At 38.5% G+C, this 64,074-nt stretch overlaps 2 protein-coding genes and 1 long non-coding RNA gene across 5 annotated transcripts in view; 2 read left to right on the top strand and 1 right to left on the bottom strand.

Moving 5' to 3' along the window:
• Positions 1 to 4,958: 4,958 nt before the first annotated feature.
• LOC143878184 (uncharacterized) lies at positions 4,959 to 18,687 on the bottom strand. 2 transcript variants are annotated; one of them, XR_013250891.1, is made up of 5 exons: positions 18,283 to 18,687; positions 7,070 to 7,167; positions 6,715 to 6,755; positions 5,423 to 5,526; positions 4,959 to 5,335 (listed from the first exon to the last, which is right to left on the bottom strand). It is a non-coding gene; the product is annotated as an uncharacterized LOC143878184 (long non-coding RNA). The 2 variants fall into 2 exon arrangements; XR_013250890.1 differs by having other exon boundaries at positions 4,965 to 5,526.
• Positions 18,688 to 21,957: 3,270 nt separating this feature from the next.
• On the top strand, positions 21,958 to 57,094 carry LOC143879176 (general transcription and DNA repair factor IIH subunit TFB1-1-like). 2 transcript variants are annotated; one of them, XM_077381393.1, is made up of 20 exons: positions 21,958 to 22,331; positions 24,230 to 24,308; positions 24,700 to 24,755; positions 24,982 to 25,045; positions 29,928 to 30,072; positions 31,533 to 31,608; positions 31,801 to 31,896; positions 32,178 to 32,222; positions 33,325 to 33,381; positions 33,559 to 33,714; positions 33,868 to 33,933; positions 39,738 to 39,861; positions 45,891 to 45,947; positions 46,051 to 46,178; positions 46,251 to 46,442; positions 49,843 to 49,956; positions 50,190 to 50,267; positions 51,552 to 51,599; positions 55,508 to 55,576; positions 56,609 to 57,094. In XM_077381393.1, the coding sequence occupies exons 1-20, from the start codon at positions 22,254 to 22,256 to the stop codon at positions 56,693 to 56,695; spliced, it is 1,815 nt and encodes a 604-aa protein (XP_077237508.1). In that variant the 5' UTR covers positions 21,958 to 22,253; the 3' UTR covers positions 56,696 to 57,094. The 2 variants fall into 2 exon arrangements, with proteins under 2 accessions (XP_077237508.1, XP_077237509.1); XM_077381394.1 differs by lacking the exons at positions 21,958 to 22,331; positions 24,230 to 24,308 and having other exon boundaries at positions 29,906 to 30,072.
• Positions 57,095 to 63,036: 5,942 nt separating this feature from the next.
• LOC143879175 (enhancer of mRNA-decapping protein 4-like) overlaps positions 63,037 to 64,074 on the top strand; it is a 23,297-nt gene continuing 22,259 nt past the window's right edge. The window contains exon 1 of the mRNA XM_077381392.1: positions 63,037 to 63,940. Coding sequence (XP_077237507.1) covers positions 63,233 to 63,940 — 708 coding nt within the window. The 5' untranslated portion in view covers positions 63,037 to 63,232. The remainder of the gene's footprint in view (positions 63,941 to 64,074) is intronic.

Raw genomic sequence — 64,074 nt, 5'->3', positions numbered from 1 at the left:
ATTTTTTATTAAAAATGAAAATAGCTGAGAAAATGATATATCAATAAATGTTGTCCAGGTTGAGAAAATCTTGATTTTCCCCGATCAAATTGATCAGATTGTGTACAAATGAACAACGAGACTTACATGGTTCGGCCAAGATGCCTACGTCCATGAGCTGAAACACGATCTTCCAGCAAAATTATAAGGATTACAATGGATTATCCTGAAACCCACAATCATTTTCTTTGCTTTTCTACTAAGACCGTATATAAGATAACCCCGAGAAAAATCCAAGAGAAAACTTGAGAAGAAAACCGTCTCTCTCTCTCTCTCTCTCTCTCCCACTACAAGAGAAAATCATCTCTTGTTTTTTATATCTTAGATTTTCCCATCACCTAAAAAAAGCTTTCTCTTGTTAGTTTCAAACTACAAATAGGAAACAAGGCAACTTTCCCAACGGTCCCAGTTTATGCAATATTTCATCAATATTATCAAGGAAAATGATATTTCTATCCGTCTTTTTAGTATTTCCATCTCCTCTTGTTTGTATTTTCCTAAATATAGCTTCCTTTTCTCCTCCTTTTGTTTGTCTTTTTCTTCATTTTCAGGAAAAGACAAAACAAATGGGGTGAAATGCTGAGGAAAGGGGTGGGATATATCATTTCCCTATTATTTGACAGCTCTAATTTTTTCCATCTCCTCTTTTTTGTATTTTCCTAAAAATGGTTGCCTTTTCACCTCCTTTTGTTTGTCTTTTCTTCATTTCCAGGAAAGACAAAACAAAGAGGGTGAAATGCTAACCGAGTGGAAATATCATTTTCCTATTATTAAGGGCTCTAATCTTTTTTAATCTTTTTCTAATACAAATATACAATGCTTTCAAGGTGACTGATAACATAGAAAACTGATGGGCATTTCGGGATTCTCAGCTTCTGCAAAGGAGGGGTTTCGTACCCTGAAATATTTTCCTTTTTCACGGGGTATCTGATTTTTTTTGTCTTCCCCGCTCTTCGAGATAGCACGAGGAGATGTCAGTTGGACCAAAATCTTGTGTTCTTTTGTTTTGACTCCATTTCCAGTATCAACTGCCCATGCTTTCTATTGATTAGTAACACGTACGAGGGTTCTTCAAAGCCTTCCTACTCTTGTTGTGTTTCCCACATTGTTCACGGCAGAGACATGCACGGAAAAAGCTGATTGAAGAAAAGATAGACACCCATGCGAGAGAGAGAAATGACCGTTTTCTGGTTGGAAACATATGGCACCGAGTATCATACCTATAAAATATTTGTGCTTCACCTTCCTTTTATTGAACATAAAAGAAAAAAAGATTGATCATGTTTTACTTAACTATAGTCCCCTGATTTGGGTTTCTTTTGAAGATTGCTTCTTTTGATTTTTTTTTTAATGAATTGGGTGTTCTTGTTAATTAACCAACCTATTGTATATTATTAGTTTTCATTAACATGCACTAATGATCCAGACGTGCCAACAAATCTCTGAATGGGTTCCAGGTGTGCGAATTATGGGACATTGCTAATCATGTAGAGCATTAAAAAAGACTGGGCACATCATGTCGAGATCAAAATTGCTTGAATTTTATGTACTAATACTTTTGCTAATAGCTGTTTTTATGAGTTAACCAGCCATTTAATATGCGTGTGTCGCCTAGTCTTCGGATTGGGATCGAAATTGTAGTGCATCATCAGAACACATCATTAATCATAATGTTGTGGTCGAAATTGTACGGATTTCATGTGTTAATCTCTATTTTGATATCTTTGCAAGTGACCCATGTGGATATAGTAAACTTAAGGACAGGATGTCAGGCCTTAATGAGTGGCATATGAGTCGAACCAGTGACCACGTCCTTGTATTCATAGTACTAAAACATTTTCATTACAACTCGAAACTCCTCCAACCGGACTCGGCTCGCCGATAAAACGAGCTGACTCTACACCATCACTCCAATAATGAAAAGTGAAAAAAATCGTAGCAAGATTCGAGTACAGAACCTCAAAGGAGCCTAGCCACTAAGACTTGCATCATTTGTGATTAAAAATGTTATATATGAGGAATGTCAGACTAAAAGGGCGCCTCCATTGGCACAAAAAATATAAAATTAAGGGAATCATAAATGTACTTTGATGAGATGATCTAATGGCAGCACCCTTGTAGCTGGGTTTTGGATGAGAGAGCAGCCACATAAGCTTAAATTTTGTCGTATTCATTTAATTCTTATGAGGTGGCTGCTTTCTCATGCAACAGCCTGTCCATGAAATGCCTTCTGCAATGGTCCCTAGCAAATCCCTACACACATTATAATTATAATATAAGTAATGAGTAATGATCGAGTAGCAAGAAGGGGACCAGACAAGGGTTCTCATCACAGCATCGCAAGTGACGTAAGGCAGCCCTTAGGTTTACGAACATCAACAAAAAGTAGTTTTTTTTTTTTTTTTTTTTTTTGGCACACATGTCACATTCTCATTGTGGGGTTCTCCCGTCGGTCTTACTCTCAGTCATGATGTGTTCGCGTGAAGGGTTGGCCCCATAGCTCAATGGGTGAGGTTTTGTATCTCAACCTTTTGGTCGCAGGTTAGATCCCAGCTTACTGGCCAAAAAAAACAAAAAATGTGCGCGTGAAGTGAAGCCCAACAATACTTTTTGAAAAATAATGGATTTCTCGCGCACGCATCATATAAAATCCTCTCTCCATGCCAATTCGAGTTTTTGCAACACACTTCCAACACTAGGCTTAAAATTATCTTGAATGCTAGAAATTAGGCATAGCCTTGTACTTGAAAATGACAAAAACAAGTCTAGATATCTAGCTAGTTTTCTTTTGGTTAATAGTGGTGAGAACGTGAGTATGGGGGATCCTAGAAAATGACTAAAGATTTGGGGGACCCAATAACACGTACTCTAATGAGGGGATTGGGAGAAGGATGGACCACGAGTGTTACAGACTTGCACGCTTGCTACTTGCAACAATGATCAAAAGGCATAGTAATAATAATCATATAAGAATAAACAAAATAAGAATCGATTTTGCTAATGCTATAATTGATATAATTAATTATTGATGTTTCTGATCTGCTGCTGTTGTTGTGTTGTCCCAACATCAGCCTCCAATCTTCATTGCACGTGCAACCAACCATAATTACTGAGGAATTTGTTCCGACCGCACACGTGCGGCCGCGTGGAATTAGAAATCATCAAATGCCCCTCGGAATGATTCCCATTTGCTCGTGGGAAATATTTGAATGGTTTCCTTCAATTTCCATGTTTGCACAAACAATGCAAGGTCGTGTTCCTCTGCTACATTATTATATCACTATATTTAGTTGAGGGAATTTGATATGAACAACCCATCTTCTTCTTTTTAGGAACATCTCTCCCTGCTTTTACGTTGAAAAATCCGATCCAATTTAGCTCACAAAGTAATAAAAATAGTAGAAAGAGGCAAACCAGGTCATCAAGCTTTTACACGGTTCGACTATGAAGCCTACATACAAGGGAGATATTACGATCTTACACCATGAGACGGTAAAATACATGGATTACAACGAGATTGACCTGAAACCGGTAAACAGCAACCTTTTCCTTTCTTCCCAGCTAAGACCGTACACAAAGCAACCCAAGAGGAAAGAAGAAGAAACTCTCTTTTACTACTCTTCTCACTCTCTCATCTTTTTTTTTTCACATCCTTTTAGCAAGCACTTTTTGCCTCTTAATGTGTTACTAGGCGTGAGATTCTTCCAATACCCTAGGTCCTTTTTATTTTGGCTTCATATCACACTCAGACAACTAGGTAACCTAGTTATCGTAGGTAATAACACCTGTGGGAAACAAGGCAACTCCCAACAATCTTCACTTTGGCTTGTTTTCCAGCCACCACGAAGATTTTTCATTGCTTTCACCAATAGTTTGTTGTCATCGCAAACCACCTTTGGCCTTCTAAAATAGCAACTGTATGCTATAGAACCATCCTGGTTCTGACTCCACCTAAATCGATCAACATGGCCAATACACGTGTAGTTGCCGACCAGTTGACTTCCCAATCAACCCTAGAGAGGGAACTCGATTTGTCCTCTCCATCATAGACACTACCATTGCCTCACTACCGTTGGTACCATGGAAACGATCAACAGGAGCCTCTATAGCAGCTGCAAAAGAGAACTTACACAAGTACTTGTTATCCGTGCGTCGTTCCAACCATCCATTGAGATCTTATCGTGTCCCCAACCAACAATCATTCCAACCGTGATGCAACTGGCAATCGCACCGACCATGGCCTTGATACCACTTGTTAAGAAATCTGTTGGACAAAGTCCGATCCGATTGCACGCAAAGTAATAGAAATTATAGAGAGAAGCAAACCACATGATGCACATAAAGCTTTTACGTCATTCGACCAAGATGCCTACATTGACGGGTGGAGATATCGTGATCTTCTACCAGGGGAAAGTAAAATAAAAGGATTATAATGGGATAAACTCGAAACCTGCAATTCATATTACTTTCCGTTCTTCCAAACCCAAGAGAAAAAAAACAAGAAGAAACCCTTAGCTTTCTCTCCTTCTCTCTCTCTCTCACCTTTATTCTTCTCACTTCCCTCTACCCTCCACTTTTCATCTCTTCCTAGTGGGATACCATTGCGATGCACGGGGTAAGCAGGAAAATATGCTTTAAAAATACAATTTAAGGTAAAATTCAATAATACAAAGAAAGTTGGAGATGGAAATTTTTTGTTTTTTAATTATATGGGAATCACCGCTTTAGTTTTATTTGAAATTGATATACAATGTCCAATTTGTGCAATTATTATAACAGTGCTAACATCAATTAACGATAGAATCAGAAATTGAGTTTAAAAGGAAGGGGATGAAGAGTTAATTGTGCACAGTCGGATTAGTCGTGAGATGTTGGATCTGACCGCCAATCTCATATTATACAAAATAGCATTATCTTGTTTTTATGAAATAAAATCTTACATATGCTTGCATGCATCCTCACCAATTTCAGATCATCCACATAGTATCAATTACTGATATCATGAATTCATCAACATCGCATTTAATTTCATCAATTTTGAATTCCGAATATGAAAATTGGAAGTTTAATTACGACAACTTAATGAACTTGTTACATTGTGTTAAACAATTTTACAGTGAATGCAAAAGATATAGTTCAGGAGCACAACCCTCATTTGTATCACCAGTAGTAGATTAGGCAATCAAATCAGGTCCTCTAGGTAGCTTCTGCAAAGTATGATCTTTTAACAACTCGTATAGAGATACATAACCCAGCAGAGAGATAATATTGGTCATATGTAGAAAGCTTTTCTCCCCTGAAAAGAATAATCACTGAAAAATAATGAAGAGGAAAACATACAGCTTGTATTATAGCTTGCCTCTCACACCCTGCGAAAATATACCTTGGCAATTACTATGATCACAATTCAAATCAGGGGCATGTGTTTCCTTTACCAACTGTACTATAGCTTCCCTCTCAAACCCTGCGAATCCCTTCCAGCTGTCCCTATTTTAACAGAAAAATATAGCAGCAAACATACAGAGAATTAAATTAAAGTTAGAACTCAGAAACATTGAGAACTATGAGATAGCAGAAGAAGAAATGACGATAAAACTAAGAGAAAAGCTCATAACGACTTTAGCCCATATGAGAAAACAATGAACTTGAGGAGAAAAAGTAAAGAGAGCAAAAAATACTCATGCCTATTATTTTTACTGTATATAGAGAGAATTAAAAAATAACTATAATTGGAAATCAACATTGAAAGGATCATCACAAAGAATTTCTCTAAAATCAAACATTTATCTAACATATATTGTATATGCTCCATCTAGAGCAACATAAATTGCACAGATGAGCATATACAGTGACAATAAAGGAGGAGGAAGGAAAAGGCCTTGAGTTTGGGTCACCCGAAAGCATGGAAACATGAAGGCTCAATGCGAGGGTAGGTGAAGGAACAAACACTGCTTCGAGAGCCGATCAGCTATCATACGGTGTCCTGATATAAGTGGGATGAGATTAAATTATAGATGGTTATGCACCATTCAGAAAAAGAAAAAAAAAAGTGGTCATGCATAAATGTATTTTGCAAATATCTCATTTATTTCAGTTGTTTATAAATAATTAGAATACAATGACTAGACCACTTACCTGGCAATTCACCAAAACTCAAAAATGGGTTACCAAATTTAAATGTGTAAAACTGAATCTTCTGCTCCCATTCTTAAATTTATTAAGTAGTCTGACATTTTTTATTCTTTAAAAAAAACATCAAAATTTTCTTTTCATTGCTTCAGGGTGCAATATAGTTCATTTTCTTTTCAAACCCACATCCAGAAAGAGCAAGAAAGAGCATCTGAGAATGTGAACGTTAGCCACTTTTCTTGTAAAAGCAATTGTTGAAGACAAAAATCACCATTAATGATGAAATTCAGGGGCATAGGCTTACAATAGAGAAAAGCTCAACAAAACTAAAACTAAATACACTAATAAAGAGAAGGTCAGTATGCAATGGCACATGAGTTGGGAATTTGAAACTAAAATATCCAATTCCTGGCAATTCACGAAAGAGCAAATCCCTAAAATCTACGTTACACATGAAAATGAAACATTCACATTGTAACAAATGTAACAACTATCGGTGATGTGAAGAGAAATCAGCAGAGATATCGAACATGATCAGTGTTTTACCTGGCTGCCAACAGGAAAGTTCTGCATGTTCTTGTAAAAATCTGCAATGAAATCAACCATGTTGTGATCAGTTGTTTCGCATCCGTGGGCTCAAAACAAATTCTTTCATTGAGCTCTTCGAATGAAGAAAGAATATGATCTTAATACTGAGACCATAAGAAAAAGTGTCGTTACATTTGACATGACAGTCTCTAAAATAAGTTAAAAAGAATTAAACAACAACCATCGAATGCAAGAAGACCTCCATGTAGCGGAATAAAGAATTTCTTAAACTAAATTAGGGTACAAAAAAACAGAATATAATAGAAAAAAAAAGAATAAAAAAATGAAGAATGGAGTCATTGAGGAATTATACCATGTGGAAGCGCAGTTGCCGTTCTCATAACCCCGAAATCCCCAAATATCGGCCATCTACTTCCCCTTCAACCTCCCGCTTCTACCCCAGATATCCAACTGCCAACAAAAAAAAAATCGTCACATGTCAAGCCTTAAGCAGAGATTTCCGAAGAAAAAAAAATCTTCAGGACAGAATCAAGATATACAGGGCAAACAATCATTATACACAGGGCAGATGATTCGGGAAAAATTAGTCATCAATAATACACTACCATATCCAAACAAAAACCTATGATTTGTGGACACGGACACGAGTGTCGCGTGTTGACACAGACACGGAGTGTCGGACACGGCAAACCCCCAAAGTTTAGAAACAGGTACACGGCTAAAATAGAAAGTATATGTAATCATGATTTGTGGATATGGATTCGTGTGTCCAGTTTTGACATGGATACAAATTTTCTAAATAAGGTAAACACAATATTCAATAAAAACACAGAATGTCACACTTGACACGGTACAAAAACATGTCCACACACCCACATTAAGTTTAACACTTCCAGCAATACGAGTAAAAGTGTCCAAAGGAGTGTTGACACCTGTGGACATGGGTGTTGTGTCGGACACGGCGGGACACGTGAGTCGTCAATAAATTCGAAGTGTCGGCCAAATCATAGACAAAAACAAAAGAAAAATGAACTACTAGTTTTTAAAATGGGAGTGGCCATCTCACATCTTTCTCCCAAAGGGCGTATTAATGATTTATCCTATTTTTAAAAAAGAAAAAAAGAAAAATAACACACATTAAAAAGAAAAGTTCTTTGTGTCAAACTTGAGAAGACCCATATGCAAGAGGGGTTTGTGGCATACCTGAGAAGACCCATATCAATTTTTACTAACAGGGACCCTCAATTAACCCATCCCTCTAAATTAACCCTAAAAATATTTGTAGGGCTCATTTCAACTCAATTGACCATGGCTGGCTGCTGGCTGCTGGCGACCTCAAAATCCAAAGCCTTAAATACAAAAGAAAAGAAAAAAAAGGAAACCCAGAATCCCGATTTTGAGAGGGTTCTTAGGCAACTTCTATTAAATTTAAGAGAAGCTGATAATAGCCGATAATTTTTTAGGAAATAATCCGATAGATAATAGCAATCTGATTTTAACGTGTGTGTTTTTTTTTCGTTTTGTCAAAAGAGGATGCCACGTCGGATATTAGCCGGATGGGGGAGCTGTCCACGTGGGTGTGAACAGTGAAACCCCCATCCTGCTATATTATAATAGATTGGGTTCGTAGGTGCAAGACAGCTTTTTTTTTCTTTTTTGAATTTTTTTCCAAAACCCTAAGGGGCTGTTTGGATACGTGGATTTTTTAATCCAGGTTTTAGTTTGAAAGCGGTGTAAAATTATGGATTTTACAATCCATTATCCTAGATTTTAAGTAAGAAATCCAGGCTTTAGAAATCTCTCCCCCTTCCTGAGATTTCTAAGAGGGAGAGGGTACATTCACCTTAATTAAAATACATAACAATTTGGCCTTGTGCCAAAATCTCAAACATGAATAGATATATATTTGTGTGTGATCTCCCTAGCTAGTTATGTATGTTACATACTTAGGGAAGTAAAGCTTGAATTTGAAAAATATTATATCACATTTAGGAGGAGCATGAGCCAAAGATTGAAAATCTTTTGTGCTATGCTTGTTTATCATGATGAGCTAGACTATGACTATTATCTTATCATGATAAACCGACACTTGGAGAGTAAGTGTCATTATAGCCCAAGGGTTGAGTCTAACTTGGTATCTTTTGGAAAATATATCTAAAAATCCTTGGAGTCTATGTGAGGACAACCCTTTGGATTCATGCATTGCATGATTCTTTTTCAAATGGGCAGCTTTAAAGGCAAATTTTGTCCTTAGTGTTATATGTCGCTTAATATGTTTATCACTTCACATATGATAAGTACACTCATTTGGAGCATGGTTGCAAAAGGGGAATGTCTCATCATTCAAGCATCATTCAACTTCGACGGAGGAATGTTGGAGCAAATTTCGGGGCATGATATACCCTTGAACCAATCCAAGATAAATCATTATCAAAAGAAACCTTACACTGAATAACCCCATTAGGAGATGTGTTAAAGTAAATATAGATTTTCTTGGTAGGTTAGTTGGGATTGAACCTCCGAACTCAACGGTGAGATCAAAGCCTCAACCATTGAGCTATAGGTCCAACCCCAAAGTAAATATAGATAGTGATACCCATTCAATGGAAAAAGGATATACTCGTCTTAACATCCTTTAATTTTGATGGATGACTCGGATGGAGGCATGAAAAGAATGTAGCCAATTGTCTATCTGCTCAATCCAAGATCGTCTTTTTTTTTTAAAGAGGTAATCCAAGATCGTCTTTAATCTCTTGGTCCTCACATCCTTTGATGTTGATGGAAGATTAAGATGTTACAATTTATTATTCATCCATATGAATATCTCGTGCTCAAATGGCCTTACAATGGATATGTTGGGACCCATCTAGAACTCCTTGTTAAAAGCTAGCTCCCCATCCATAACAGGTTCTCTCTTCCGATGTGGGATCTTTGCTTTCACGTGGAACCCCAACAGGATAATCTCATTAGTAGAAGTCTTAAAATGGATAATTAAAAAAAAGTACAGCCAATCGTCCACATCAAAATAAAAAATTCTATATCTCATAGTATCCTCTTACCTTGATGGTCGAATTTAATCTTTCATTCATAAAATGCATCATAAATGAAATGTGCTCAATGTGATTGTCCACTAAAAGTGTTTTTTAGATATAAATTACCCGTTGACGATGGCTTTTGTCTATGAATGGTGACTTGACCTTTACTTCACCAAAGCCCTTTATCAATGCAAGATGAAGCTAGGATCAGGAGACTTTTTCTCTTTGAATATAAATATTGTTTTAATACTCAAAAACATATAAAATATTTTTTATGTTGAGAAAGTTGCCTTGATTCCCATGTTTCCTTTTTTGGTGGAAAGTAAGAATAGGAAAAAAGAGATGATTTGGTGTTTTGGAAAACTTAAGTATAGAATACATCTCTTTTCAACGACCAGTGGGTGGCAGAGAGAGAGAGAGTTTCCTCTCGGGGTTTTTCTCGGGGTTTTCTTGGGTACGGACTTGGTCTAGAGGACAAGGGAAAGGGTTGTGGGTTTGTGGGTTTGTGGGTTTGGGTTAATCCGTTGTGATCCTTGTAATTTTGCTTTCTCATAGTGAAGATCATGTTGTCGCCCATGAACGTAGGCGTCTTAGCCAAACCACGTAAAATCTTGGTGTTCATCTTGTGGTTTGTGTTCATTTTACTTTCCATTTACTAGTGCTTGGATTTTCTCAACAGTTTATATTCATGCCAACTAACCATTCATTTGTAGGACACCCAATCATCCAATTGTTCAATGTGAGGGTTTTATGGGCAATGCCTCTCCTTGATGGATTTCATAGACCAACAATCATCGGTTAAACTAAAAGAATGGAACATTGAGTAGAGTTACGTCTCTTGAATATGAGTTATTGGTTGTAATTTTTTTTTCATCTGCCTATTTTTCATTACATCCACTAACAAGAATGACCCATCTATGATGGTCCGTCGAGAATGGCCCATCTATGATTACTTCAATAGATGAATCATGCTTTGAAACTGTCCTCCATTAGAGTCCTCCATCAAAAAGCTCTGTGACATGGATCAATCAGGAACACGAAAGAGTTCTCTTTTGATGAGTACACCACTATGTCTAGGGAATCCCTTTCCCGAGGGGAGGGAAGGCCTCATCCATAAAGAAGAATTAAGGCTGGGTGCCTAAGCGGATGTGCACGGGATAAGCCTAGAGGGTTGGCGGCTTCTCAAACATATATGAAATGGAATAAAGATGGACCAAACTACTTATGGATGTAACCACAATTAACATCACTACTGTCGGGCTGTGACAAGGAAAAGGGTTGTGGGTTTGTGGGTTTGGGTTGATCCATTGTAATCCTTGTAATTTTGCTTTCGCATAGCGAAAGATTGTGTTCTCGCCTGTGCATCTTAGCTGAACCACGTAAAATCTCAGTGTTCATATTGTGATTTGTGTTTATTTTACTTTTTGTTTACTTGTGCACAATCGGATCAGATTTGCCTGGCAGATTTTCTCAATAGTTTATGAATGTTTATATTCATGCTAATTAACCATCCATTTGTGGGACACCCAATCATCCAATTGTTCAATTTAAGGGTCTTATGGGCAATGCCTCTCCTTAATGGATTTCATAGATGAACAATCATCGGTAAAACTGAAATAATGCAATATTGCGTAGAGTTATCTCTCTTTGAATGTGAGTTATTGGTTGTATTTTTTTTTCTATCTGCGTATTTTGCGTGACATCTGCAAATGAGAATTACCCATCTATGATGACTTCAGTAGACGAATCATGCCTTGAAACTCTCCTCCATTAGAGTCCTCCGCCAAAGTTAGAGGATGTTAGGATGAATAATTGTTTTTCCCTTTCAGTGTGAATCATCGACTATATTCTTTTTAATCACTAATCTAATTCTCTCTTACTTTACTCTTGTATACGTCATGTGTGTGATGGTATCATTTAAAATTCTTTTTGCCAGTTGGGACCTATATTTTCATGCTAAGAGGGGTGTCAGAAATATCTACTCCCCTATTCAGGTTGAAACAAGTCCGTAAAAAATAGTGTAGGGACCAGCTAGTAGACCTTTTTTTTAATCGCAAAGAATTATATTAAAGAAACTAAAAAAACAAGGGGATACCCCACGGATCGAGATGATCAAAAGACAACAACACAAGATCAAACCAACACAAGGATACAGCTCGTGTGTGTGTGTGAGCGCGCGCGTGTGTGTGTGTGAGTGTGTGTGGTGGGGGGGGCGGGGGGGGGCGTCGGTCAAACACCTCCAACTCCGACCTAGACCACCCTTATATGTCAAATTATATACTCAACAAGGCCTTTTTCCCAAACTAGTTGGGGTCGGAAAATTATTTACTCTGTATAAATATATTATTTTGCCAAATGTGATTTGCTAACAGTTTCGGGGAGTTATTTAACACTGGGACCATGGACAAATAAATGTGTGGGTCAAGGACATGGCAATGATTTATTATCCATCCCATATGGGTTACATGTAAATATTACCCACAGGAGGAAGTGACTGATAATAACTGATAATATAATAGGAAAGGGCTCACACATAATTTTTGAAGATTTGGGAGCTAATGGAAGGATATAATGGAAGAAAATGATCCACATAGAAGAACCCAACTAGAGCCAGGATTAGAGCTGGGTAGATTCCTTCTTCATGAAATTTTTCTAAAGGATTCATTTAGCCGACCCCAACTAGTTTGGGACAAAGGCTTTGTTGAGTTGAGTTGAGTAGAGAGTAGGGAGCTAATAGTTTTGTATTAATAGATATTATTTGTCATTTGGATAAGTCCTAAATTAGTAAACTAACTAAAGGTGGCTGCCAGGATCATCTTCATAGATGTTTGTATCTCACTAGAGGGGCTCAGGGATCAAATAGAAGATGTGTATGAACGAAATATCTAGCAACAAGAAGGAAAATGATTGAATAGAGGAACTCCTGTGCATTTGGTGATCTCAAATATGTTCATATCAATGGAATGGGTGACTCATTATTCTGATGAATCATTTCTTCGGACAGAACTAAGAAGATGTTTGTAATCGAGCGTAACGCTTGGCACCCGACAATCTACATTTTTCACATGTACTAAAAACTTACTTTTTTGACGATTTTCCTGTTCACTTAAATTGAGGGAGGCGTTTTTTTATGCTGTGGCTAAAACTGATTTCCTCGGCTTCATGGTGTGTCTTAAAAATGATTTTCCTAGCATTACTCGCATGCCGGGTGGGGGGGGGGGGGGGGGTGTGACATACTACACAAGTTAGAAATCCTGGAAGATCTCATGCCCTATTACAGAAATCCTGAGCAATTTTTTTTATTTTTATTTTTGAATGGCTCCTGAGCATATAAGATATAATCATGATCTATGCATTACATAGTGAGGGCAATCATCTCAAAAAAAATTTGTGGGGCTTCCTCAAGAGTTGAAGTAGCAATGGGCAAGGTGTGGATTGATGGAGGCAGGACAGCTAGACTGGAAGATCCCATGCCCTATTACCAAAATCCTGGGCAATTTATTTTTTTTTTTTTTTTTTGCATGGCTCCTGAGCATATAAGAAATAATCATGACCTATGAATTTCATAGTGAGGGCAATCATCTCAAAAATTGTGGGGCTTCCTCAAGAGTTGAAGTAGCAATGGGCAAGGTGTGGATTGATGGAGGCAGGACAGCGAGACTGCTTTGTGTGCAATCATTTTTCTGGTTTGATTTTGATTGGATATTCATAAAATTTGTCTGGAATGATCTATGGGATGATTTAAAATATTTTAAATCAGATAAATCAATAGGAAATAATTATTTTCTTAGATTTTTTTTATTGTATATCTCATTTCAATTCAATGGGGCCAATTCATTGCACAAGTCGAACTCAACTTATTATTTCCACATTCAGTGACATGGGAGGATGTGGTTTGGTGATGGCAAGGGTGTGATCTGATATGCATCAGCTACCACCAGAGGAAGATTGAAGGAGAACCAAGGGAGACATCTAAGCAAAGGGTGAAACATGAGGATCGGAGTGGTAAAAATTTTCGTCTCATAACTATAATGATAAGGATGTGAAGAGAAGTTCTAATAATAGCAGCAAAATAGATGTAAGATGTGGCTAAGAGGAAGTTCATAGAACCGTAGGAGTGAAGAGAATTATAAGACATAAAAGTAGTTTTTCAGGAAGGACTTGAATGAAAATATCTATTAACGGTAAGGAGAAGTGAGTGACTCAAACAAAAGGAGGGACCTAAATGGAGTTGTGGAACTTTGCAATGGTCTCTGTGTAAAAAAAAAATAGTTAAATCACAAAATTGTTTGGGCTATGTATGGTGTGAAGAACTTACATTTGGTGAGATGCATGAATGAGCCATAACCCACAAGTCAGAATAAATGACTCTTTTTAGTTTCCAATTTTAATAGGATAGATATCTGTGATAAGCTGTTCCGATGACTATCCTTTATTTTTATTTTATTTTTTTCAAATGGTGGATAAGTTTATCTTGAAATTATCTTGGGTAAGTTTATCTTGAATTCAATAATTTTAAAACGATAATATATTATCCAAGAAAAAGGCCATGGATAGAGAATAGCATGTCTATTCATGGATAACATAAACCTCGGCTTATTATCCCCATGGTGAACAACCCCATTGAGACTGCTCGCCGCAGGGAGAGCTATCCCTAGAAAAGTTATTCCTAAAGGATTGGCTATTCTGCATGGATAAGTTTTTTCTTGCCCATTGTTCACCACGGGGTGCCTAACAATCCACATACCAATTTTGTCTGATGGAGATTAGGCTCGGGGGACTAGAGGTGAAAGCCAGAAACATTCAAATAGGACAGAACAATATGGAAGATGAAGTTTATAAAAGTGTCCTTATGTTGTGCATCTCGATTGCACATAGTTCTTTTTTTCTTCTTTTGAATGGTGATTGCACATAGTTCTTGTCTGTCCATTTTCAATTCTCAACCGATCAGTTAGGATCATCTGATCGGCATGCTTTTTATCCGTTGGAGATCAAAGGTGGGTGCCACTTGGTAAATTAGTTCCAATGAGCCTAAGGTTGAAATGAATTGCTAGGGAATAGGCTATAATGTTATACATGTAGTTCTTCTAGGGCCTGTTTGGATGACAATATGGAGGATTTTACTAGTAGTTTAGTAGTAGAGTGGGGCGTCTGATTTCAAAAAGGAGCCAAAACCTCACAAGACCACTTACCCACTATTCTACCTGTCATGTTTTTGTCAAATGAGGTGACACCATTAACTCTACTACTGAAACACTTAACAAAAAAATAGTTTTTTGGTAGCAGAGTTGTAGGATTTGTCTCTATTCTCTCTTTCTATCTCTTCTCTCTCTGTCTTAGGAGGAGACTACTAACTCACACTTGACAACTAAAACCACCATGGGGTTCACCATTACTCTACCACAAGACTACCAACCCACTACTCTACCAGGTGAATAGCTACTTACCCACGATTCCATTAGGAAACCTTGGTGCTTCCAATGAGATCCGTATTCATTATCAATCGATGATCTCATAAGTCATGTCAAATTGCAGCTTGCCTACCAAAGAGGGCAATTTTGAATTGATAGATCAATAAACTTTAACTACTATTTTTACAATTTCTACGGTGGTCCCTTTTAATGGTTGTTTTTTTTTTTTGAATGGCCACCCTCTTCATGTTTTTATGCTTTTGATAGTCATTTTATCATCTGAACTTTAACTAAGACATATTTTATAGTTCTTATGAAGTGACAGTGTCTGTAAATCTGCTCCCCTCCACCTGAACGAGGATAATTATTTCAATAAACTCCTTTCCTCCGTTCTCTCAAGCACCTCACTGCGGGTAAAACTCTAATATACTGCCAGTCTTTCTTGACCGTGTTGTAAATGTACCTGGTAAAAACTTACTTTTTTTTAGTCTTAGGCGTCTCGCCAAATTTATCATTGCAAATCCAGCCCTATATACTTTCTTAAATACCCAACCCCAGCTCACCCTCTTGATCTATCTCTCTGTATGTTGGGAGTTGCATTGTTTCCCAAGACTGTTATTACTAGGTTACCTAGTTATGTGGTTGGGGTGGGTTGGGAAGCCAGAATAGAAAGACTCTTTTAGGACCCGTTTGAATATCAATATTTTAAAATCTTGGATTTCCTCAAAATCATGGATGGGGAACTAGAGAAGAAGGAGACCGTCCGTCGTTTTCTGATTTCTCGCCCCTCTTTTCGTCGAGGGGCTCTATCTCTCTGTATGTTGGGAGTTGCATTGTTTCCCAAGACTGTTATTACCGATTATAACTAGGTTACCTGATTATGTGGTTGGGGTGGGTTGGGAAGCCAAAATAGAAAGGACTCTTTTAGGGCCCGTTTGGATATCAATATTTAAAAATCTTGGATTTCCTCAAAATCATGGATGGGTAACTAAAGAAGGAGACCGTCCGTCGTTTTCTGATTTCTCACCCCTCTTTTCACTGAGCGAGAGAGTAGGAGATCGTCCCGTGTTTTTTGCACATGGATTATTGGCTATATTAATTCTAACTACGTATTTGCAGGACATACACTAAGGCTTTGTTTCTTTTGATATAAAAGTGGGCGTAGAACAAATTTTAAGCCCATATTTTAGTGGAACAATGGAAATAAAAATTTGTTTTACAGCCATTTCATGCCAAAAAATAAGAGAGCCTAATATGATTGCTAGATGTGAGGGCCTTCTGGCATACCCTATCCGTGTTGGATGGTGCGACTCGTGCGAGTGAAACATTAGATTACTCCATCAAAGTCAGAGAACAATAGGATATGCGAAGTTTTTCATTTTGAAAATGGACCACTAACTAGTATTCTCTTAAAACTGCATCTTCAAGACATCAACTAATGAGAGATTGTTCAGTGGTAGTAACAAAGAATTTAAAATTTTGATTTTGAAATCTATACACTAGCTAGCTGACATATTTACCAAAATTTTCAAAAGAATAGGTTTTCGGGTATCTTGTGCATGGGACAGGGTTAAGCAGAGTGGTACAACTTGCAAGACCTATAATAATAACATACATCTATACTAATGGTAGGTCAGTTTTTAGTGTTCTCAGTCTTACTATCTTAGCCCTATTCCTAGTGTGAGTATTCAATAAAGACTGGTGGGAACAGAAACTAATTCTGTTTCTGAAATTCCTTTCTCTTTCTTCTCTTTCTAATATCACATGTAAGACATTCTGTCATTATGAAACACAGGGGATGCCTTGGAACCTTGGTAACATTTGAAACTACATTGTCAACCAACCATCATCTGAACACAAAAAACACAATAAATTATGAGAGCAAAGCAGCAAATCAGTTAGCTCAGAACCATGCCAAAGTGTCATTTGATTTGTTACAAATCAAATGAGCTCCGCTAGGATCCCACCTATGATTTGTGGACACGGACACGAGTGTCGTGTATCGACACGGACATGGAGAGTCAGACACGGCAAACTCCCAAAATTTAGAAACGGGGACACGGCTAAAATAGAAAGTATATGTGATGCAACAGCAAATATTAGTTAAAGAAGAGCTAAAAAGAGTTTATAATAAAAACAGAGTAAATAATAAAAGTAAACACAATATGCAATAATAGTAATAAATAACATCACACTTGAAACGGCACAAAAAGATGCCCACACACCCAAATTAAGTCTAACGCTTATAGCAGTACATTTAAAAGTGTCCAAGGGAGTGCCGACATGGGTGGACAGGCGTGTCATGTCGGACACGGCAGGACACGCATGTCAGCAATAAATTCAAAGTGTCGGCTAAATCATAGGATTAAACTCACAATAACACCCCTCAATAAACTCATTCAAGAAAAAAGAGCAAGAAATCTAGTCTTCTATTCTCGTTTATTCTCTCAGAGGAAGTTCATGAATCCATTGTATAGTAGGTCTTGCAATGCCAAACCACATTGGACTCAATTGCAATATCAAATGCAAAATCTGGGATGTCCTTTTACCACAATGAATAAATCTGAATCTACCAAGGAATCACATAATCAAGGAGCATGATGAGCTCTGGCTGTGTGCTTTCTAGTTCTATGCGACTAACCATTGTATTTCCTTTGAAAGAGGGGACTATTATGAAGATCATGAAATTCACTGATGCAAATTGACTGTGCTGAATCCTCAAGACATACTTTAGATGCAACAAAACAATGAAGAACAAAGAAGCAATCACATAAAAGATAAACAAACAAGAGAGAGAAAAAAATAACATGTAGGCTTGAGCATTTCACTCCAAAAGGAAAATTCACCGCGAAATTCAATAGTTAAACAAAAAAAAATCATAAACTAGAACAAACGAATCCCTTTTAAAACAACTATATATGTATATATTAATATCCATAATCCTTCTACAAGATATTAGCCATCCATCCTTGTTTAATTGAAGGCATCAGAAAGCTTAAATAAACTCTTACTTAGACCTAGAGAGTCCCAACTCCCAAAAAAAAAAAAAAAATCAGGCCTTGGAAAGAAGGAAGATACAACTATACAATAGAGATGAAGAAGCGGTATTGTGGTTTTACCTCTGGCAACGATGATTTTTCTCGTAACTCGGCAGAAGCCAGAGGAATCTGGGGTCTGATAGTGCAGATAGCAACGTTGAAGGAGATTATAAAGGTGTCGCATCGGTTCCTTACGGGATTAGGGCTTTGTCTCCAAATGCTGCCAACGGCATAGATTCAGATTCCTTTTTTCTTTTTCTTTTTTGCAAACGCTTTGTCTCCGAGCATTTCGAACGGTATAGAGCCTAACATAATCGATTTTTTCACAATCTCTTCTTTCCGATTCGATTTCTTCACGAACTTCTGTCCGACCTCTCCAAACTGGATAGAGCATGTCTTGGGACTAATTCCCTACGGATGCGCGCAATCACCAGTAAACCACGCGCAGCGAGTAAGAGCATGTCCATCTTTGGCAAAGGGAAATGATAGCACCGCTACCATATTTTGATGATGGCACTCCTCACTTTATTAAAAGGGATAATTACATTTACACCCTCTAGTTTCTGACACATCCACGTGACAAATACACCCCTGTAGTTTCAATTTGTTTAAGGTAGGCCCCCTCAGCTGAAGGTTCGTCCATAGATTGAAGGGTTAGGATGATCCGATGGAGCTGATTTTTTGGGCCATCCAAACAATGTGGGCCCACATTGTTTGGATGATCCAAAGCGTTCATTTGATGGGTCCTGATATAGATAGGGTGTGCCCAAAAAATCAGCTCCATCGGATCATCCTAACCCTTCAATCTATGGACGAACCTTCAGCTAATGGGGCAAACCTTAAACAAATTGAAACTACAGGGGTCTGTTTGTCACGTTTTAAACTATAGGGGTGGAAGTGGATGTGTCAGAAACTAGAGGGGGTGTAAATGTAATTATCCCTTATTAAAATGTATGTACGTTTTAGCCCGTCCATTGGATGGGCCACAGCCTAAATAGGTTGTGCCCCAAAAATCATGCCCACAGGTTGCTCCTAACCCTTTAGGATCAACCCTCAAGTAACCACAACCCTGGGGCGTTTGGTTACATGGATTTTATAATTCAAGATTGTAAAATTCTGGATTTACAAGCTAAAACTTGGGTTTTATAAGTTAAAACCTGGATTTTACCATCCTGAAAATGTAAAGCGTAGGTTTTAGCTGATAAAATCTAGATTTTGGCTTGTAAAATTAAGGATCTACAAAAGCTTGTAAAATTAAGGATTTTATCTGTAAAATTCCGTGTTTGGACAAAGGTTTTAAATTTCGACCGAAGGTTTCGGTGGAGAACGAAACTGAAATTGGGTAAATCCAAAACTTTACTGAATGTAGACCAAAATTTCGGGAAAGTCCCAAAAAATCTAGAATTTTATCATTATTTAATATTCTCCAGAAATTTCGAGCGAATAATTTTGGGCGAAATTTTAGGACGAGATAAAATATTAGTTATTTGGTTTCGTCTAATTTTGCTTGAAATCTCAGTTTCGGCGAAGACCAAAACTCAGTCCAAAATCGATATTTAAAACCTTGGTTTGGACTGGAATTTCAACTACCCTTAGGGCCCGTTTGGATACCTCAGATTTTGTATTTGGATTTGGAATTTGTTAAAGATTTTTCAAAATCAAGTGCTTTGTGGTCAAAACAAATTTTGGAAAATATTTTCTTTTAGTTGTTTTGGGAAAGAAAAAACTAATCTTTGAAAAAATTGCTTTTTGGAAATAGTATAGAAGTGCATTGAAAAGATAGTTCAACATTGCTCCGGAGAAAAGTTAGAGATGGGCATATATTAGTTCACCCATTCCTCTCTATTGTTTAAATGCACAATGGGTCTTAGCCATGGGTCGAACCGTTGCACCGTTCACGCTCGCGCACGCGCGGCGTTGGCAATGGGCTATAGGGCACATAGTAGTACTTTATTGGCGCTTTTTTAGGCGCACTTCCTAACGGTCAAGAATCTAGGGGATGCGATCTGTACCGTAGATGGGTCATCTAACGGTTACAGGGGAGGACGGGATTTTAAATATCCAACAGTCACTCTGAGATTGATCTGGATTATTGAATCCCGTATGAGCGCGATTTAACAGCTAGAATTCAAAACGAACTGGAAAGACACTATTCGGGGGTGCTTTTCATACTGAAAAGTCACAAGAGACTCAATAGAAATTGCAGAACCCGGCCATTTCAAGACAGAAACGAATTTACTTATTTCTGGTGCAATTCTCAAGACTTCCAGTGCAATTATCTCTCTTTTCTCAATCCCACAAGAGTTATTTTCTACTGTTTCATTCTTGTTTGTCTAATTACTGTTATACTGCAGAAACAGTAATTAGATTGATTCTCTAAGGCTTGTTATTCTCCAAAGGGCATTTCGGATTTGACTCCGCTTGTGCATAGCATCGTCAAATATAGTAGAACATTCCTACTGACTTCATTGTTTCTTGGAGGCAGTTCGCGGATCCCCTTTGCACGCTTCTAGTGGGGGCGAAATCTGTCTTAAATAAAGCGATTTTCGCGCCTTGAAGCAAACCGGTTTATATTCTTTCTTCTCCAACAGATACAAATTATCCCCAACAGAATTGAGTTTTCAGTACAAAATGAATCGAAGAGCCCGGTACTGTTAACTATTGTCACTACCTCCCCGTATCAGGATTGGGTAATTTGCGTGCCTGCTGCCTTCCTTGTATGTGGTAGCCATTTTCTCAAGCTCCCTCTCCGATAAGCGAATGGGGGCCGACGATGCACCTCAGTCGGATGTGGAACGGTGCAGTGCCGGTCTGCCGCTCGACGGGTGTATACAACTCGTAAGGCGCAAGGAAACTGATTGGTGGGATCTCATTGCCGGGTTACACCACCGACTGACCTGGATCTTTTGAGAAAGGTTCGAGTGTCAGCATGCCTGTCGGGACCCGGATGATGGCTAATGCCGCCGCTCCGGCACTTTGCGTGGCATTGTTGGTTGGTTCCAAAGACAAACAGGAGCAAGGCCAGCGCACTACAGAGGATTGCTCGTGTTGGCCCCATTGTGTGGCATTGATGGTCGGTTCAAAAGAACATGCACGATTGCTCGTGTACAAAATGAATAAATCTGCCAGCTCATGTTGGGGGAGATAGAGAGGGAAGGAGGTAATTCCTGCTGCAGGGGAGAGGGTGAAGGAAACTGCCAGATATGTGGATTTCCAATTTCTTATTTCCATAGCTTATTTGGAATTTTTTTTTTTCGAGTGTCAGTCGTTGAATTGGAAATTCAACGATTTGATTGGGATCCAAATGTCAATGCAAAAAGGGCTGCAAATGTGAGAATCCCACATCAAAATCTTCTCGGCATCAAACGCGCCCATTTTTTTTTTCCTTTTGCGAGTAGTTGATTAGTGAGGATTGTTTAGGTCTAGGATAAGTGTGTAACAAATGCTGGATAACTACTCATTGGAGGTTTAGGGATCTAGGAAAACTTAAGCCTCCGAAACAAGCCCATAATGTAGGTCCTTCAATTACGTTGTGGCCCGATAAATATACGGTCTGGATCATCCTACGGAGAGTGGGCCGTACAGTTCTTCTTTAAAAATACAGGAATACGTAAACAACGAGTCAGACTTATTAAGAGTCATGAGACTCATGCTAATGACACAGTTAGGAGTGCCATTATTGAAATAATGGCGTGCGGATATCATTTCCTTGTAGTATATCTCTATAAATATCTCTGCGCATTGGCGCCTAGAAGGAACATTTCGCAGGGGTTCGGCGATGGCGAGAACGCAATGGGCATTCCCCTCTTCCCTCTGCGAAACCCTACAGTATCTCCATTTCCCCTCCATATATCTCGTAATCCAATCATCCACGTTCGATAAACCCTAGATCGCAGGAAAATATCTCTCCTTTGCCCTAGATCTCTGCAGTAAACCTCAAATCCATCACCCCATTGATACTTTCCCCTACAATCTCTATCAGTAAACTCGGATTATCACATGATTATGTTCTAATTTCCCTTGATTTCAATCTCCAATTAGGGAACGATCCAATGGCAAATGTTGTTAATATGCGTGCCAAGTACAAGACCTCGGTCAAGGGCCCTGGGGTTCCGGGAGTTCTAAAGATGGTAATATTTTGTGATTTTATCACTTTGAGCTTAATGATTTTTATGATATTTTAGTTTTCTATGGTACAATTTTCGTCTCAGATTTCCTTTGCAACTTACTAGAATCGAATGTGCTGTTGCTGCTCGATTAGTGCTAGCCTCTGCCTAAGATTAATTATTGGTTTTGTAGAAAATAGATACATACTTCTCAATGCAGCTCTTGACCTAACGAGGAACCTTTTTTTTCTTTTGTTTTTAAGTTTTTATCGGCTGTATGAATTACGGAAACCTGGCTAGTTTGAAATTTGAATTTGTCTAAATGGAAAATCTGTTTTTCATTGAAGGGAAATCTGTTTATCATCTAAGCATGCTTCACGAGTTCTGTGAGATCGTAAAATACCTACCAAGTTGAAGTTGAAGGGAAAGTTTTATAAGACAGCTGCGAGGCTAGCCATGCTGTACGGCTCAGAATGTTGGGCCACCAAGAAGCAGCATGTGCATAAGATGAGTGTAGCGGAGATATGAATGCTTAGATGGATGTGCGGCCACACAAGGTTAGATCGAATAAAAAATGAAGACGTCTGTAGAAAGGTGGGGGTGGCACCAATTGAGGAGAAGATGAGAGAGCACCGCTTAAGATGGTTTGAGCATATCTAGCGTAGGCCTTTGGATGCTCCAGTCAGAAGAAGTGACTCGTGCCAAGTTGATGGAGTAAAAAGAGGTAGGGGTAGACCGAAAACAACTTGGGTAGAAACAGTGACGGAAGACTTGAGGGCTAGGAACATAACAGAGAACATGACCTTGGATAGGATATAATGGAAGAAAATTATCCATGTAGACGAACCCAACTAGTGTCAGGAGCAGACTTAGTCAATTTGAGCCGGGTAGATCCTTTCACCTTCTTCATGAAATTTTTCTAAATTTCTAAAGGATTCTTTAGCCGACCCCAAGTAGTTTGGGACAAAGGCTTAGTTGAGTTGAGTTGAACGGAAAATCTGTTGGAGATTGACTAGTTGTGTAGAGCTTTTGTTTTAGAAGGCACAGGGCCTGATGGAATGCACAATTTTTTTTTTTTGAAAAGGTAGTCGGATTGGATGCACAATGATCTTCTTCTTCTTTTTTCTTGTTCGATTGGTTGTGATAGTCATTGATTTGTACATACAGCAGAATGTACTATATTGCATGAAAATTACCAAAGGAACTGATTTGTTTTGCGTGTTTCCAATGAGAAAACTGATCATAAAAATTATTTTTTTCTCCCTTACTGTTTATTATCTTGTACATGTCTGCACTATAACAAAGTGACATTAGAAAATATTATACTGTTCATCCAGTCAAGCCAATAATCATCTGGTAGGAGGTTCTCTTTTGTTTTTAAAATCATCTGTAGTATGCAATATTACAATGTAACATTCATATCCTAAAGCATCACAGTATATATCAGATACAAATTTTCTGCAACATCCATTTTACAGTGCATGGAGTGCACAAAGCTTACCATGAAATTAGGTCTTCAAATCATTCAAAAAAGAAAAAAAAGAAAAGAGAAACTAGGTCTTCATTGATACCCACTTATCCGCAAACAGAAAATGTAATAAAAAACTAGAAAAATTGGCCATAAGTATAAATTGCTCTCAAATGGAGATTATATGTAGTAGATCTATAGAGTTTATGCTTATGTTTATGTCTATTTTTGTTTTTATCTTGTACTCTCTTCGGGACTTCCTCGGTCTCGTTTATTAATATATTAACTATTTGCCCTTTCAAAAAAAAAATATATTTAGTAGATCTGTAGATGATTGAATTAGGTGACATTTTGAGTTGATTTAGATTGAAATTTTCTATATAGTTCCTTTTATTAGTCATTGGATAAATTGGTAATTGTTGGTAACTGATTGTTTTTTTTCCCTGGGAGGCAGACCGATGAAAATTTTATTTTCACTCCTAACGATCCTAGGTCATCTGTGCAGCTTGATGTGGGTTTTAAATGTATTAAAGGTAATACTCTTTTCCATAGTTTGTTCGTTCCTTCAAAATTTCAACACTGCACTGACTGATGGGCACATATTTGGTTCAAGCATAGGGTCCTGGAAACTGACCTATATAAATCCAATATTTTTTCTTCAAAGAGAATTCTCTTTTTACTTTTCCTCTGCTGTGTAAGAAGGGATGCGATGAGCTAAATTAATGGATGAAAAGAGGGATAAACTTATATAGACATGCAGAGAAAAGACATCAGTGATCTTTGAATCGCTTGACACATAAGAAGTGAAGGGTTTCAACAACATGCTAATTAATTCATTCTCGTGTCTGTTATGGTCTCATTAGGATTTATATTTCACAATGTCATGTGCTAATGACTCTATTTGATGCCTTTATGCCCTTTCAGGTCACAAGGTCAGCAAAGAGGGCTCCAAACAGGCGCTTCTAAATCTGACACAAGAGGTTTTACTTCAACCAACTATAATTTATTTATTTTGTTGAGTTGTTAGGAATGCACGAGCACTTTATGCATTTTCCTATTCGGCCATGCACAATGATTTGGAAGTTACAGTATGTGGTTTATATCTTAGCATGCATATTATTTACTATTTTTTTCTTATCTTAAGCTTCCACCATTTGCCTCCTGTGCAATGCCTGAAACATGTGTCTTGTTTCTGTTTTATTGTAGCCTGGAGGTTACATCTTCGAGTTTGACAACTTTTCTGATCGTGATGTTTGCCGAGATTTTGTTGGTAAATTCAATTGTGATCCTGATGCTAGGCTTTTGAATTCATCTCCTTGATTGTTGACTAAGAAATTCATCATCATGTAATTTTTTGGTTTGGATATTTTTCTTCTGGATGTTAAACTGGCAATTTTTTAGTAGTATGGATGATTGTTGAGATGTTTACTCATGGCTTGAAAACCAAAAACCAGAATATGCCTGACTTGGCTTGAAGACTCAGTATGGTTCGACTTGATATTTAATTAGTAATTTTTATAAATATGAAAAAAAAAACTAATGAAAATTATGAATACTTATAAGAAAAAATGGTCATATCTATAAATCACGTAGAATTTAAGGAAAAACCTATGCGGAATTTATGAAAAAAATTAATGCAACATTCAATTTATCACTCACATTTGTCCAACCAAGTTACCAACCACGACGCATCAAACTTACAACAAGCCATTTTATGTTATTAACAAATATAGAGTTTGCACTTTCGGTTGGACTGCTTTTTGGGATAAGATTCTGACCTTTGATTGCTCGTGCAACCAGAAGATCCTTGTTGTCTATAATTGCATTTTCTGCATGGAGGCAAACGAATTAGTGGACTATTTATCTATTCATTACAGGATTGCCAATGGTGTTTGGAGCTGCATCCTTGGAAGATTTAGGGTGTCATAGGTATTCCCTCTTTGTCCGGCTGATTTACTTGACAATTGGTCTTTTTGTACCTTGGCCTAGGAAATGGAGTATTCTTTGGCGAGTAGCTCTTCTAGATGCTATTGGTGTTTGGAGGCAAACGAATTAGTGGACTATTTATCTATTCATTACATGATTGCCAATGGTGTTTGGAGCTGCATCCTTGGAAGATTTAGGGTGTCATAGGGATTCCCTCTTTGTTCGGCTGATTTACTCGACAATTGGTCTTTTTGTACCTTGGCCTAGGAAATGGAGTATTCTTTGGCGAGTCGCTCTTCTAGATGCTATCTGGGTCCTCTGGCAGGAGAGGGCATGCACACATATTCAATAACTCTTCCAAAAGACCGTACTTTATCTATGTGAAGGTAATATCACTTATCATTTCTTATGTGAAGATCTTTCCTAGCTTCAAGTTTCCATCTAGTATAAATCTTAGAGGGTACTGGAGGGGGATTTGCTCAAGCAAGGAAAGGGTTGAGAGGCTAGTTTCCAGGTGGTCCCCTCCTAAACCAGGTTTGATGAAGTTAAATTTCAATGGTTCGAGTATTGGTTACCTTGGTCTCACTAGATTTCAGAGTGTCGTATGAGTCAACTTGCGAGTTGAGTCGAGTCGAGTTGTTGGCCTTTCATGGTGAGTCACATGGGTGACTCGCCTCTGTTGAAGACTCGTCCAAGTCGCTGGGACTCAACTCTAAAAAATAAGACTCGATTGAGTCTTTATAGGGAAAGGAGCCTTAACTATTTAGGGGGTATGGTAAAAAATTAAGAATTGACATTTGAGTCTTTATCGGTTTATATTTTTTACATGCTTCATCTTTTGGTATATAATTATATTTTTTTCAACTAAATTTCGGTTCTTGTAAAAACTCTTATGAGTCACGAGTCATAAAATTAAGAAATCGAATCACGGGTTGACAACTATGCTGGGATGAGATTGGCCTCACTGGGTGGGCTTTTTCGGGCCCCATCGGGGTCAAGGACTCCAACGAAGCGGAAGGGAAGGCGTTGCTGCAGGACATCAGGATCACCGAGAGCAATGACATGGGTAGACAAATCGTAAAGGAGACTCTCTCATTGTTCTCGGGTGGATGGATGAGAGCCAACCTCATCTGTTGATGTCTGCGGACATAATTGAAGAGATTCAGGATTGAATTGAGGGTATCCGGTCGATTTCAACATGTTAGGAGATTAGTCAATAGCGACGCAGATCCCCCTCTAGATTTGGAAGGATCGGTTTGGAGATTTTTGACTTCCTTCCCTTTTGACCCTTTCCTTGTTTGTTGTAGTCTGCATTGTAGTTCCGACCATCTCGGCCACAGGGTTTTCTTTCCCTTTTTCTCCTATTTTATATAATAATTCATCGTTAAAAAAAGATTAAATTTGTCTCGATGCCAAATAGAAAACAAACAACCGAGTCCAAATTCCCAACCCTACCAACGATACATATTTTTTGAATGGTAAAGAAGTCTATTAATAAAGAAAGAGGGGAGAAACCCCACAACCGAGGTGGTCAGTTCATTGAGCCACAACTACATGCAAAATACGAGCCGGTTTTAAAAACGCGAATGTGACGCGGAACGTGGCCAAGAAAAACCCTTCTTGACTCGTCACAGACACGACCAAGAATGTGGTTGACGTGGTCATAACTCCGGAGAGTCAAATGAGTTTTTATTGACTCTATAGGGCAGAACGTGGAATGCGGGTCAAAACGTGGAATGCGGGTCAAAACGTGGAATGCGGAACGCGGCCAAGAAAAATCCTTGTCGACTCGGGTGAGTTCCTTGTCTTGTCAATGAGTTTTTAGACACTGGTACAAGCTATGAAAAAAACATACATAAGGGGGTAGTCGAAAATCTCCCGATGAGTCCTTTCAATCCCCGAATGGGCGAAACTATCTGCATCACTATCTGTTGATCTACGTGTGGATCTCTTCGATAGCATCTGCAAACTCCAAGCGTGAAGATTCCTCCGATCCATCCACCTGATAACATTGAGGGGGTCTCCTTCCGCAATCAGCCGTCCCAAGTCAATATTTTCAGTAAGCCTGTTGCCGTGCAGTAGCACCCTCACTTTCAGATTGGAATCCCTGATTCCGATAAGGCCGGAGAAGACCCATCTTGTAGAGCCATAGTCATGTCCTGGAACTCCCCCCCCCCCCCCCCCACTCCAGCAGGTCCAAGATAACCAATGCTTGAGCCGCCGAAGTTTACCTTGACCATGCCCGGATCCAGAGGAGACCATCAGGGTGAAGATACCTCCCTCTCCTTGCTAAAGCATATCTCCCTCCAGCACCGCCTTAAGTCTCAATTTGAGATATACGTTAAGCAAGGCAAGGTCTTCACCCACATGATAGCAAGTGATACGATCTTCATGATGATTAGTTTGATCCTTTTGGGAGAAATTTTTAATATGCAGGCATTCCTCTCCTTCCATGTTACCCAAATTGTGGCTAACAACACCACCCTACATAAGAGTCTTCCTTTCCTAGGCCTGTTAGCAAAGAACAACAAGTCTAGTAATTCAGCAAACTGAAAGGGGAATACCCTTGATACCCCAAACCTCCTAAGGATGCAGCTCCAAACTTCTCTGGGTATCATGCATTGAAGGAAAATATGGTAAACTGAGTCCCCATCCTCTAAGCAGAGGGCACAATGATCAACTATTAGAACCTTACGATTTCACAAGTGTTCAACCGTCAAAATTTTATCTAATAAAGTAGTCCATCCGAATGGATTCACTCTAGCTGGTGTAGGGATACATTATATTCTGTATAGATTCAATGCTAGCAGACAATGGTGAAGATGATGATTGATATAAAGGCTTGATGCTAAAGACCCTTGTGGAGTTCTAGATCCAAACCATTTTGTGACTTCTTTATTCATGAAGGTGGATTCAAGCAAATTCAGTAACACTTCTACCCTATCAATCTCCATGCCAAAAAAATTCCACCAGAACTTTATCTTCCACACAATCTGCCCATCGACCCTCTCTGCATTAGCTTGTTTATATGTGGTCACTGCATAAAGAGAAGTAAATGTATCCAACAGAGGTGCCTTTGTGCACCATCTATGCCCCCAAAGCTTAATCCTGTCCCCTTTGCAATTATTGATGGCCTAAGACTCTAAGCTTTGATATGACAAAGGAATTGAAAATTTGAAACAGAAATAATTGGGTAGCTGGTAAGATTTATAAATTTGAGTATTACCCATGATTGTGGGTAATTTCCTTATGTAAGGAAATGAGGCTTGGCATGGGGTTGGCTTTCTCCGAAGAGGTGGTCAGATGTGAACCTAATGTTCTTTCTCTTTCTATATTTCAGGAATTTTTGGTAGTTTGAAAAGGAAATAATGCAAACAAATTGATGAGTTCTTTTGAGTGTCATAGGTTGGTCGAAGCCATGACTGCTTCTTTGAGTTGCCTCATTCCTCAGGTCAGGAACGCCCCCGACTTGCAAGAATTCTGTTGATTAGTTACCTGTGGAGATTTGCTAGATAATGGCTGAAATATGCCTTGCATAGTAAGAAAGCCATAGACTGTCAAGTTGTCGCTTATCAAGCGACATGGCAACTGAGATCGGCAATTCCACACATAACAGAGGCGAGATTTTGGCATTGATGTCTTTTTTCTTGCCTTCTGAAATTTTTAGGGACTTGTAGTTGAGTCCGTGATGCAAACAATGGATGGTTTCCTCGATTTTCGACGTATCAATTGGTGTATTTAATGCCTTTTTATTTCTCTTGTTCCGAAGGTTCGGAATGTCATTGACTCATGTTAGTTTTGTTAATTAATCTCATAAGGGTGTTTACAATCATGGTTTTAAATTTCGGCCAAAATACTGAAATTTCAGATTTAGGTTGGGACCGAAACTGAAACCCGTTTTAGTAGTTGTTAGATTTAATGCAAAAGTTTTCTCTTGGCCAATGAGGTCACTAATTCCATGCAGACAGCCACAGGTATTGATATAAATAATCTTGAAAAGATCTTTGTTTGTATTTATACTTAAAATGGAGAAAATGGGTTCAGAGTTCACCTTTGTGCTTCTTGATTTCCATGTATTTTTGGGTGAATTGGCCTTTTGTGGGTGTCACAGGTATTGATAGAAGGTGATCCTTTTCCCCTTGTTACATTGATTGCTTAACATCTTCACAGGCATAAATGAAAATTGGTTTACCTGAAGATGTAGTGTTTGATGCCATCTTGAACAGGTAAAGTTCTTGTGAAGTTTCAGTCTATGCAGTCATCCAGACAAGATGCACAAGTTGTTTCCGAAAGACCTGCGGGTCCAGTTCACGATGACCAACTCAGCACGGCAGAGATGGAGCGCAGAATGAAGCTGCTGCGAGAGGATAGGTAAATTCATTCTGATTAGTCATGCATTTCACTAGTCAATGATTTTCCTGCCTTCTCTTAGTCAGCTACATCCTTTCTTGTTTTGTAGTTATTTGTCTAAACGGCACTTCCAAAGTAAAATTTGTTTTTGCTCTTTAATAGGTCTTGTCATCCTGCACTACCAATTAGTTTTTCATTTTTTTGATATTTTTTGTCTACGTCTTTCACAAAAGCTATTGTACATGCAAAATTTCTTGAACCTTTATGTCTTGTCTATTAAGGAAGGCATGGGGTCAAATTACTCTGAAGTGGTGGTGAGAGACGTAGATTGAGGGATTTTAGGGATTTTTATTTCCATGCTATTTTATTTTCATAGTATTTTAATTGCCTATATATAGGCTTCACGTAGTGAACTTTGATGGCTTTTGGAATACTATTGAATTTCAGAATTTTCTCCCCCTAATTTCCTCTCTTCCTTCTTTCTTTTTTCCCCTTTTCTTCCTCTCATCTTCTTCTATTTCTCTTCCCCTTGCCTTCATCACATAGGGGTTACAGTCTCCTGTGAGGTGAAGGTTCAAATGTTACATCAAGGCATCAAGCTCATGGATAGAGAAACCATGGACAAAGTGATTGTGGAGGGGGAATTTATGAATGTAAGTCGATGGCTCTAGGGCTCCAAGTCTTGCCTGTGGTGGTTTGCACTATTTTTTTTATGAGATTCAGGATTGAGTGAAGGATTCAAACATCACCGTCCATCACGTCAAGAGATCAGCAAATAGCAAAGCAGATAGACTAGCCAGGGACGGAGTCTCATAGGAGGGTTTGGAGTCGGTTGCTTTCCTTCCTCCTTGAGATTTATGCTTTGGCCTTTCCCCTCGATTTGGGAGGGCTATTTATTTATGTATTTTGCTTCTTTTTTTTTTCCTTTGTATCGACCAGCTCAGTCTTACTTGTCCTTTCTAATAAATTTTTTGCCATCGTTAAAAAAAAAGGCGATCGAAATGCATGACCAAACTGAAACCTTAAACCTTGAGCAAAACTGATAATGTTCCTTCACCAGTTACCATACAGAATGTTGATGGTGTCTGTTCTGTTAACATAAGATCAAGCATCGGTTATGTCTGTGATACCTTTATCTAGAACATATTCAATTCTTGCTTTTCTTCTGGGACAAAAAAAACTAGAGTGATTTCTAGTGGATGTGTTTTTCCTTTTATCTTCTTGTCTTGATTAGGAAAAAGATCATATTGCAACATATGCTTAATTACTTCAAGAAATCTACAAGGGAGAGTAAATTTGATAAACTCTGAAAATTAGTTAAGACAGATTAATTGTCAAAGTCTTTTAATCATTATATGATTGTTATATTTCGTGAATGCACGATTCTTTTTGATATTTTCAACATTCAAATCTTTATCACTGTGGTCTTTTTCTTTTAGTAAGTTTTTCTGGTTTATAGCACTGACAGGCACCCTTCACAGTGATTTGCAGAAATTGCACAAGCAATTTGTCATTGGTGGCGTGTTGACGGAAGCTGAATTTTGGGCAACAAGGAAGGTCGGTTGTCTTTATTGCTTTGTTTAGATATGTTATATTAGTAGTACATGGCTTAAGAAATGAACTTCATTAGATGTTCAAGTCTTGTGACTAAGTTTACTTTGTCGAGTTGAAATATTCTACTTCCCTCAGTAGAGACATAAGGTTAATGGTTTAGTATTTCATGGGATCATCAATATGCTTTGGGTGCAGAATTTGCTTGAAGCTGATGCCTATAGAACATCCAAGCAACGAGTGGGGTTCAAAAGTGCTATGCTTGCTGATGTCAAGCCGTTGACTGATGGTCGGGTACAACATTCAACATTTTTAATTTTGCTTTCTTATTTTGCTATGTTTAACGAAAGCTGAATCTTGGAGATGTTCCTGTAGATTTGCAACAAAAAAAACCTACTTTCTTTATGACTCATGGCAGTTAAATGTATATCTGTGAGCAATGTTAGAGTTTAAACTGTAAGCCACTACTTATAGGATTGCATGTTCAGAATACCTTGCATATCTTGTCATTTCCTTTTCTTTTCTATCATTTTTCTGATGTTTTAAGATTTTTAATGGTGGTGTTCCATTGCTAGTCGAATAAAGTTACGTTCAGCTTGACTCCAGAGATCATTCATCAGGTATGATGTATTTGTATTTTACTTTCTAGTTTATTTGCTTGATTAGAAGATAATTATGTGTGTTGTTGTCTGATGGATTTATAACTTACCCCTCAAGCCTTTGTTTCTGAAAACATAAATGAGCCTTGTTGTGACTGGGAGGTGTTCTTATTATTGAACCTATAGTTAAGGCCTACGAGTAGAACTCTTTTAGTTATTTGATGACCTCTAGAAGTTGAATTGTAAGTCTCTGGAAATCAAACACGTGCCACCTTTATTACTATTCCTTCTCTTCTAGATAGACAGATTCGTTCTTTAATGTTACTTAAATAAATTAATTCTCGGGGATCTTTGTTTTTACATGTTTAGATGCAGAAAATTGACCCTTTTCATGATACTTTCTATAATGAAAGTTCAATGTGGGGTTTTCTCAAAAAAAAATCTCAGGGATATTTAGTCTTTTAGATGCTGGAAACTGTCTTTTTCAGGATTTTTTACATAATGAAAGTTCAATTTAGTTGTTCCTTTAACTTATTTCTAAAAAAGTTTGGAGGTTCTTCTATGTTTTCCTTGGCATTAAGAGATGCTAGTATTTGCTCTTTAACAGTCTAAATTGAGGCATTAGTCTTAAGTTGTATTTGCTCTTTAACAGTCTAATTTGACTATTTGAGGCATCAGTCTTAAGTTGTTTTGCTCCTGCTTTTTCTTCTATTAACCTTTATGCTTTTATGACCTCTGTATATGCTATTAAGCTAGTTGTAATGAAGTCATGATATGGAATTTTACTGAATTCTGCTATATTTTTATAATCTTTTGTTGACTGATATGTTATACCCTCTATGACTATTTATTGTTTCTTGATTCCATCATGATTGTATTCTCAATTGATGTAATTTTTTCTTGACCAAGCCAGTTATATTCAATTTCTTTTTTTCTTTTGATTAGTATGCACTTGATATTATTCATGATCACGCCAGTTATATTCAGTTCCTTTACATTCTTTCATCATATCTTGCTTTCTCATTAAGTGGTCTTAGAGAGTATAAAACCCTTAGCTTAATGTTATGGTAGAATTTTCTTCAGGATTCTGTTCTCCTTTCTTGATGGTAAACTTTTCCTTCAGATCTTTGCTGAAAAACCAGCTGTTCATCGGGCATTTCTGAATTTTGTTCCGAACAAGGTAAAGGAAAATATTTCTCAACATTTGTTGTGCTTCAAGAAGCATTTACCATGTAAAAATTTCCTCTTTGACAACTATTTAAAATTCAATGTATTTGATGAGTACATGTACTTGTGCTATTGATTTGTTGTTTCATAAAATTGAACTCTGGTATTATGATTTTTTTGTGACTCCCAGATGACAGAAAAGGATTTCTGGACAAAATATTGTAGAGCAGAGTTTCTCCAAAGGACAAAAAATTCTATGGCAGCTGCAGCAGAGGCAGCTGAAGATGAGGAGCTTGCTGTTTTCTTAAAGCATGATGATATTCTGGCCAGTGAAGCTCGCCGCAAGGTACTCCTTGGAAATTTAGTTGAGCTGATGTTAAAAAAATTAAGCTGTGTCTAGTGTTGTTAGCATAGCTGATTTTACTCTGTTGATAGCAGAGGATGCTGGAATGGATATTTCTGCATATTTTATATTTCGTGATGGAAATTCCCTGTGCAGATCAGACGGGTTGATCCAACTTTAGACATGGAGGCTGACCAAGGGGATGATTATTCGCATCTGCCGGTACATAAAACTCCTTATGTATTGCAATTTTATGTGAAATTGTTCTATATTATTTTCTTATCTTTATTTTTTATGGTGAATTGCTGATTGAAATATCAATTGTTCAATAGAAAAATTTTAGTCTTTTTTTAGCTTATAAAGCCCACGCTACCCAAAGTATGTGTCGCTAGTGGATGAGGGGGTTTCCCAAGTCTTGGCTTGGGTATGGGGGATAATGATTGGAAAAGGTAATATCTTTTATCTGATACGGGTACTACGACGGCAATTGGAGTAATACTTGCTTTGGACGAAACCCCCAATGAAATCATTGACATATGATTAAAGCCTTCATTTTTGGGGACCTTAATATATTGTGGGAAGCCGTAAGTGTTACTTGTATTGGGAGGATTGGCAATGGCTACTACGGCGCAATTAATACTCATTTATGATAGCAGGAGATCTTTGCACGCCACATTAAATGCGAGTTTGGATAGCTGGCTTACAATTAGTAACCCTTCCAAGGCGGTTTATCATAAAAATAGCCTCCCTTCTTGCCTCTTCGCTTTCCTTCTAATATATCTGAGTGAAGGAACTTTCAACACTAGATGGAAAACCAGAACGCTTCGTCCTCACTTTGCCCTGCTTCTTCAAGCCCCCTGGTTCTAGGCCAGAAGAGAAAACGGACGGTGGACTTATCAGAGATGGAGGACTCTTTAAAAAAGATGAAAGCGATGGTATATGATGAGGAATTAGCCTCTAAACAATCACCCACACCTAGAGAAGTTATTAGGGACTTTTTGAAATGACAATGAAAGTTATTTAAAGAGGCCGTTAACAGAAGGCCGGAAGTACTTTTTAGTATGACTGGATCACGTATCGTGAAAGAGACTCGCTCCCCCATGCACAAGCAATCAAGGTGATGGAGGAGGAAAAGACCTCAAAACTTCTTCGGTGGGAGGAAGACAAGGAGGTAGGGATCCAAAAGTTAGAGGCTATGATTACCAGGCAGAGAGCAACAGGAGAGAAAGAACCATCTGATGAGGAACTCTCGGCCATCAGTCTTGACGATATGAGGTATTCGCCTCTGAGATTGTTGGGCTCCTATTGGATTTACAGAAGTGCTCATCTTAAGGGGAGTCTCTTTAAGAAGTTCTTAAATTTTGACTATCTCACAGTTCTGGTGCATAGTGCTTTTAGAGATAATTTGTTTTGAGTTTTGGAATGGTGGTCTCTGATGGAGCAATGATGGTTTGGTTCTTTTTTTTTTTTTTTGGTTTGTTGGCATCCTTGACGATTGTAAATATGCAGGGGACCGCTGGCCCCTATCTTCTCTAATTTTCGGTTCCATTTATAATATATATAAATCAGTCGCTTTTCAAAAAAAATAAATTGTTCAACAGAAAAAAACTCTCATGTGTTTCTCTTTTTGGTATTGCTAGCTTCTTCCATTGATGAAAAGTTGGTCATTTTGACATTCCTTAATGTTGATTCGATGAGTCTATTAATTATTGAAACATAGAAAACCATGCATATTTTAAAATTATAGAACAAAGAAAGAGAAGAATGTGAAGCTTAATAATTAGGTTGTAACTTGTGAGAATCTCTTCTTTTGGTAGGTAAGCTAGGATTAGGCAGCAGCCCTACTACTTATATTAATAAAGATGAAAAGGTTGCAATCTTGGGTAGGACACCCTATTACAATCATCGGAAATATTGTTCATTAAATCAGGGGGGATTCAGGAGAGAGGAATGGGAGAACTATTATGAGGGAGACCATTTGGATAGATAATCTGCATCCTTGTTTGTCTCTCTCCAAATACCTTCCAAAGTGAGCTTTTTAAGAGGCCTTCTTCTATAATGAAATCTCCACAAGATGGAGTGCCAAAACCAAGCTAAAAAATTTTCGCTAAAGAAAAGGTGGTCTGCAAATTCAGGATGTCAATAGCACAAGGAGCAGGGAGGTATCATTGGAATAATCCCTCTTGGAGATTTGATCCTTAGCTTTGAGACCACCATGAATGGCTTGACAGGCTTTGAAGGAGTGACGACCAATATTCCCTTTGAACAAAATGAGAGGATGCCATTTTGATTGGGAGTGCTTTACTCCTATGATTTAGCCGACACTTAGAATTTATTGCTGACACGTGTGTCCACAAGTGTTGACATTGACACATGTTGACATTCCTTTCGACACTTGTATATGTATTGCTAGCTGTGTCAGACTTAATGTGGGCGTGTTGACTTGTTTTTGTATTGTGTCAAATGGGAAATACTGTTTATTATTGAATATTGTGGTTACCTCTTTTATTATTAACTCTTCTTTAATTACTATTTCATGTTATCCTCATCCTTCTTTTCTAAACCTAAATCCCTAAACGAACTCTTCTTCCAATATCTTATTCATTGTATCATAATGGTTTCATTCTTGTTTCAGATCGGAGTCTCATTATCTCATGTTTGTTTTAGACTAATATTTGCTTAATCCTAAGATCTGTTAGTTTGTAATTTTTTTTTTGAAAGGTACACATTTTTCTTGTTCCGAATTATGGTTATTTATCAATAATTTTAAAGAGTAGTTTCCTTATGCATTAGGAATCCCAACAGTGGAATCTTTGGCATCAGTGAAAAAAAAATTGGATTAGAAAGCTTATCTTTATTATCGTGCATGAAGGGTCTTGCAAAAATATCCGTATTCCTATCGCCAGCACTAATATGGTTGCTGATGGGAGTTTCTTTGGGAAAACTAAAATCCAGAGTGGTACACCCATTAAACTGATCACACAGGCATCCAAGTGCATGTCGAGGTTCAAACCAGATTTTTGTGTTAGTGCCATTGCCAGTGAGGATCCAAATACAAGGCTTTGCAAATTCTCTAGCTTTGAGAGTTTAGTCCCTCTCTTTCGACTGGTACGAAGAACCACGTGGTTCATGTTCATTTCGTCAACCTGTTTGCCTCACGCACACACACACATACACACTGATACAAAGAACCACATGGTTCATGTTCATTTGGTCAAACTGTTTTTTTTTTTTTGAAAATTGATAATTTTATTGATCAGAAACATGAAGTAGAGACAAGATGTCTCTACATACAATGATCCATAATTGAACCCCGGAAACTACATTTGGATGTACCCCGCACACCATTTAATACCGAATAGCCCTTGCTTTTGCCTCATTTACATCTCATATTCTAGTAGGTCCGAGGCAGGTCATCATATCGATTCCATTTTCATCCCTAACCACTCCACCAGTCCTATCCATTCCGGGATTTCCTAATGAGCTCCCAAAGAAATTGAATTTCATCCATCCCCTAAGTGGGGTTTCCCATTTCGGTGATATTTTCACCACAATTTTCCTTTCCAAAATAATAGCTCTCCATCTCCTCAAAATGCCCCCAACACCCTATGTTGTTCCATATGGCTTTTATCCCAAGTTATTAGTTCTATCTTGTCAAGCCACACCGTTCCCTTCTTTTGCTCTCCAAAAAAGCACTGATTCCTTTGCTTCCACATGTTCGAAAGCAGGGACGGATCTTCCAGCTTCCCTTCCGCGTTTATTTCCTGTTTGACTCCTGAGTAATCACGTCCTTATCATAGCTGACCTCCCTCCTTTTTCTGTTGGTGATTCTGAAATTCTTGGACAGCACCTCAATAAGCCATCCCGACTTTGTTTGATCCGCCCAACAGCTGTCATCCTCCCCATGTGATTCAGAGATGTGTTTAATGGATTCAATAGCCATCTGCTCTTTTCCCACCCCGTTGTTTGACACGCCATTGGAGTTTGATAGATTTGGGATTTTATGTTGGCCAGCGGTTTCAAAAGTCACCTTCTTTGGGGGACAACTGTTCCTCCTAGCTGTCATTAAGATACCTTTCGTAGGTGGTTGCTTTTTGGATACGTAATGAGGTGGAGACATACTTCCGCCTACCATGTTACGCAACTTTTGAGGTCCCAGATCAAGGGCAGACAGCGAGTCCCGCTCAAGATTGTCATTTGAATTGACGTTTCCGATAACATATTTTGGGTGATTCATCCCACCGTCGGTCAGGTTCTTATCTTTCCTCGATCTTCCCGTGAACCAATGTGAGTCGTAGGATGCCGATCCGTCAGATGCCAATTTTTCAGAAGATTTTGTGCTCATTTTCTCCGGCTCGCTAGGAAAAGCAAAAGAACCTTTTGAGAAGTTTTCAAGCCGACTATAATGGTCCCTAGATACACCTTTTCGTAAAACGGATTGGTCTCCTTCAATCCAGAGAACACGTTAGCAGCGGCTTTCGAATCCTCGCCAAAGTTCCCCAGCTACTCCGATAGAATGAAATCTATTCTCCACCATCAATCTGACCACCGGCCTAAGAAATGCCCACTCTGAGGTGAAGACCTTAGCCTTAGCGTATTGAAGGTTTTGGGGATCACCAGTATCCATTCTCACCTCCATCACGGACCCGAATAAGCCGCCCAGCGCCTTCACCGTTGAGGTGGCCCATGCATGCATCGGAATGCCAAAGAATCGTATCCAAATAGCCTTCGCACCCGTTTTAAGGTCCGGATGCCAAGGGCATAGAGATAGCAGATATTCCCCAAAAACACTTTCACCCCTTGCAAAAATTCCAGTCTCTTGTTCTTCATTCTCAAAACCGAATATAATTTCGTTGCTGCTGCAGATAGATGGTTCAGGTAGATTAGGTAATCCCCAGAACCACTTCGCCCATTCCCACACTTGGTTCAACTCCCATTTGGGATTTTTTAGTCTACCGATAAGACAAGTTCTCAGATACTTGATTCGATTCTGGACTTCTAGCCTGGATACTTCCACCATTTTTTCTTGCCCGTTTTCCGTGGTCATAGTTGTTCCGGTCTTCGGCCATAGAATCGATGAATCTCCATTATCAACGATTTTTTTGTTCCCAGCAGGTGTAGTCCATGGGCGTTCATTACATCTTCTACATATTTCCCTTCTCCGGAAGTTGTGGTAGCTACATCTTTTACATGTCCAATCCGCTGGTAAAAATCGCACCTTCCAATCTTCCCTCCGGTGTTCTGCCGTGCGCGTCTTCCCATCCTCTGCGACTTACCATCCCGTCGACTTCCCATCCTCTGCGACTTCCTATCCCACAATCTCTTGCGGTCAAACTGTCTGCCTCACGCACGCAAGGTACTTCATTGTAACCGGCTCCATGAAATGCCACGCATACAATGGGCCAGGCCAGGAACCATTGTCCTTCATAGCATGGCTCTTATATACATTTGGTCTGACTAAAATGGTTTTATATCAAGTAAGGGCCTTCAATTTTATTTATCTTTTAGATTTTGAATTTGGTTTGTTTTTGACTTTTTGTTACACGAAACCACAAGTCAAAGCAATAGTTACATTGTAACAGGTAACTAGCGTGGCTATATGAGGCCCCTTTTACACCAAAGTCAATGAAATATGCCTGGTATTCTACTCTATGAATAAGGATAAATATATGAGCATCTTCGTAAATGATATTAAGTTAAGAGGATTGTTTTATACACTTAGCAGATATTTCTACTTTCTAATAATTGCTTGATCTCAATAAAAAGCTATGTTTCTTAGAGGAGTGCTAGCAGGAAGCCTGAGGAGGATACATGGCGGGGACTGCCACTCCCTATGTGTCCTTTATGTGGGCCAATCCACCTGCATGGAGCGCAGGGAAAGGCAGACCCGGCCCTGCATCGTCCTTGGGCCTCCTCAAATCATTTTCCATGTTCATATCATGACAGTTTAAGTTCCGGATTTAGCATATATCCGAAACACTTCCGCCTAACAAGTTGTCTTCTACTAACTTGACCTTGTTATGTAGGATCATGGAATTCTTCGTGATGGCATTAAGGAGACCGCGGCTTCAGAAAACGAACTATCAAGGAGGACGATCTCTCAAGATTTGAACCGACATGCAGCAGTTGTTCTTGAAGGGAGGGCTTTAGGTAGCAGTCTCTGCAACTCGATGCTCAAGTATTAGGTTCTCAAGAGTTTCCCTTTGTGTGATCAACATCAGCTTGTATAAATAAATAACCACTAGAAAAAAAAATCAGCTTGTTCTATGGCAGTGTTTATCTTGATCAATGGAACTAAGTCATTAGAAAATTCAGCAAGTAAATAAGAACCAGTTCTTGTTTGAGAACTCAGCCAATTTTTTTTTATACTATTTATGTCTTTTCTTTTTGGTCACTGTTTCATTTATCTTTCCAACATATCTTGAAACTTCTTATTAACACCTGTTCCATGAATATCCAATTATTTCCCTCATCTTTACAAGAAATTTCTGTGTGCTTCTTTGATGAATTGATAAGACAATGAGGACATCTTTCATTAAGTTTTAATCAGATGGATGAAAATAAGGTCCAAACGATTGTTAGTAGGTTAATTTATCTCTGTAACATCATACAATAAGAACTAGAGGATATTAGATATTATATTATAATTGCCTATAAATATGGAACACACTTACCACGTCTTTTTTATTATCAACTTGATGCAGATAATAGGATTTATTTCCTCATTATTTAGTTTCTAGTATTTTTATTTCCATATTATTAGTTTCTAGGATTTTATTTTCCATCTTATTTTTAGGAATTCTAAATTTAGTAGGTTTCTATCTTTTAGGTTGTTATTTGCCTATATATAGGCTTCTTTGCAGCTTATTTTGTAACTTTGATGATTAATTGAATGAATTGAGATTCTTCCCTCTAATTTCCTCTCTTCTTCTTCTCCAAGTCTTCTTCTCCTCTATTCTTCTTCTTCTTCTTATCCTATTCTCTTCTATTATCTTCTTCCCCTATTCTTCTAATTCTATCCCCTTTCGTCTATTTCTCTCCCATTTCGTCTATTTCTCTCCCATTTTCTCAACTTTTCTTCACGGTGCTGCATCAATTTGGTATCAAAGCCAAATATCCAAGAGTCGAAACTTTCGGAATCGCCAAGCAACAGAGCCGTGATATGTCCGGCAATCAAGAAGCAACAGATTGGGGGTTCATCATCAGCCGCTGCTGCCCTCTTCAATCAACCAGATTTTCCGATTAACTGCAACCCCTGTTGTTTCACATAGAAAACTACCATAGAAATACCCTCCAAAACCTGTATACCTTCAGGCCTTTTTTACCCAAATCAATTTGCCCCAAAACCCACATCAGCCCCACTATAACCCTCTTAAAACATTACCCAAAGCATCCGTCAAAGCACTCTTTTCCGTTAGCCAAACCCTATTATCATCCCATATTTCAGCCCCCGAATTCCTTGATTCCAAACCTTAACTCCTCTACCAACACCCCTAGCCTTAATCTCAGCCCAACCTCCTTTTATTCCCAGCTATCACCCTCCAATGTAACAACAGATTACACCCAATAAATAGTCACCTAAGCCTACCCGAGACATCCTAAAAGTCAGCCCAAGATCCCTTTTCTATCACCCATTGCTAAAGAACCCTTCTATTTGTTCAGATTTTCCTTACCCAAGAACCTGCAGATTCTAATCCTACTCCTATTGATTGATTTATTAAATAAACGCAAGTGCACGGATCGTGTAAATACGGGTCGAACTCAGGGAAGAGAAATCTAGTTGTCAATCCTATTCTTGTACCGATTAGAATACTAGCTATGATATAATGTTGCCTGGAATGGACTCAGGATTTCCGTGGACTTAGACCTCGGAGCCAACACTATATATAAGCGTATATTCTATTCAATCCAAGAATCAAATTTAACTAAGATCTTTTTTATTTAAAATCCTAATTTAGGCAAAGTGTACCAAATTTTAATGATCTCTATTAACTACTTATCTAATTTAATTAGAAAACTAAATTCTAAGGGCTTAAGTAAATTGGAAAATCCCATTAAAAAAAAAAGTAAATTGGAAAATTGCAAAAGTAATTTGGAATAGTGTAAAAACCTTAATTCAATATAAAAGATTATTTAGGGTTAGAATCCACCATGGGCTTGGATTAGATTGATTAATTAAAATAATTTTTGTGTATTGAATTGTATATTTGATAATTAGTCTATGGGAAATAAGATCAATGGATGTCATTGCCCATGAGTAATTTATCAAAGACACACTCCAATTTTAAAGGCTATATAAATATTTATAATGTTCCTAGCAATCACTCATACGAAAGGGAAGCGCCAATGGCATGAATGATTGGTATGCAACAATTATAAACCATTAATTCCATACCATTAAATTTAATTGAAAACCTTTCTCCTTCCCCATGGTTTCATCTAAACCCTAAGTATATATAATTTAGTTACTCATGAAGAAAGTCAAAGAAACAAAAATAAAAAGTAGAAAGAAGAGAATTGCCATTAAGAACTTGAGAAGGAAAAATAAAACAAAAATACATCAAATTGTAATTTAAAATAAAGAGCAAAATAAGAAAAACTTATTCTTTTTCTCCTTCAATGGTTGAATCATTGTCCTCCTTCAAGCCTTGATCGGATTCCTCTCGTCGATACGAGCCAACGGATCCGACCACGCACGAATCGGAGCTAAAATGAAGAAGTTATGGTCCGTTGAAGTTTTAGAAAAAAAATAAAAAAAATTGCTGAAGACGCGACGAGAATAAAAATTCAAGAAGATGGGAGAGAGTTCAAGAGAGATAGATATATAGATTTTGGGTGAGAAGGGTTGCTAAATTAAGGGATTGAAAAAGATTTAAGGTGGAAATTAAAAAGCTAATCTTAGGAAGCAAATAAAATGACAAGATTAAGGCTTGAATGGGCTTTCTATATCTCTTCTAAAAAACACATGTGTTACTTTCCTATTTTTTTTTCTTTCCAAAGGTTTGTCTAAAACCTTCTAATTATTTTGTCAAGCAACTTTCTAAATGGTAGAAAAATAATAGAAAGTTTTTAAGTTGAGGAATATGTGCATGAAAGGACCAAATTGTCCCTATCTTTCGAATGAATTGCAACCATGCCATATACTTTCGCAAATGGCAAATCTACCCTTCCTTTGTAATGCACATAAACAACTAATAATTCCCTTCTCCTCTCTTGATCATTTCAATCTCAACCATTGGAATTAAGATCCTTTCTCTTCTCTTGTTTTTTATCTTCCATCCTTGAAATTTCATCTTTCAAAGCAAAATAAGGGGGTGTGGCATTATCAATTTGATCCTACTAAAGCATCATGCCAATTCGGCCAACCAAGGTATCTTGGAACTTTGGATTCTTATGGCAATTGGTGATTTCTTCACTATTTCATATGTTAAGCTCCATTTCCTTCATAATTCCAATAAAAACCCTGAAACAACAAAAACAACAAAAATACCTTAGTAGCACCGCTTAAAATATAAAATATGCATGCATCCTACTACTACCATTCACAGTTGAGCTCCACACCCACCACCCAGTTGCAGTTTTCCACGACCATATCCTGGTGACAATCCGACGTGCACCATCACTGAGGGTAATTGCTGCTCCAAAATCCGTCGTGTGTCTCCTAGCCTAGGGTGTTTTCATGCTATGCACGTTTTCTGGAAAGAATAGAGATAAGGTCGGTTGCCTTCTATTTCTCTGCATTAGTAGGTAACGTAGTAACCTACAATAATAGGTCACTAAAAGTTAAAAAGAGAGAGCGGAAACTTTCTATTTCAGTGGTAAACAGAGAACATGTCTCTCTCTCACACTCTGACGAGCATAGAGAGGAGATAGGCATAAGGTGGGTCCCAAGTAAGACCAACAAAAGTAACTTGCCCACCAAGCTTCCACAAAAAGGCAAAAGGTATAGGCAAGTGCACAGTAACGAGCCATCAAAGGTTTATATTTTCCAACCCCCCTTTCTTCCCTTGGGCACCCCTTCTTTATTTGGAAAAAGGAACCTCCCCCCCCCCGTTTTGTACCCCTAGGCACCCCCTTCCAAAAAAATTAGAAAAGAAAAGAAAAGAAAAAACAGAAATTGAATTTTCTTTACTTTTTCTATCTCTACCCCACCTCATTTTCTCTCTCCTCACCCGAGCTATTTCTGCTCAAAATTGGCCCTCGACCTCAACAAGAAAGTTATCCGTGACAACTTTTAGAGTGCATCCGGCCTATTTTTAGCAGCGGACAACAGTCTTCAGCACAGTTTCAGGAGCCATCTCAGCCATTGATCGCGGCCCTTCTTTCGATCATCAACTTTCACTCATCCGATTTCAAATTCGCGACAGACGTTGTGCTTCTTTCGACATGCCAGAGTGATAAGACAGTTGATTTCAGTTTTCGACATCGATCCATATGCCTCCACCATTTATTCCATATTTTGATGGGTACGACGAAAGCTATTGGAATGGACGCACTCCCTTTAGCTATTATGAGGATGCATGTTTACAGTGGATTGATGTTCTAGACGCATATCATGAGTACAATGGCCATGATCACCAAGCGACTATCTACTGGGCTAAAGAAACTGTGTGACGACAAGCCCGATGCTCATGGGACTACATGGAAACGTTCCGTCGTAGAAGAAGCAAGCCTCCGATCTGTCGTTGGAAGGATGTTCGTGATTTTTTTATGGATTTTTATACGCTCCACTATCTACGAAGATTAAAGCGTGGAGAAGCCACTCGACGAGAAGAAGCAGCTCTCCGTGAACAAGAAGCAGAAGCCCGTTGTGCACGCGAAGCTAAAATTGAAGCTGGGAATTTAGAGCGTCGCATGTGTGAGTCAGATTTGCAGAGCCGCTCCACTACTTCATCCTTCTTACCCGTCGCTGATATTCTTACGGGTCCAGATGCTAGTATTGATGAGATCATTGACGTTGAGCCTTTGATTCCATCAGATTCAGACTCTGAGATGGACGATCAAGAGTTAGAGACCCAGTTGATTGCTGATATCGACATCGTTGCGCAGGATGCTTCTGAGATTTATGCCGCTTCGATTGCCGATCATCTAGAGAGTGAACTTCACTCTTTTGAAGCAGATATTATGGCAGATCCACGTGAGGCTGATCCGTTGCCTGAGTCCGAGCCAAGTGACCAGATCGTTGAGGCATTAGACAGCACGAGCTGATCATTGACAATGCCGATTCCATATCATTAAATGTGCACACTGATAGCATTGCTTCTCCAGTAGATGCCCCGTTCGAGATGATTATGGAGGTCGAGCCCGCCGATTTCAGTACACAAGATGACCATCTTGATTTTGATCATGGATTGATACTGCCCATAGTTGTTTTGCCGATCCAGAAGGAGATAGTTGTGATCTTCCCAGCTAGTTTACTTCTACAGCGCAGATTCTATTCGCCTGAGTCTACTTGGGCACTTTCTTCCCTCTTCTTCCGCCGACCTTGCAGATGCTTCTCCCGATTGTCTCAAGCGTTAGACATCATGATTGCTTCCGCCGGATTACGCGTTCTACTACTTCAGTGGATTGTTTACATCTTTGACCCAGCTGGACTAGAACTCGAGGGTGTGTTCTTTTTTTTTTTTCAACCGGGGGAGAATGATGCAGATATTAGGATTTATTTCCACATTATTTAGTTTCTAGTATTTTTATTTCCATGATATTAGTTTTTAGGATTTTATTTTCCATGTTATTTTTAGGAATTCTTATTTTAGTAGGTTTCTATCTTTTAGGTTGTTATTTGCCTATATATAGGGCCTCTTTACAGCTTATTTTGTAACTTTGATGATTAATTGAATGAATTGAGATTCTCCCCTCTAATTTCCTCTCTTCTTCTTCCCAAGTCTTCTTCTCCTCTTTCTTCTATGTTCTTCTTCTTCTTATTCTCCTATTCTCTTCTATTCTTCTTCTTCTATTCTCTTCTTCCCCTTTTGTCTATTTCTCTCCCCTTTTCTCAACTTTTCTTCACGGTGCTGCATCACAACTGTTTTATGTATTTTTAATTCTAATCTTGGATTAAGGCTCATTTATTTCTGCAGCTTTCGAGTTTATCTGTTTACGTGAGTCAGGTGGATATTGTAATCCACCGTGTAAAGTCAATATCTCCAGTTAAACTCTGTTCATTAACCTGAATGCAGATGTGGAGTTGGGAGACACAAGGACTGTAGCAGAAGCACTTGCAAGGTCCAAACAGGGTTAGCAATGTTGTTCTTATTTTTATTTTACAATTTTCATCCATGCGGCCTGCCGTTTCAGTAATCAAGTCTTTTCAACCATGGCTTTCTAAACATTTTGCAGCAGAGTTGGCCACTGAAACCTCAGATGTGAATGCAAACCAGGAGCGGTTAGAGCGGGTTTCTCGGATGACTGAAATTGAGGATCTGCAGGCACCTCGCAACCCTCCGCTGGCACCTCTTTGTATCAAGGTGTGAATAGATAGTCATGAACTTCTATTTCTTTATGGACCCCGATATCTAAAGTTATCGTTCGCGAATCAGGATCCTAGAGACTACTTTGATTCTCAACAAGCCAATGCCCTTAAAGCCCTAGGGGAGACTGGAGCTGGAACAAAACCGATCAATTGCATCCTGAGCACTGAAGAAGCATATAATTTTTTGAGGGAACAGATTTCTGAGCTGAAAGAAGTTGGATTGAGTGATCCAATCCTTAAATCTGATGTGGCGTTTAAGGTACAACTATTTATGGTGCACATTTTGTTGAAATATGGTCTCCAAGAAAGAAAAGGAAGACAAGCAAGTTCGTATACGATTCAATGTCCATTTATGCTGATGGATTAATTAATTGACCTCCTATGTGGTAGTGTAGGTAATCTACTGGATTAATTAATTGGTCTCCTATGTGGTAGTGTAGGTAATCTACTTCAAAGAAGAAACTTCTTATTGTGCTCTTGCTCATAGCATTTTATACATATGGGTTGGTAAACACCATTTTCATGTTAATATGATACTCAATGTTTACACATGCTAGGAATTAGGTGAGCAATTTTGTCTTCTGCCATTCAATTTCTGCTCCCCATAGACTCAAGGATTTAAATGTTGGTTTTTGTATGCATGTCGGTCATCACTCGCCATGAAAAAAAAAAAATCTCCGTTTCGTTCATGGATTTTGGCAAAAATCCTATAAAATCACGGAAGTGTGTGGAAATACATGCAAATAATGAAAATTTAAGATGCTACTTGAAGAAATGCTAGAATGACCACAAATCCACACTTGGAAATCATCACATAAGTAAGGCAACTATCCATAGTGGTTTAACAAAATCAAACACCAAGTGACATGCATTGTCGTGCGTGTCAACAGGAAGGTCCAATTTTTTTATGAAATGTCAGTAGTGCCCATTCTAAACTGGAATATATCCAACCACATATACATATGCTTCAAATAAACACAAAATCTAGGAAACAATCACTTTATGCCCTAATTTCATAAAGAAAGTGCAATTTGATGAAAGAGTACAATATAATGTTGGAAATTTAAAGGGATTTTTGAAAAATAAATAAAATAATTAAAAATTTTGATTGAAAAGAAAATTTTCGACTCAGTTAATTGGTAGATTGGGCAAGAATAACTTAGAAGCTAACATTTTATATTTAAGTTTTTTCGGTCGACATGACCTACAAGTATGTATATAAAAACGGAAATAATCACCTATCATGCAAAAATGTGAAACCCCAAGTGTCTCCATACTTTGGTCGAAATTTTGACATGTCGACTGAAGTTAATAATTTACATACTAAAGTGGCAGCGTTTCTGTCGACATCACCTAAACGTAGCAGTAATCTATACATGTCGACCTAAGGATTTCATTTTGGTGGGGATGGAAACGGAAATATGTTGATCATTTGTATGGGTTTCGAACAACATATAGAAGCATGCTTAGACTTGAACACAGATATATCCATTCTATGGTGGCTTATGCCTGAATGTTGAGCATGGGATGTAAGTTTCACATGAGAGATTTCAACTTGGGCTGTCGTGTCGTGAGTAATAGGAGCCCATGAGTGATAACCTGATGCTTTGCACTTATATTATTAGCATTAGGGTTATCCTTCCTTTAAGGAACCTGATGCAAATCACGGGCCCTCTTTGTAATTGGGATCAATTTCCAAGAAGAAAGAGCAGAAAAAGAAGGGCTAATATGGTGGTTTTGTCATCCGTAGTGGTGACATCATCCCGGTGTCATGCTGGCATCAATGGAGGGCCCACCTGGGTTTTGTTTGAAACCAAACATAGTATTACTTTCGTTCTTAATTAAGCTTTTCGATGATTTTTGTTTTTGGTTTTAAGAGTTGGTTCAGATGGTTCTATTTTAGTAATTATTTGTGTACTGTAATGTTATTTCCAGTTTTAGGACTTGGATTTGTACTTTAGTTTCTACAACAAGTCTATCATGTTAGAATGGACAATTTGGATAGGATTTGGAGTCTAGATTAGGTTTGCTTTTATTTGGAGGTGTATTGGTAGATTTGATGTGTGAGTGGCATAAAATTTCAGAGTTTTTATCTATTGTCAGTTATTCTTACTATACGAATAGGTAGAGCCTCCTGTCCTCTTCTATTCTTTTCTTTGTTATTTTGTTATTTTTGCTGTATATCTAACATCGATCAGCTACATTAGTTTGGTATACATGCCATCCTTCTTTCTTGGCTACCTTCTGAATATTGTGTTTTTGCAATTTCAGACTCCATTACTGTACATGGAAGGGGTCTATGCCGAATTATCGACTTGGAGAAATTGTAGATCATGATGTTCAAACTTCAGAGATATGAGGAAAACTTATGTGAATTATCCAAGGTTGGAATGTGAGGGAATATTAGATCCAAATGATGATGATGATGATCTAGAAGAGCCTCCATATGATGAGACCACAGTAGCCAGAAACTTGTTGGGTGGGTGGGAAACTCGTTTCCCCTAAAATATGTTTTTGAAACGTTTCCGAAACATGATAGAAAAATTGGGGAAACGTTAACGTATGGGAAACATTTTTTTTATTTGAATGGTAACAGATCTCATTGAAAAGAGGGAAGACTGAGAAAGTCGCCTGAAGGATTCAAAGAGAGAACTAAAAGAGAACAACAATAAATACATACAGCTCACCCTCACCATAGTGGGCTATCAAGGGGGCAAAAAGTCTAACAACTTTAAGTCCTGCTTATGTACTCCATCCCTAGCAAAATTGAACGCATGGGAAACATATGAGAAACTTATGTGAAACATGTGTGAAACCTTGAGAAATGTATGGAAAGCTTGTAAAAAATGTATGTGAAACGTGTGGGAAACATGTGAGACATACGAAAATCGTTTTTTAAAAAAACATACTTAAAAATTGTGGAATAGATATTTAAAAGGAAAAAAATAACAATAAGAAATATTCAAATAGAAATTTGAAATTAACAATTTTTAAATTTACAAAACCATATATTTCGTGTTTCTTTACAAAACCATATATTTCGTGTTTCCTTGTGTTTCATGTATGTTCATTTGCGTTTTTCTATCTTTTTGAAATGTTTCTAATGCATTTCCTAAGACATATCTCATGCGATTTTCTATCGTTTTCCCGTTTCTCGTCCCTCCCACTCCCTCCCTCTCTTTATCTTTCTCTGTGTTTCCTGTTTCCGTTTCACATTTCGCTTCCCGAATTCATTTCCCACCCTGGTAACTATGAGCGAGAGTACCTTACACATGTCAGTTGATTGTCTTTTGCATGCAAAATTTACTTTTATCTATAGTAAGTCTGTTGCATAAGCACGATCCATGTTTTTTTTTCAGTTAAGCTCCCACACTTGAGCATTCTTCTTAATCTTGTGTTATGCAGAGCAAATCATACCAAAGACCACTTTTGTTTCTTACTGAATGAATAGATTATAGATCACTAAGTGACTAGTTTATTCTGGTTATGGAATTAATTTGTACGCATTATCTTTTAAGATTGGAAGTTTTACTTCATTCATGTAGTCATGGCATGATGCAGCGTTGTTTGTATGTTCCTGGTTTGTTTGGAGTCTATGTTAACCTTACATTTATGGCAATGGAGCAAGTAAGCATATTGACCTGTGTTATATTATCTAGGTTATGAATGGGCTGACACAGCACCTCTCCAATACCAAATTTAATCTTGGAATAAATTCTCAAGAGAGCATCCTTGATAGGCTGCCCAACAGAACTAAAGAAGAACTCCTGCATGTGAGTTGGCTATGTTTCTTACATTTCTGTTCCTTTTCTAATGAACAAAATTGGCTTGTTGAAGCTTGGTGCATACGTTCCATGGAGTTTCCGAAAGTGAAAATGTGAAAGTTTATTTTAACAGTTAGTTATTTCTTTTTCCCTTAATTTGATTAGTTTATTATAATGGCTAGTTATATGCTTTTTGCCTTAATAAGATTCTTTTATGTTAAAACAAGCATTCTTGTTTTCAGCACTGGACATCTATTCAAGAGTTACTGCAACATTTCTGGTCATCATATCCAATTACCACTACATACCTTTACACAAAGGTAATTACTTCAGTAGTCTGCTTTTGCACTTGGATCATGCATACTCTTTGAATATTGAAAGATTTGAAATCTTTCTGCTTCTTCAGTTCCTTCATTCTTAATTGAGCATGTATCTCTAGCAAAGTATTCTGATAAGAATTGTGTCAGTTATCTAGATGATATGGAATCGTCACAAAGAACAAGTCCGGCTAAATATTGATTGTGAAACTCATTTGATTAATGAATGCTTTTATTTGAAGTACTCGAGTGTTACCGTATTGTGATTCTATCCAAAAAGAATTATACTGCCAATTGGCTGATATAGACATCCCCACATCTATTCTAATTAAAATGCTAATAAATCAAATAAAAATACGACTTAAAAGAAAGTAGCACATGTCCAATAGTCCAATAGAGAGAAAATTAAATGAATTTATACTAAATTGGCAGCTGAGAATTATGATGTGAAATCAAAGAAACTGAGGAGCCTTTATTTTTGTCATTGCGAAGTTAGAGGGCAGACATAAGCTGAAGCATTTTGATCAGTATAGTGGTATAGTGTGCCTGCATGTGTGCATTAGGGCTATAAGTGGAATTTCATATATGGTAGGCAGCATCATTGAACTGCACAGCAAAGTAACCATATCTTATGCATAGGATTTATGATTGACATGGGACCAGTAATACCTCGTAACTCTATGTGGTATTGACATAGAGTTGGGGTACTTGGAGGGGAGACTGGTCATTGTACTTTTTTATACTTAGTGCCTAGGTGTTCGATGCAATGTTATCGGTGTCGCCCTCCCACCCTCCGTCCCTGCCGACCTGAAACGTGGGTCGTTTGCGACCTGGGCGACCCGCAGGAAATGAAGAGATGCATAGAGAGAGGGAACACTTCGATGGACTAGGAAAATAGAGTTGCGCGATAGTTTATTATACTACCCCCCCCCCCCCCCCCCCCACCCACCCACCCACACACACACACAAAATAAATAAATAAATGAATGAATCATCATTCTTCCACTTACTCTGCATCTATGTTGCATTAGTACAAGTATGAGTGTCGGAATCCGACATGAGGATCGAGCGTCAAATTCGGCAAACCTCAAAAAGAAAGATTCGTGTACCCTAGTGTTTCTCAAGAAAATCCAGAAAGAGTACCATTGATCAAAGTGGAAAATGCAATGAAATATTAACACTTACACACACAAAAAAAAGGTTTCCTTTTGTTAGAAGAGTTAAAGTTCTCTAATATGTGTTGGCTTTCTAATCATACCATCATTGGCTGACGTATTTTTGTAACAGGTAAGCAGAGTGAAGGACGCTATGACGCAGATCTATCCCAAGCTACAGGTATGCTTGAAAATAAAAAGGACTTGGTTTTCTCTTTATGTTTTTGTAGTAAAATTTTTATTCTTTCATTTTATTTAATCTGTTGTAATTCATGATTTGTAATTTTTTGAAAATTTTGTATAGGAAATGCTCATAATAAAATAAAAGGATTTGCTAGTGTCCATCGCAGAAGGCATTTCGCCGATGGTCTGTTTCATCTGACAGCAGCCACCTCGTGAGTGAAGACAAAATCTGCTGAAAAGTGAGCCTCTGTGGCTGCTGTCAGATGCACCAGACCATCCACGAAATGCCTTCAGTGATGGACGCTAGCAAATCGCTAAAATAAAAGGATTATCTTCCCATGAAGTGTTGGAAACAACAATATTGGAGAAACTGATGCAGTTGTAATCCCTAGAAATGCACACATATGCACGAAAATGTTCAAACATGTACACTTTTTTCGTCATTAAAAAAACATGTATAATTTTTTATGCATACCAAGCCATTGTACTTTTAGACTTCTTTGGAGCTTGGGGACTCTAAAACATGTATTATTTTTAGTTGGGATTCCGAGGCGAGTTGATGACTTAATACCAGTCAAGAGGACCCGCAGCCCCGTCAAACCCAATCCCCCATCCCTTTCAAGAGATATGCTCAATTGAAGAAGAGTTGGGCTTCCGAGGCTATTTGATGACTTAATGCTAGTCAAGAGGATCCGCAGCACCCTCAAACCCATCTCTAATCCCTTTCAAGAGATATGCTCGATTGAGGAAGAAATAGAACCTTACTAGTGGTGCCATGCAGACAATCAATAAAGACCCTCTATTGACCCCACCAATGGACTGCATGCGACAAAAGTTGGGGAATCTTATCGTTTTAATTTATGGAGAACTATCATTCTTTAGGGAATATTATCATTTTATTTTATGGTAACTATCATTGTTTTTACTTTTTACTTGAATTGTTGGAGGATTATAGTGGGGTTTTTGGAGAACCCAAGTTTGGGGCAGAAACTTACTATTTTCTTCTGTTGTTGGATGAGAACGATAACTTCTTCCTTCTTTTTTTGTGTTCTAGAAGCTTGTTTTTGTGTTGTGAGTATTTCTAAAAGTTGGTAGGAGTCTTAGATTAGAAATCTCTTTAAGGCTTTGGTATTCAAAGATTTTAAGTTCCGGAAAGTTGGAATGCTTGTGTAGGTTACTGTGTATGTTACCTTTTATGGTACTGTTCACGTACCTCATTTGATGCGTCTAGAGGCTCCCCGTACAACTCTAAGGTTAATTCTATCTTTTTCTTCTTTATTACTATTTGATTTCTGCTAGGATTTTTTAATTGATGTTAGTCTATACCTTTTGCTGCATTACTTGGGTACTGGGCCCTCTAAATCTGTGACTTTCGTGATTTTATCATGGCTAGTTGTGTGAGAGGAGCCAACCAAGGTGAGACACGGGAGAGCTTGGAGGATGCAATCAGCTAATTACTTGGGAGGAGAGGATTTTTTTCTACCTCGTCAATTTATCAGTCAATGCTTCCAACATTTGAGAAAGATAATAGAGAACATAACAGAGAAGTGAGAAGAATATGGATTCTTCTAGCATCAAAACAACTTTAGGAGGCCAAAACGAACCAGAAAACCTGCTTCCAAATCGAACTCCATGTGAAGAGCCATTGGAAGAGGATATTTTTGCTTAAAATTTTCATGTTCTTGAGTGAGGTAGTAAAGAAAGATCTCCAATACCAATCGGTGGCATGAAAATCACGACGATTTTCAGAATGTTATGTGGATTACATTGGATATTAGATGAGTATAGTATTATGATGAGGGGGACGTGCAGGATTTCTTTCGACACTACTATGAGGAAGACATTAATGATGAGACAACACATGATGGCGGCAAGACGGAAGCGCGAGAGGACTAAAGTAAATATTAATACTGTGAAAGGAATTGGGTAGATATTGAAGAGGAAGAAAAAAAAAGATGTACATTTGAAGAGCATAACATGGATGGTTCTATGGGAGTGAAGCCTTTGCCCTAGTGGTGATGCACTTAAGTGTGCAGCGTAGAGGTCATGGGTTCAAACTTCATCCTCACCAATCATTAAAAAAGAAGTGGATGATGAGGAATGTGAAGAGGTGGGGGATTATTTCTTGTTGGTTCGAGGAGCAGCCTTCTCTCTGCATGACAATGTTGAGGATTCAAGGTTGCTGTGCAAGATGATTATCTTCAACAATCCACAGGGGCGTCAATGGATCAGATCCACTGGCTTCTCGGATCCAAAATTTATATTGTAATCAGGTTGGATCAGGATTTGGGCCTTATCAGTGCTTTTGCTAAACCATGATCAAGGTTTCAAATTTCGGTATTGGTTTCGGCCGGCATGGAAACAAAAACATTTAAATTTCAGTTGGAAATTTCGGTGGAAATCTTGTAAAATCACTGGAATGTATGGAAATATATGAAAATGAAACTCTAAGATGAAACTTCGAGATATGCTAGAATTAGCACAAATACATACTTAGAGACTGTAACATAAGCAAAAAAGCTATATATAATGGCTTAATCAGATCAAACACCTAGTGACTTGTGTTTTTGCATGTCTGGAATAGTAAAGTCAATAAAGACGTACAAAATAATGAAAGTATAAGAAAGTACAATGACCAGCCATCCCTCCTAGGACCCCCAACTCTATGTCAATACCACATTTTTTTTTTGAAATGGTAGCAAATTTTATTAAAAGCAAGGAAGACCAAGGTGGTCGAAGTACAAAGGCATATGAGCTGTACAAAAGGATTACAAAATGCAAAAGAACTCAAGGCGGAAGCTCATCATAAAGAACAAAATAATATAAGGATACTCCATCCTTAGCTAGCCTATCCACCTCCGAGTTAGCCGAACGCCGCACGTGCTTGAATTCAATAGAGAGGTATCGCACCCAATCTGAGATCTCATCGAACCATCTATCAAATCTCCGAGGATGGTTTTTGGGATCCTTGAAGCCATCGAATGACATTTAAAGAATCCCCTTCTATTACCGCGTTGTTCAACCCCTCTCTTACCAGCAAGCAGCAATTTCAATCCATGGTAAACAGCACGCACCTCTGCATCAGTAGAGTCCAACACCCCTATAGGACCTGCATAGACCCCATAGTACCTCCCCTTTGTCGCAAGTGTGTGGAGTGCTTTGCCAGTTTAACTCTGTAAACTTTATCTCGAGGGAATGGGAATGATGCAAATCAATTCTCTCTCAATATATATGCCCGCAAAAGGAAGCATACCCATACTAATGATGTTATGTTGATATCAATAGGAGGACCCCCAATTGTCTGACCGCAACAATAGTTTGCGATGGAATCTTGCTATTTTCTGCTTATTTCTATTTTGGGCAACAATGGTACTTATTTTGAGGTTTGGAAGCTTGTTTTGTGCTGAGTTTGTTTTAAAAGTTGGTAAGGATATTTGATAATAAGTCTCTCAATCGTGTTTTTGTATTCAATGAGTTTGATGCGGAAAATTGGATCTTTTAATGCTAATTACTATTAATGTTATTGTTAACTGCACTGGTTTTTTTTCGCTTCTAGAGGTTGTGCAAACAGATCTAAGGTTTATTCAATCTTTTCTTCTGTTCAATTTGATCTCTGCTGGGATTTGTTTATTCTACACTTCTTTCTTCTTTGCTAGTCTGGCTGTGGTATGTGACACTTGAGTTATCCCTTACATGCCAAATTATTATTTTTTCCATTGACCACCACTCCAAATCATGAGCCTGTTGAATATCACGTGTTTGGCCTCATGCCCGCATGCTGACTGCTGCCTCCATTCCTTAATTCTTAAGAGTCACCTGCATGATCTACGGCAGTGCTTCTATTTGGCCAACAAATTTTGCTTACTGTAAAACTGTATTCTTATTTCTTTCATATTTAAATTCCAGGAGGCAAAGGAATCCGTGCAATCAGATTTCCGGCATCAAGTTTCTCTCCTTGTTCAACCCATGCTTCAGGTATTTTCTGTCAATCCGTTTTCATAGAACACATTATTTGGTCTGAGTATGAAGATAACAACGTCTGCAACTTTTAAATAAATGTATAAGATTGAAGTAGACGGAGATTCATATTTACTTCCAAACTATTAATGTTCGTTAAAAAACAGCCTACAATCGTTACTTCTTTTTTTTTGCAAAATGTCAAAGCAAGGGTATATTCTATAGTTGGCGTAAATAGATGAAGGATATATTTTGTGTGCTCCCTCATTTATTCAAGAGGGACACATCATTTTTTTTTTTTTGACAAATCATTTTGCAAATTGTTTGATGTGCCATGCCCAAATATATTTCCTATCAAACCGGCCTAGCAATTCATTGGGTGTAGTTTTCTGCATTAATCATGTACGATTTTTATTGGATGGCTCAGAGAGTTCTGAGCCTGCTGGATGTGGCTTTGTTGCATGGGTCATCCACCACAGAGCCCGCTGGATTTTAGATGAATGAAGAATGATGGCCCCCACTTCTTGTACATTTTGCTGGAAAATTTCTGCGTGGTTCATTTTTACTCGGGCTAAGCATTATATAATTCTTTGGCCATGCTGACCATTTTGCTATGCTTTTTTTATAGAAACCTAGGGTCTCCTGGTTAATTTATGGGACTTTGTGTAAAAGAGTAAAGAACAAGTAGTAATCAAATGATGTTAGGTTTTTACAATGGTTCAAGGCTTTTGAATTCTTCTGCTGGTAGAAATCAAATTACGCAAGAGAGTTTTATACAATATTATAAATCAGGGAAATAGTCTCACTAGTCAATAATAATTAGATGTCTGTCTAATCATGTCTGACAACAAATCAAATCTATAACATAAACTTCCTAAGTATGGCACAAAAGAAATCTACTGGCTGCTGAGATGACTAAATCTTATAAATTTTCTAAAAGTGATTTAAGTTAGGTAGTAAACTTCATAAAAAACTTTGGGTTGGTTTGTCTTTTCGTTTCTTTTTGCTATGAAGCTCAACACCTCATAGGTTTGTTTCTTGTGGACACAGGCTCTAGATGCTGCCTTTGCTCACTATGATGCAGAGTTGCAGAAGGGACCAATGAAAGGTGGGGAGAGACCTAATGGTTTTACTTAGCTAAATACTACTCCATAAGTGGTCTATATAACAATGCGGTTGGCTGCTAATCAGCCTTTTTTGTAGTGTATTCAGTCAAATTTTGGTTTCTTCGTCCTGAGTTATTTATATGCTTATTATTTGATATACGAATGAGAAATATCCGAATGAGAATTAGTTTCTAGATCTATTTTAATCGGAACAGAATCTGTCAACGATCCAGATCCATTGGCAGCCCTACTCACGGGAGCCTTACTTTAATGTTGCATTTCCCCAGGTGATTCACTTGTGTTAATTGGAAGAGCCAGTTGAATGATCATGAATTTTCCAAAGGGATTGAATCTTGTTTTGCTTTCCTTGTACTGACATTGTTTAGAGCCCTCAAGTTTAATTAATTTTTGCTTTCCTCTTTATATAGAACTTCTATCTCTCTTCTAGCTTTAAAAGTTGAAGCCAGATATTAATAAGGGTGCTTTCATGATAATGAGCTTATCATTAAAAAATGATAATGTGCGTAGTGACTAGTGAGATATGAATGAACAATTATTGAGGAATGCTAATGTGAGGTACCTAATCGATATGCCAAAAGCTTCAAAGCTGATGGAATGCTTAGGTTAGGTCTTTTAAACCTGTACCATACCAGCCCTATATGACTCTCACTTGAATGGCTTTAACTTTTGACTTCTTTGTTTTTTTATCACGTAATCTTCTCTACAAGTCAGCCCATCCGTGACTCTAAAATGTGACTCTGTGGCTGTTGTGGGTGATCTGATACTAAATATTAGTTAATATTAGTTACCTGTTACCTATCCGATATGCTAAAAGCTCTAGAGCTAATGGAATGCGTTAGGTTAGGACCTATAAACATGTCCCATACCGGGAACACTCAGGACCATAACAGCTAAAATGAAGGGTGCCCGTATGAAAGACTACCCACAAGGGTCTCCTCATTGGATCTATGTCACAAAAGGGCATTTATTATTTCTCTACTTTTACAATTTTTGGTGATGTTATAAATGCCCTTTGGTGATGTGGATCTAATGAGGGCAGGATAACTTGTACATCTATGGCCCCACATTGTTTGGATGATCCAAAGCGTTCGTTTGATGGGCCCTGACATAGATAAGGTGTGCCCAAAAAATCAGCTCCATTGGATCATCCTAACCTTTCGATCTATGGACGAACTGTCTAACTGAGGGGATCGACAATCCCCCTTGTGTACGTAGGGAGTTTCACTGGGTAGAACTCCCCATTAGAGAGAGGGTGCCCATTCCCTTGTAACCCATCCACATCCAACCATTTTATCCAATGTGGAATAATTTGCTTTGCATGGAACCCCAACAATCTCCCCTTCCAGGGGGGAAGTAACGTGGACCCAACAATCTCCCCTTCCGGGGGGAAGTAACGTGGACAATCTCACCCCTGAGGGACATTTCCTCCCTCGCTAGGGTTAACGTGGACAATCTCGCCCCTGGGGTTTCTTCTGAGATCTAGGGACATTTCTGCCCTCGGGGGCAAAGTGGGGTTACCACTCCCTGAGCTCTGATATCATTTTGTAGGGAATTTAACCGAGTAGAACTCACCCTTAAAAGCTAGTTGTTAAGTGGAGGGTGCCCATTCCCATTGAAGCTCATCCACATCCATTCATTCTTCCGTTGTGGGATAGTTTGCTTCTGCGTGGAACCCCAACAGTGTATATTCAAGATAAAATTATCCAGGCGGGGTGGTCAATTCTAGTAACAAGGATTTTTATCCTGATGGAGAATGCCACCCTGAAACGAACAGAGGATTTGAGCTTCATTAAAAAAAAAAATTACCGATATTGAAATCTAGGGAAAAGTTGAGATCCCCTCTCTATGTCCTTACCTTCTCACTTCCTACCCATCTCTCCGCCATACTAGTGTGACCCAAAAACCAACTATCAACCAGTTGCCTGATCACTCCATAGATAGCTATTCAAGGACTGCTATCTCCATGCCAAACAGCCCCATCAGGGCTAATCATTCTTGTGATAGCAAGTCCTTTTTTTTCATCCTCGGATAGCTTGCTACTTTGTCCACTATGGGAAGAGCATACCATACAAGAAATCCCCCAATTCGTGAAAGATTCAACTACCGAACCCTAATAAAAAAAATCTTATTATTTTATGAAACAAACAAGGCACTGCCATCTGTCATAACAATAACTAAATAAATAATGCTAACACTACGAATGCCAAAAAAAAACAAAAACACCCAATCCTCTTTATTATTCACAAAACTCTATAGAAAAATAACACTCATTGAAATTCAGAAAAGATCAAATATAGGTAAGAAAAAGCTAGAAATCTTCAATGCAACTAATCAATAAATCCCTAGAGAGGAGCAGGTGCTCCATAACCCAGAAATGGCCTGTTTCCTCCATTGGAATCATGCAGAGTCTCCTTGATCTTATGAAATCCGTGCATGAAGAACCCGAATCCGAAAACAAACCCAATTAACACAATCAGAAGAATCAAGCAGATGCAAAGTCTACAACACATCTTCTTTACTAGATACAGATCTCAGATTTAAAAGTAGAATAAAAATTAAAAAGAAGATGAAAAAAAAATAAAATCTAAGATATGGGTTTTGTTAAGGAGGTGTTGAAGCTTCAGATCTGATGGGTTTTTAGAGGTGGATTTGGTGCGGTGTTTGGTTGGGTTTGGTAGGTTTTTTTATGGTTCGCGTGTAGGGTTTCTGAAACGGCCGAAATCATTAAAATTCTTTATCGAAACGGAGAGTGCAAGAGAAGAATCCTGTGTTTTTGTCGGGTATCTATGGTCTCTCGTGTTTTCAAAATTTACTGACGTGTGTTTTAGATCAAGACGGGGTATTTTCTCGTTTCATAACAGAAGGAGTGATATGGTGAGACCTGTCTGAGTTGAATAAAATAGAAGCAATTTGATTCGGTCATAGGGCTCACCCACTAATCACAAACGTCTTAGATTTTGACAACCGACTGTGAGTTCAAAATCGATTATTGGACTCAAAATCGTTTCCACAATCGGTTGTCAAAATCTAATGCCCTGTTCGTTTCAGATTGTGACAACAGATGGTGGCCAATAATTGGTTGGGGCTAAGGGTGTCAGTTTTGGCTCGGGCTCGGAAGCTCGCTCGAATCCTTAACGAAACGAGCCGAGCCGAGCCTGCTCGTTAAGCTTAAAGAGCCGAGCCCGAGCTGGTCAGGCTCGGCTTGAGGCAAAATATGTCACCTTTTTTAGAATCCCTTTTGTTGCTTGGACCACCCCCCTTGGTGTAAAAAGAGTAGTGGAATCACACTAGATAGGGCTGTCCAAAAAAGATGAGGGGGTGTGAATATAGGATTTTGGGGGTCCATTAACGAGCTCAGTAAGGCTCGCGAGCCGCTCGTAAGCCTAGCCGAGCTCGAGCTTGGTTCGAGCCCGAGCCCAGGTAACGAGCCGAGCCGAGCTGGGCCAAGCTCGCTCGCTCGGCTCATTTACACCCCTAGTTGGGGCCCTCACCATCGGTTCCCACTCCAATTTTTAGGGTGGGCCTATTCCCTATGGATGAAGGCAATCAACAGTAAACCACACGCATCAGGTAAGCCCAGCAGGATTTGAACTCGCATCAAGAGGAAGCAGACCTATGACTTTAAGCCAAAGAGCCACACCCGTATGCAGGGGCGGAGCTACATGTAGCATAAGGGGGCAATTGCCCCTGTTGAGTTGGGCCAAATCCTTAATAGGCCCAACTCAATTGGGCCCAGCCCCTTTAAAATTTGAAGGCCTGCCCCCCTCATGTATAAGCCTGTATTAGCTTGCCCCCCTTATGAATAAATCCTAGCTCCGCCACTGCCCACAATCAGGGGTGGAGATACAAGTAGCATAAGGGGGGCAGTTGCCCCTGTTGAGTTGGGTCAAATCCTTAATAGGCCCAACTCAATTGGGCCCAGCCCCCTTTAAAATTTGAAGGCCGCCGCCCTTATGTATAAGCCTGTATTAGCTTGCCCCCTTATGAATAAATCCTGGCTCCCCCACTGCCCGTTCGGGTTATTGGTGTTAGTTATTGATCATGTCATGTAAGTTGGTAAATCGGCGAGAATTTTACAACTAGCATAAAGAAAATTATGTTTCAAGAGCCCAATAGAAAACAATTCTAGTGAAGTAAAAAATCATATCATGGTAGCATGATGAGGAAGACTTCTCACCAAGAACTTTGCGTGGATTAGTCATGTGCAAGGATCCCTCCATCACTTAGAAACTCTATCTATTGACATCTAACAATATCCAATTTTACGGGTATTGCGAGTTTGCCACCCAGGTCAGTTTCATCAAGATAATTTCTAATGATTTAGAAACAAAAGTAGGGAAAATCAGTATTATTTGGGAAGTGTTTGGAAAATTAAAATATAAAACATACATCAAAAATAAGATATTAGAATAAAATAGAAAAAATGATAAAAACCATCCAACTCCGAAGATTATTGAAAATTTTTAGAAGAAATCGCATGCATCTCAAAAAAATATTTGTGAAATCTGCAAATATTAACAGTTTTGGATGATGATAAATTCACACCCCCCGTAGGATGATTCACACCACTGTAAGGTGAATTGACGTAAAAAAGTGTGGACTTTTTAACACTTTTTGACGTCAATTCACGTTAAGGCTAGGGGGTGTGAATTTGTGGACCTGTGGTTACTCACACTAAATTAGAGAGCTCAAGAAAAGAGATATAGTGATGTGTCATCGTCTGGGTGTTAGACATGTAACATCAGATATTTTAACGTCAGATATTCTTTTAAAAGTTCAAATGAAGCCATGAGCTTGTGACACATATGGGCTTTTAATTCATAAAATATGATCTTAAGTTCATAATATTTGGGTTTTACCTCTCTCTCTCTCTCTCTTCCTTTTAAGTTGGTTGGTACATGTTCTCAATTATTTTAGGCCTTGTTTAATAAGCTTTGCATTTGTATTTTTCCATCCAAGACCTTGTTAAAGAAATAGTTTTTCTTATTGTCTATATCTGCATTTAAGAAAGCTATTGTCTGGTGAATGTTTTTTTCTTCGAATGAGATAACTATGTATGCTTCAAGTATTGCAATTACAATGAATGTCTCTTTTGAAAACTTGGAGACTTTAGCTTCGAGCATGGCCCAATATGCAACGTAGTCTACTTGGATTGGATGCCAAACACCGCATCAGTCCGTCTCAAGCATCATCCAGTACAAATACTTATACTTGTCGGATTTCTTTCTTATGATCTTAATAATGAACAGCTCCTTATATGTTGGAGTCATCGTAGCCATGACCATGATGACCAGATGGAGATGCTAGGCGATGTGTGCGATCCGACCGTTGGAGACACTCCCCACGAGCACCGTCTGTCGATTACTGAAAAGATCTTTCAATCTACCCAAGTCCAGATGCTTAGATCAATGGAATCTAAGGCTTGCCTTGGTAGATCAAGGACCACCCAGAGAAAACCCTAATATCACTCTTAGTGATTTATGCGTGCTGCTCCCATTGAGCAACCACTCTTATTTATGATTAGGAGACTCGGGGTAGGTCTCCCCTACACTGCAACTCTTTCTTATGAAAAAGCTTTAATTGGGATTAACCTTAATCGGCATTAAACCCCAATTAGTCTAGGTTGGCAGTATGGGCAACCTAATAGAAAACAAAAAGTTGCCTACATGGTAGACCCACCTAAGATGGAGCATGAGGTTTAAACTAAATAGTGGAAACCCCTACATTTTGAGCCATTGATTGAATTGGGTCTCACCAAAGATTCATGTAGAGAGAGAGAGAGAACTGTTGTGGGCATCACAACTGCCAACTGTATGGGCTTCACAACTGGTACAAAGGTAAAAGGGGGAGAGTGATGACTTACAAGGGTCAAATTTCTCAATTCCCTTATTTTGATAAGATGGGTCCTACAATCTCCACACCTTATGTTGTGATGAAGTGGGGCCATGAATGCTAGTTATTGCTTTAGCGGGGCAAGAAGAGTAGAAGACCGAGACATTGTAATACAATGCGGCGTGCCACCATGGCATAGTGCTCCGACTACCTATGAGGCTATGACTGATCTCTAAGTCTTTCTTAAATAGGGACGCTCTAAAACTACATATAACCAACGATTCATATTCAACAACACCGAGAAAAGAAAAAGGAAGAAGAAGACAATTTTGCATAATTGGCGTAATTTTCGGGCTATCCGAGATCCAGAGAAAGGAGATGAACGGTCGATGTCAATTATATGTGGGTCCGAACCCTACATCTCATCTGACGATAATTTGAAGAGAAGTTGAGCCGAGAAACAGCCGAGGTTTTTGTTTTTTTTAATTTCGCAATTTCCTCTTTACTGTTGCCCTGTCCCTTGCTTCTTTCTTCGTCATCTCTCCATCTTTTTCTTCACCTGTTGCGGCCCAATACCCAAACGCATAGAGATCTCTTCTATTCTTAACATACGCACCCCCGGCGCACGATAGATAAATCCTCTCCATAATCGTCCTCCTCCTTTTCTACTCTTCATTTTCGTTATTCTATTATTTGTATTTTCTCCTTTCTCTCGATGGCTTCTGCTGGAAACCCTAATCAACAACCACCAGCTTTCGACATGCAGAAGCTCTTCAAACCCTCAAATCCTAATCCAAACCCTAACCCAACTCCTTATACTACACCCCCTTCTTCTTATCCTCCAACCCCTGGTCCTTTCTCTTACCCACCTCAGACCGCCCCATTTCATCACTACCTTCATTACCCACAAGACCCTCTTCCTAACATGCACCCCCAAAGACCCATCTCTTATCCTACACCCCTTCCTCACATCCCCTCTTCAAACCCTAATCCAGGAGCCAGATTAATGGCTCTCTTAGGCACAAACCCTCCTCCCAATCACGAATTGCCACAGCCCACGACTCCGTCAGGCCCACCTCCATCATCCTCAGAATTCTCAAACCCTAACCCTCCAATCTTGCCCAATATCCCGTCGGGCCCGCCGGTCAGCTTGGCGGGCCCACAGGGTAGCAGTAAGCTGCCCAAGGGGCGCCATTTGATCGGAGACCATGTCGTCTATGACGTGGACGTCCGGTTGCCCGGCGAGGTACAGCCACAGCTAGAGGTTACTCCCATTACAAAGTACTTTTCGGATCCCGGCCTTGTTCTTGGCAGGCAGATTGCGGTTAACAAGACATATATATGTTATGGATTGAAGTTGGGGGCTATTCGTGTTCTTAATATGAACACTGCATTGCGATATTTGCTGCGAGGTCACACTCAGGTTGAATTTCATGTACTTTTGTTATTTACTGATCTTTACTTGTTGTAACATCATTTTTTTTTTTTGGATGTGTATGTTTTCTGATATTTATTGATTTTGGTGTTATAATGTAATTTTTTGGATTAGTTCGCCTC

The sequence above is a fragment of the Tasmannia lanceolata genome, unplaced genomic scaffold (genome assembly GCF_043159265.1).
Source record: "Tasmannia lanceolata isolate RefF3 unplaced genomic scaffold, GAP_Taslan_0.1 ptg000006l, whole genome shotgun sequence".
NCBI lineage: Eukaryota > Viridiplantae > Streptophyta > Magnoliopsida > Canellales > Winteraceae > Tasmannia > Tasmannia lanceolata.
Note: the sequence above shows the minus strand (reverse complement) of the source record. Positions and strands in the feature narration are given on the sequence as shown.

Excerpts from the sequence above, each read along its gene's own strand:
- LOC143879176 (XM_077381393.1), top strand. The coding sequence starts at position 22,254 with ATGGCAAATGTTGTTAATATGCGTGCCAAGTACAAGACCTCGGTCAAG. Across the intron at positions 33,715-33,867 it reads CCAGTGAAGCTCGCCGCAAG|ATCAGACGGGTTGATCCAAC; the intron begins GTACTCCTTGGA and ends TTCCCTGTGCAG. Across the intron at positions 46,179-46,250 it reads TGGCACCTCTTTGTATCAAG|GATCCTAGAGACTACTTTGA; the intron begins GTGTGAATAGAT and ends TTCGCGAATCAG.